Source organism: Oncorhynchus tshawytscha, linkage group LG03 (assembly GCF_018296145.1).
Source record: "Oncorhynchus tshawytscha isolate Ot180627B linkage group LG03, Otsh_v2.0, whole genome shotgun sequence".
Classification (NCBI taxonomy): Eukaryota; Metazoa; Chordata; class Actinopteri; order Salmoniformes; family Salmonidae; genus Oncorhynchus; species Oncorhynchus tshawytscha.
Window position 1 is genome coordinate 73255958 of NC_056431.1, and position 60948 is coordinate 73316905.

The window sequence follows — 60948 nt, forward strand, 5'->3', positions numbered from 1 at the left end:
GTCCTTCTTTATATCCAAAAAAAGTACGTTTATTTGGCGAGCTTGATTCAGTAATCCACCTGTTCCCCTCGTTCAAAATGCATACAAAGGAATCCCCAAAGTTACCAATAAACTTCGTCCAAACAAGTCAAACAATGTTTCTAGTCAAGCCTCAGATACCCTAATATGTAAATAAATGATCAAATTTAAAACGGAGAATAGTGTGTTCAATACCGGAGATAAATAACAAAGTGCGCGCCCTCATCCACGCGCGCCACAAGACTACAGTCAAAATGAGAGCCACCACAGGCCTCCCGGTTGGCGCAGTGGTTAAGGGTGCTGTACTGCAGCGCCAGCTATGCCACCAGAGACTCTGGGTTCGCGCCCAGGCTCTGTCGTAACCAGCCGCAACCGGGAGGTCTGTGGGGCGACGCGCAATTGGCCTAGCGTTGTCCAGGTTAGGGAGGGTTTGGTTGGTAGGGGTATCCTTGTCTCATTGTGCACCTGTCCACCTGTAGTGGGCTAGGTGCAGTGCGTGCTAACCAAGGTTGCCAGGTGCATGGTGTTTCCTCTAACACATTGGCTGGCTTCCAGGTTGGATGCGTGCTGGGTTAAGAAGGTTGTGTATTGGAGAATGCATGACTTTCAAAGCTACCATGAAATTGTGGAGAAAAAGGGGTAAAATTTAAAAATGAGAGCCATGTTGAAAAACTAAAATTTCTAAGTCATTTTTCAAAAAACAAGCCTGATACCCTTTTTAAAGACGGTTGACATCTAGTGGAAGGCATAGGAACTGCAATCTGGGAGGATTACCTTTGATTTTCCCATAGACAGCCATTTCAATGAACAACAAAGAATTCCGGATGGATTCTCCTTGGGTTTTCGCCAGGCATATCAGTTCTGTTATAATCACAAACATTATGTTTAACAGTTTTAGAACCTGCAGACTGTTTTCTATCCAATACTACCAATTATATGCATGTCCTAGCTTCTAGGCCTGAGTAACAGGCAGTTTACTTTGGGCACCTCAGTCATCCGAACTTCCGAATACTATCCCTAAGAAGTTGGGTCATATCACCTCTACCTTACCTGACACCCTAGACCCACTTCAATTTGCATACAGCCCCAATACGTCAGAACACTGTTCATTAACTATAGCTCAGCCTTCAACACCATTGTACCCTTCATGCTCATCATTAAGCTCTGGGCCCTGGGTCTGAACCCCACACTGTGCAACTTAGTCATTGACTTCTTGACGGGCTGCCCCCAGCTGGTGAAGTTAGGAAACAAGACCTCCACTTCGCTGATCCTCAACACAGGGTCCTCACAAGGGTGCATTTTTTAATTGTATTTTAGTGATGCTAGTCGGGCGGGCGGGTGCAGGCAGCGAACGGTTGAAAAGCATGCATTTAGTTTTACTCGTGCTTAAGAGCAGTCCGAGGCCATTCGAAGAAGTGTTGTATGGCATTGAAGCTCGTTTGGAGGTTAGTTAACACAGTGTCCAAAGAAGGGCCAGATGTATACAGAATGGTGTCGTCTGCGTAGAGGTGGATCAGGGAGTCACCCGCAGCAAGAGCGACATCGGTGATATATACAGAGAAAAGAGTCGGCCTGAGAATTGAACCCTGTGGTACCCCAATAGAAACTGCCAAAGGTCCGGACTACAGGCCCTCCGATTTATCACACTGCATTCTGTCTAAGAAGTAGTTGGTGAACCAGGCGAGGCAGTTATTTGAGAAACCAAGGCTGTTGAGTCTGCCGATAAGAATACGGTGATTGACAGAGTCGAAGGCCTTGGCCAGGTCGATGGAGATGGCTACACAGTACAATCTTTCATCAATGGCGGTTATGATATTGTTTAGTACCTTGAGCGTGGCTGAGGTACACCCGTGACCAGCTCGGAAACCGGATTGCACAGTGGAGAAGGTACGGTGGGATTCGAAATGGTCAGTGATCTGTTTATTAACTTGACTTTCGAAGACTTTAGAAAGGCAGGGCAGGATGGATATATGTCTGTAACAGTTTGGATCTAGAGTGTCACCCCTTTTGAAGAGGGGGATGACCACGGCAGCTTTCCAATCTTTAGGGATCTCAGACGACACGAAAGAGGTTGAACAGACTGGTAATGGGGGTTGCAACAATGCCAGCGGATAATTTTTAGAAAGAGAGGGTCCAGATTGTTTAGCCCAGCTGATTTGTACGGGTCCAGGTTTTGCAGCTCTTTCAGAACATCAGCTATCTGGATTTGGGTGAAGGAGAAGCTGGGGAGGCTTAGGCAAATAGCTGTGGGGGGTGCGGAGCTGTTGGTCGGGGTTGGGGTAGCTAGGAGGAAAGCATGGCCAGCCGTAGAGAAATGCTTGTTGAAATTCTCAATTATCGTGGATTTATCGGTGGTGACAGTGTTTCCTAGCCTCAGTGCAGTGGGCAGCTGGGAGCAGGTGCTCTTGTACTCCATGGACTGTACAGTGTCCCAAAACTTTTGGGAGTTAGAGCTACAGGATGCAAATTTCTGTTTGAAAAAGCTAGCCTTTGCTTTCCTGACTGACTGCATGTATTGGTTTCTGACTTACCTGAAAAGTTGCATATCGCGGGGACTATTTGATGCTATATTGCAGTCTGCCACAGGATGTTTTTGTGCTGGTAAAGGGCAGTCAGGTCTGGAGTGAACCAAGGGCTATATCTGTTCTTAGTTCTACATTTTTTGAAAGGGCATGCTTATTTAAGATGGTGAGGAAATTACTTTTAAAGAACGGCCAGGCATCCTCGACTGACGGGTTGAGGTCAATATCCTTCCAGGATACCCGGGCCAGGTCGATTAGAAAGGCCTGCTCGCAGAAGTGTTTTAGTGAGCCTTCGACAGTGATGAGGGGTGGTCGTTAGACCACGGACCCATAGTGGATGCAGGCAGTGAGGCATTGACCGCTGAGATCCTGATTGAAAACAGGAAAGGTGTATTTGCTCAGCTCATGCTCATGCTCAGCCCCCTCCTGTACTCCCTGTTCACTCATGACTGCATGGCCACGCATACCTCCAACTCAATCATCAAGTTTGCAGACAACACAACAGTAGTAGGCCTGATTACCAAAAAAGACGAGACAGCCTACAGGAAGGAGGTTAGTGCCCTGGCGGAGTGGTACCAGGAATTAACCTCTCCCTCAACGTCAACAAAACGAAGGAGCTGATCAAGGACTTCAGGAAACAGCAGAGGGAGCACGCCCCTATCCACATCCACGGGACCGCAGTGGAGAAGGTGGAAAGCTTCAGTACCTCTGCGTACACATCGGCGTACACCTCACTGACAATCGGAAATGGTCCACCCACACAAACAGTGTGGTGTAGAAGGCGCAACAGCGCCTCTTCAACCTCAGGAGGCTGAAGAATTTTTGCTTGGCCCCTAAGACCCTCAGTAACTTTTACAGATGCACAATTGAGAGCATCCTGTTGGGCTGTATTTTAATTTTATTTAACCTTTATTTAAGTAGGCAAGTCAGTTAAGAACAAATTCTTATTTACAATGACGGCCTACCAAATGGCAAAAGGCCTCCTGCAGGGACGGGGGCTGAAATAAAAAATAATCAATATAATCAATAAAATATAAATATAGGACAAAACACACATCACGACAAGAGAGACACCACAACACTACATAAAGAGAGACCTAAGACAATAACATGGCATGGCAGCAACACATGACAACACAGCATGGTAGCAACACAACATGTCAACAACATGGTAGCAACACAACATGGTAGCAGCTCCACCTTTAACAGAAACTGCACCGCCTGCAACCGCAGGGCTCTCCAGAGGGTGGTACGGTCTGCCCAAAGCATCAACGGGGGCACACTGCGTGCCCTCCAGGACACCTTTAGCATCCGATGTCGAAGGACGGTCAAAAAGGTAATCAAGGACATCAACCACCCAAGCCACTGCCTGCTCACACTGCTATCATCCAGAAGGCGAGTTCAGTACAGATGCATCAAAGAGAGACTGAAAAACAACTTCTATCTCAAGGCCATCTGACTGTTAAATAGCCTTCACTAGCCAGCTACCACCCGGCTACTCAACTGCTGCCCTAAATGCATAGTCATGTCTATAGGCTACTCTAATAATGGAACACTGGGTACTTTAATAATGTTTACATACTGCTTTACTCATCTCATATGTATATACTGTATTATATTCTACTGTATTTTAGTCAATGCCACTCCAACATTGCTCATCCTAATATTTATATTTTTCGTAATTCCATTGTTTTACTTTTAGATGTGTGTATTGTAGTGAATTGTTAGATACTACTGCACTGTTGGAGCTAGGAACACAAGCATATCGCTACACCCGCAATAACATCTGCTAAATATGTTGTATGTGACCAATACATTTTGATTTGATTTGTAAGTGTTTTCCCTTCACTACTCAGTGTAATGTGTGCATGAAGCCAGTCATCTCTGTTTTTGTTGGAAACATCATCCATCATCCATCATCCATGTCAGTAATTGATATACTGGAGTACTTTCAACTACACTGACACCTTCCTACATTTCTGTTAGGATGAAGTACCATGTCACACAGACTACAGTCTGCATGTTCACCCATATTGATCATATTTAAGACACTATAGCCTACTAAGCTATTCATATTGTTGTTCTCTCCTAATCAATGACTGGAACGAATTGCAAACAAAAAATCACTGAGGCTGGAGGAGATATCTCCCTCCCCTTATATCTCCCTCTCTAACTTTAAGCGCCAGCAAATATACAACTACCGAATCCCCATATTGTTATTTTGTTGTTGTTGCTCTGTTGCACCCCAGTATCTCTTCTTGCACATCATCATCTGCACATCTATCACTCCGGTGTTAATGCTAAATTGTAATTATTTATTGCCTTACCTCCCTAATCTTACTACATTTATACACCCCGTGCATAGACTTTTTTTTCTATTGCGTTATTGACTGTACGTTTGTTTATCCCATGTGTAACTCTGTGTTGTTGCTTTATCTTGGCCAGATCGCAGTTGTAAATGAGAACTTGTTCTCAACTGGCCTACTTGGTTAAATAAAGGTGAAATAAATAAAAAATTATGTACAAAAATATCATTGCATTTGCATGACACACTATAACGGAATTAGTCCACGTAGTTTCAGTGAATGTGCCAAGGATATAATGGGAGTTATTATAGTTGAGACTTGGGGTTTAGTACAGGTATATTTTATTTTAACTAGGCAAGTCAGTTAAGAACAAACTCTTATTTTCAATGACGGCCTAGGAACAGTGGGTTAACTGCCATGTTCAGGGGCAGAACGACAGATTTTTACCTCGTCAGCTCGGGGATTCGATCTTGCAACACTTTCACGAAATCGTCTGTCGCTCTAACCACTAGGCTACCTACCGCCCAGACAGGCTAATCACAGTGGGAAATAAAGTTTAGAAATATGGAGTGCCAAAATGTCTGTAGTTAAATTGACTTTCAAATATAACTAGTCCTAATGATTGTTAATGATTATATTCCTACTGAACTAAAACATCTGTTCAAAGGAGACAACATTCATGTTTAGGTAATCCTTTTTTTGAGAGCCTCCAGGTATAATGCATTATGATGATGTTATAAAGCATTGCAAGACCTTTTTCATGTTAGCCTATCGTGTAATAATGGCCCTGACTAAATAACAGCGTTTTAAGTCTGTTGCAAATGTCCTTCATAGGCATAGCATACAGTATAAACCTCATTATACGAGATGATAAATGATCTTGTTCGTAACAAGTAATAAGGCATTATACTTGCAGTGTTAGCTAAGTGTTACCATGATTTCCCTCCATATTTAGTTTTGCTACTTTAAAAAATAAATCTCACGTATTTAGAATACATTTAACTAATTATCCCTATTATAATGAATTCTAATTGCATAACCTATCTAATCTAAAACAGAAAATAGTTCAGACTGATGCTGAAGAACTTTGGTATTTTATCTTCCACTGGCCTGCAATCTATTCATAATTTAAAATATATATATATATTCGTAGTCAATCTAAGATAGACGATTACCCGATCGACAGAACTTGGAACAAGAGAAATCGTGGCCAACACAGCCATTGTTGTAACTCATGTGTTGGATTGGCGGAGGGTCAAAATCGGAAGTAGTTTATTTATGCTAATGAGGGGGTTGTAGATAGTTACGTTCAACGGCGGGAGCCGCCCTTCATTCACCACATGGTTAAAAGCAGGGTATGTTCGCGCCACTTTCGCAATTTTACTACGATTCACAAAGTCCTACCGAATCAAAATAGCAGCAAATGCCAATGCGATTTTTGTTAGCTACTGTGCAATTTACAAGTTTGTGGTTTACTTTCGTAGATATGCCTGGAGCAGTGACCGTAATGGGTAAGTCTGCACAAGTGAGTGAAGATGGTGGATTTCAGAGGCGAGTGTCTTCGTACGCGCATGTTATTGACCAGAAACCTGTTGTTAGTCTTTTCCTGGGATGCAACTTTCGAAGTTAAACCGTGCTTATTCGCGCACTTTGTTGCCACAGATTTGCCTAGATTATACCGGGAATATATTCTTTAAAACGAACCTTTTTAAAGCAATGTAAGAGGCGCATGGCCACTCTCCTCCGTGGTTATTAGAATGAGCGGTATTTGAAACGCGTGCGCTGTTGCCTCTGCAATGCCTCTTGAGCAGAGTGTCTAGCTGAAGTGAGCGTTACTTCTGGTAATGCTGTATTTCGTCCATTCTTTATTATATTTGGCTAGACGGGAAATAAAGTGAATTAATTTGGTGTACTGTCTTCAGTGGTGTGCGTTTTGAAGTGTCTCCAGAACAATGCAGTAACACATGGAGGGAAGTAGCAGGCCGCGCCTCTGCTGGATTGTGAAAGCTACGCTAGCTAACGATAACTAGGGAGCACTTATCTAGCTTAAATTACTTGGCCAGTCATTCAAATAGTTATCAGCGGGTGGCTAGCCAAAGAAGATTGTGGTAACGCTGGGCAAAATGTTTCACGCGTGTGTGTTAAGTGCCCTGAACATACAGTCGATGACATATCAACAGTGTTGAACAGTATGCGCGGATGACAAGGCCGGGGGGCTAGCATGCTAACGTTAATGGCTGGCGTTAATGCTCTTTGCATAACTTCTTGTTTGATAATTAGTGTTACCCACATTTTGTTTATTCTCAATGTATGATTTACGACTAACACTAGTTTGCCAAAATTAGACGCACGGTGCTCTCACCGCAACAAACGTATTATGGCATGGGCTAGCCAGCTACCGCGAGCCTGCTACCACATGCTTTGTATGCAGCGCTTTGCCGTGTGGATTCCTACGGATTTTGCGATCGTGTGCGTGGTGCGCTTGGCCAACTAGCAAGGCGCATATTTCAACCACCAACAAACGCAGTGTATTGATTTGTTTCATTACAATATTATGGGTTATATTTGTGTATTACAGCGAACACTGATTGTGGTTGTAAATGTTGGTAATGCGGACTTAGCGGCGCCATGTCAGTGAGGCGCGTGGGGGAGGGGGATTCTTGAATTGTTTGAGAACGCATGTGCAGCTCCCACGACGCGGCCGCAAGCTGCGCATTTCATACAATGTTTAAACTTGCTTTGATGTCGTCCAAGGATTCTCTACTATTGGTTTTAATTGGCAACGTGTTTCTAGATTGCGCGTTTGATCTTGCCGCGTGTACAAATGGCTTTGTGGCGTGTTGCTCTGCAAATATCTGCGTGTAACTAAGTGAACACTTGCAAGCAAAATTTATCCAACTAATATTATGGAGACTTTACAATTTGTCGCAAAACATGTAATACAGGGTCTTCCAAGCAAAAAAAAATATTTGTGCATGATGCTACAGGGAATGCAGTGTAGCTAGGGTTAGTTTCTTAACTAACATGGTAAAATTGTCAACTAAAGGCCCATAGAACTTGCTAAAATGGTCTGGTAGTCTGTCTTTTACAATTAATTGTTTCTCTTCTCTTTTCCAGGCACCCATTGGGATGGGATGTACGCTTGGAATCCATCCGCCCTGTTCAAGTGATTGGCCCAGAAACATTCCAGCGTTGGTTTTGGATATGTGCAAGGGTGCTTCACTTGCCTAACAGTCACTGTAGTGTCAAAGTGCTTACAGTGCAGGTAGTCATCTAATATCTACTGCAGTGAAGGCACTTTAAGCACTATAGTGGCACGGTGACTGGCTTCACTGCACACTGATTGTGTGAACCTTAACTGGTGCTTATGCTAAGGTGCATCTAGTGCAGATAGTGAAGTAGACCAGCACCTACTGCCCTACGTGCTCCTTCTGGCATAAGGGCTGGGACTCGTCTGGTCTATGAAAAGTGTATGATTTATCCTTGCAGATCTCTGCTAGTTTTGCATAGTTGCACTACAAGAGAAATGGAGTTGTGCAAATCTATGCAAAACTGACGGTGGCCTGTGTGTCCATCTGTCCTGGTGAATCTTTTTTTACATTTTTTAAAATGTATTATTATTGGTTGAGCAGCATGGAGGGCTCTTGGGCGTCCTACACCCCTTTCCACCCACGGCAACGTTAATGTGCAAACTGGTTTCAGCAGTATTAAAGTGCTTATAGTGCAGGTAGTTTTATGGATATCTACTGCAGTGTGAGCACTTGATGTACTTCTAAATGCATGCATCACCACCGGGTACAGCAGACGCCGCCGAGGGGATGGAGCCACTGGTCGCTGGTTAGTTTTGCTGGTTTGCTTTCAGCTTTTTTAATGTACCGCTGTGCAAATCCATGCAAAACTGATCATAGCAGTGATTAATTTAATCCTTCGTCAGAATAACAATCCCTTTCTGTGCAGGTTGGGATAGGCAGCGATGCTTTTTACTTGTATGGTATTGCACTTGTCCCGGCCTGTTGAGGACTCGGGGAATTGTCCTGCTGCAGAACACGTTCAGTTAAATTACACCGGTGACCATAATGCATCCATGTGTATTTGAAGTGGTGTCATTTGAGTGCTATAATTATTAAATGGTTTACACCTCACTTCAACTTTTGATATATAGTATATTGCTTTTGTTGTAGTTGCTGTCCTTCCAGCTGAATAGTGAATTGTTAACAACAACAAAAAAATATTGTGAGTAGCATTCTGTGGGTTGAAAGAGAACATGTAGTTAAGGTCTTACCTCTGTTATGAAGCTAGTTGAATATCAAAGGGCACATGTCGGGACACCTACTTCTCAACACTGCAATGGGACATCCTTGAGCTTTTGATTCATATGTATTTTGGTGAATTTGCTAATTAAATGTATAATTTCAGGACACTGGGGGTGACTTTTTTTTATTTCTGAAAGTATACATGGGTTTTCTTCCACAGTGTGAATCTACTGTTAAAATGAATATTTTCTACTGCGGCTCCTTAATCTGGCCCATGAGCGAGTAAAAGCAATGCATGTGGATGTAAACCATAATGTGTAACCCCTGTAAATGTCATGGCTTTTGTTGGTTGTGCAAATTTTTTAATAGTGCTATGCTCGCGCTCTGAATATTAAATCCGGCCTATCTAAATTGCATGACCACCGCGGTGAGCTAATGCTCTAGCTATGGACACATGGGTCTGTCGTGTCCACCCACAAATGGCAACTGGGCTATTCATGGTGCCAAGTTGATTGGTTTAAGCATACAACATAAATCCTATTAAGTACATTTAGGGTGAGTTGATTATCCTGTTAACCAGCAGCACCCTCCTTGCCAGAAAGTTGATGCATCTGACCTAACGCAGAGAAGGGGAGTAGTCCATCCTACACTTCTGGTTTGAGAGTTGCCTCTGAATTACTACTTATGAAGAATTTCCGTGTTCGAGTGCTAGTCGGAACTTGGCAACTAGTGTTCCCGACTTGCTAACTGGTTGTAAAAGCGGCACGTTAACAAGAACCAGATAGCATGTCAAAGTTCAGTTTCCTAGTTCTGATAAGCCCATGAACACAATAGGCCTATGTATTTTGATGCGGTTTACAGTATTGTCAATTTGCACATGAGCCAGGGGTTGTGTTCAGTTGAACTCTTGATATTGCGTAAACTGTAGCGTTTACATTGAGGCGAAATTGGTTCTGTGAATGGGGTGCAAATAGATGAGGGTAGCATGCGCGGCGTGTACAGAACATCTGCTTTCCATGACATGTAGTGCCTTCATAAAGTATTCACACCCCTTTTTCCTAATTTTGTGTCACGGCCTGAATTAATAATTGATTAAATTGAGAAATGTCGCTGCGTACACGTCTTAATGTCAAAGTGGATTTCTGTTTTGGGAATTTAACAAATGAAGATTATCTTGAAACAAATATTCAACCCCTTTGTTATGGCAAGCCTAAATGTACTAAATATATGAAGGGACTTTAAAAATAAAAATAAAAGACATTGAATATCCCTTTGAGCATGGCGAAGTCAATTACACTTTGGATAGTGTCTCAATACACCCAGTCACTACAAATATACAGGTGTTCTCCCTAACTCAGTTGCTGGAGAGGAAGGAAACTACTCTGGGATTTCACCACGAGACCAATGGTGACTTTAAAACAGTTGAAAGGCTGTGATAAACAGGATGAATCAACATTTTAGTTACTCCACAACATAACTGACAGTGTGGAAAAGGAAGTCTGCACAAAAATACTCAAACATGCATCCTGTTTGCAACAAGACACAAGTAATACTGTAAAAAAAAAAGTGGCAAAGCAATCAACTTTTTGTCCTGAATACAAAGTCTTGTGTTTGGGGCACACAGCAACAAAATGTGGAAAAAGTCAAAGGGTATGAATACTTTCTGAAGGCACTGTAGACTGACCCCGGGGAAAGCTGTGATCCATTATTGATGTCCGCTATTAAATCTGCTTCAATTAGTGTAGATGAAGGGGAGATGACAGGTTAAAGAAGGATTTTTGAATGAGCAAGACAAAATATTTAAGTGCCTTTGAACGGGGTGGGGTATCAGGTATCAGGTTATGATAGGTTTAATCCTGTGTGTATCTGTACCTAACATCCTTAAAGCTTTACTCTGCTTCATATCTACATCACTAAAGTCATATTAATGGTATGATTGTCAAGCAGTGGCGATCAGTTTGCAAATAATGTTTAAAAAAAAAAATGTAATCATTGAGTTAAACTGCATACAAACTGTTTTTTTGTTGCTTTCTTGAGTAAAGCAGCTCCAAAATGCAGGTGTTTCAGCCAAGCTCAGTGCTTTCTGTGATGGTGGTGGGGCAGCCGGTGGAAAATACGGAGTGTAGGGGGTTGGCAATGTTCTCTAGTTGTGCCGTGATTGTCCCAGTGTTCTGTCACTCATTGGGACACTACGTCGCAGCAAAATCTACAGGGAGAGCTTGAAAATTCAAGCCCCTTGGGTGCTGCCAAAGAGTTACATTAAAGTGCCCATCCAAGAAGGCTCAAGGTCATTGGCCACAGATAAAATCGTGTCAAGTCACATATGTACCATAGCTTTGATTGGACTAATCATACTTTCAAAATCTTAGCTAGTAAGCTAGACAAGCAGTCATCATCATGAATCACGTTGACCATCTACTGGCAAATGCTTTTCAACCCTGGTCATATGAAGAGAAATTATAGATAAAATGTAGCGGTGCTCATCGGCCATTGGACATAAACATCACACAACAAGTTGGAAATTCCAAATTCAACAATGAGTGGTTTGAAAGGAATCAATGGCTAACTGCAAGCGTTGCATAGCAATCACTAGACTGCTATTCAGTGGAGTGGGTGTGTGGTCCAAGTCTGGGTTTGAGGGTCTCTTTTCCAAGCTTAGATGGATAAACGTTCAACTTTATGGGCCAGAACAGGTTGAATACACTGGTCATGCTCTCAATCCAGCATGACGTCTGCCGCGTTCAAAACAACTGGAAACTGGCCAATCTCAAACTTTATGCAGCAGCATACAAGACATTTGTGGACTTGTGCTGTGGCTCACTTGAATAGGAAGGTGGCGCGGCGATCCTTGTGGGAAAATTGTCATCAAACTTTGTCATCTAAGTCTGGCATTCTCTGGATTTATGGTGATTTCAAGAAACCTGGGAACTCTGAAAATTAACGAGCTCCGACTGGGAAAATATGTTTTGAACTGTCATTCAACTCGGAATTCCAAGTGGGGAACTCTGTCCTCTTTCTAGAGTTTCGACCTGAAGATCACTGACGTCATGATTCAACCGGTTTTTTTCGAGTTCCCAGTTGTCTTGAAAGCACCATAAATCCAGAGAATGCCAGAACTTTGATGACAATTTTCCCAAGGACCGCCGCGCCACCTTCCTGTTCAAGTGAGCACAGCACAAGTCCAAAAATGTCTTGTATGCTGCTGCATAAATGATGTAATATGCCAAGGAGATATGTATACTGTAGCTAAGAAAGTAATTCTAAGTGCATGATGTGTAGTAAGCTGTTATTAGCCCATGTGCCTCACCCTAATAATTTGGTCCCTTTCCCCTTGTTAACTTAGCCTACTGTTCTGACTTGGTGGTGCACATGTAGCCTATAGCCTGTTTTAGAGAAATGTAATCATCAAATATTATAAGAGCTTTCATTGTCTGCTTATATGGCCCCTTTATTTATAATACTGTTCTGACTTGGTGTACAGGGAGAATACCGTAAGAACGGACCATGTTCTGAATTCTGTTGCTGTACATTTCAAAAGTGCTTTACAAATGGTTATATTGACTAGCTCGCTCATTAATGTCTTATGTCTAAATTACAGATGGCCTCTTATCTGCTCATCCTCCCCTCATGCCATAGTCTGTACATCTCAATTGTCAGTAGTAACCACACATTTGTTTAAGCAAGTCAGCCATATCAGCTATGTTTTTTTTTTAAAGGCAGTAAATGAGGCTGATTAAACTGTTTCGCTGCCAGACAAGGCTCCGCTAATAGCCAGGTGTAGCGGTGGTAAGGATTCACTACAGTGTTGAATAAAAAGCTCTGCTGCTGGGACAGCTTTACGTCGGCCCTAACAGTTTGTGGGCACCGTTTGTCACCGTTAGAAGTGCAATTAATGTCATGATTAGTGTTGTGTAGTGGATTTGCTGTCATAAATCCCCCCCCAAAAATGTGGGGGGAGTTTGCCCCACCAACATTTACATTCTAAAATCGCTTTATGGGCCAGAAAAGGTTGAATGCACTGGCCATGCAGCATCCCTGGGCCCATGGTGTGTAGACACAGGTTAATAGATCGCATACTCATGTTGCAGTTATGGTTTTATCCAGCAGAGGGAACCACATGCATTAACATTTCCCCTCAGTTTCAAAAGATGTCGCTGATGGACAATAATGGTAGCAATTGAGATCAGGTGTGTGCGGGTGATTTAAGTGCTGTTGATGGTTAAAAGAGAGATTAGCTGACAAGAATCTGGTGGCCATTGATGGTTGCAATAGACCCTATAGGTTTATGTAATAAATACAATTAGGATTCAGTGAGTGTACCAGTGGAGTCTGCTGAGGGGAGAACGGCTCATAAAAATGTCCGGAACGGAGCAAATGGAATGGAATCGAACACCTGGAAACCATGTGTTTGATACCATTCCACTACAGTCATTACCACGAGCCCATTGTCCCCAATCTCCTGTGGAGTGTACTGCAACTTCAGAATAGAAAAGTCTATTTATTGAAGGTGTGTGTATGTGCAATGCAATATCCGTCTATCACACAGAGTGAGTCCATGCAACTTAATTGTGACTTCTTTTACTCATGAATAAAAATATGAAACACATGTAAAGTGTTGGTCCCATGTTTCATCAGCTGAAATAATAGATCCCAGAAATGTTTCTCCTTTGCCAAGATATTCCATCCTCCTGACAGGTGTGGCATGTCAAGAAGTTGATTAAACAACATGATCATTACACAGAGGCATTGTGCTGGGGACAATAGAAAGCCACTCTAAAATGTGCAGTTTTGTCACACAACACAATGCCACAGATGTCTCAAGTTTTGAGGGAGCGTGCAATTGGCATGCTGACTGCAGGAATGTCCAACAGAGCTGTAGCCAGAGAATTGAATGTTAATTGCTGTTGTCCAGACCCAGCCCAGTCATATCATCTATGAAGTTAGGGATGGGCGACGCTTGGCGCCATGTTGGCATACCTGCCATAACCTTTGTCGGGTTGACTTTTGTCACGAATCGTGTCTACTACCAAGCACAATGAAGGCAGAGGAACACAACAGTAGGAGGTTAAGCATCATTTATTCCAAAATAGAAAAGCTCTAAGGCAAAACAGAGAAAAGTCAACAGTAGATTAAAAAAAAACCACACAACAAAAAAACAGCAGAGATGTGAGAGAGAGAGAGAGAGTGCAGCTGAGAGCCACCTGACCCTGAGCCAGAAACACTCTGTGGAGATCTAAATCTCATGTCAGTTTTTCCTGAATGACAGAAAATAGAAGCATAAGATTGGAAATATACAGTACATTGGTGCAGGTTTTCCCAACAATAAAAGGCCCTGAACTTTATGCAATAATATTAGATGGCGCATTTGGAAAACATTCTTGAAAAGCTATCCCTAGATCTGCCACAGAACTCCAGTCCTTCTCAAACTGAGGACCAATGTGCTGCCTGTGAGGTCAGAGGATCCCTACTGCTCTCTGCCTCTAATGCAATATGTATATGTACATAAATAAAATATTAAATGAATGCAACATAGCCATGTTTTTTTTAGACTGTGATTGCATCTGTACTGTATCTCTGTGTTGTGGATCTGTCTGCCTAAGTACCATGATATCTATGACCATTGCAATAAGCGTAGTATACTGAATTGTGCACTCGAAAAGAGAGTGACATCTACAGAACTATTATAAATGATTTTTTTTTAAATGACACACTGGCAAAACTAGACTTGTTTGCAGAAGATGAGGGTACTGCAAATCAAGTATATTTCTGAATTTCAATCCCAACTGCAATTTTCAATGTAACATATTACTATACCCCTCTACTGTAGTTTAGCTTCCGTTGTCTACTTTCCCTATAGCCCTATGTATTTACTTGGACAGTGACACTAAAATGTTTAATTTGACAGTGACAGTACAGAAAGTCACCTTTTATTTGAGGCTATTTTCATACATATCTGTTTAACAGTTTAGAAATTGAATGCACTTCATGCATCTACAGACTCACAAAGATCATTCCCCCAATACATGCTAACTTTTTACCATTACCAGTAACAAGAGGTTAGCATCTTTTGGTGGGGTATGACATTTATGCCCTTAGCTTTCCTCACTCATCATTATTCATGATTAATTCATGATTACCGGTAATCATGGTAGCATCCACATTAACGTAGCAGTGTTGATTTACATTATAAAAGTGACTCCAAAATGACAATACACTATTCACCATGAATTTCTCTAGGTAGTCTAGTGGTTAGAGCGTTGGACTATTAAACGAAAGATGGCAAAATCGAATCCCTGAGCAGACAAGGTAAAAAAATCTGTCATTCTACCCCTGAACAAGGCAGTTAACCCACTGTTCCTAGGCCGTCATTGAAAATAAGATTTTGTTCTTAACTCACTTGTCTAGTTAAACAGAAGTAAAATATATATTTTTTTAAATCATTTCTATTGGGCACAATATAATCCGAAACACAAACAAAACAAACTGTAAATGCATCCAACAAGTTTCTAGAGTCACAAGATTGATGCAGTCATTGTGTGCAAGGAATATGGGACCAAATACCACTTTTTGTTTTACAAACTGTTAAAACACTATAAAGTTCATTTGTCCAAATAGTAATTCAAATGGAGGGGACTAGATACATAAAGTGCATTCATTTCTAAACTATAAAACAGATACGTATGAAAAGTCCCTCAGATAAAAAAGATGGCTTTCTGTACTGTCTACTCATATAAACATGTGATCTCAAATCCCAAAATGCTGGAGTATACTGAAGTGCCAAAGTAAAAGTTTTAGCTTCACTGTCCAAATAAAATAAAAAACGTAGGGGAGTGTAGCTTCTACTAGTTAGGCTTTCTGTGCTTTTCACTATAGTTATGTCTTTACAAAAAGAACACACCGGTAACTGCTAAAATAACAGAAACACCAACTTAATAGGGTGTAGGGGCCAGAAGGATCCGTCAGAACAGCTTCAATGTGCCGTTAAGTCGATTCTACAGGTGTCTGGAACTCTACTGGAGGGGTGCAACACCATTCTGGAACTCTACTGGAGGGGTGCAACACCATTCTGGAACTCTACTGGAGGGGTGCAACACCATTCTGGAACTCTACTGGAGGGGTGCAACACCATTCTGGAACTCTACTGGAGGGGTGCAACACCATTCTGGAACTCTACTGGAGGGGTGCAACACCATTCTGGAACTCTACTGGAGGGGTGCAACACCATTCTGGAACTCTACTGGAGGGGTGCAACACCATTCTGGAACTCTACTGGAGGGGTGCAACACCATTCTGGAACTCTACTGGAGGGGTGCAACACCATTCTGGAACTCTACTGGAGGGGGGCAACACCATTCTGGAACTCTACTGGAGGGGGCAAACACCATTCTGGAACTCTACTGGAGGGGTGCAAACACCATTCTGGAACTCTACTGGAGGGGTGCAACACCATTCTGGAACTCTACTGGAGGGGTGCAACACCATTCTGGAACTCTACTGGAGGGGGGCAACACCATTCTGGAACTCTACTGGAGGGATGCAACACCATTCTTCTACGAGACATTCCATCATTTGGTGTTCTATTGATGGTGGAAAACGCTGTTTCAGGCATCGCTCCACAATCTCCCATAAGTGTTCAATTTGGTAGAGATCTGGTAACTGAAACAAACACACACTTTAAACCAGCCTGTTCTTCTTTGAGACCCCTCTTTCAAAGTCACGGAGACCTCTTCTAGCCATAATAAATCAGCAACTGGGCATTGTTAATACCTTACCCTAAGCAAGATGGGATGTTAATGTGTTAATTAAACTCCCGAACCAGACCCTGTATAGAACCCCCTGGTTTAAATATACTTTGTATCCCTCATTTACTTAAGTGTTTCCATTATTTTGGCAGTTAACTGTAAATAAGGCCTTTTTCGGATCGTGTTAAAAACCATTTGACATAATCAAATTTTTTTTCTTCTCATTTGTCATCAATATTTAGAAAACTTAATTGGACCCTGGAAAACAGGGCCGCTAGTTTCAATAACAAAACCTTTGTACATAAACATTCCAAACAAAACAAGAGAACACCAAACAAAAAACATACTTCTCATGTTTGTATATAAAAATAAGCCTCTTTTACTTTAATTTTCCTAATGGGCTTTTCTGGACCTATAGGGTCTTCCTGTACACCATGGGCTCTGCCTGTAAGCCAGTCCTAATCAGAGTGGGCACATGTAGTCAAACACAGGCATGCAAAGTGAACAAAACCCATTACAGATACAACTTGAAAGTGTTGGCATCCAACAAGAGATTAAATCAAAAAATAAGAAATCATTCAACATTTAAGTAACGGAGCTTCAGAGTGTGTTTTTTAACACTTGATGATAATTTTTTGTTGTTGTTGCTGCTTCCGTTCTCAGCCTTTTGGAACATACAATGATATTATACAGAAAAACACTGGCCTACACAAGCTGACGACGTAGTAAAAAACGCTTTCTGAAATCGAACTGCTCACACACAAGACACTCCATTCATTAAAAGGGACATCAGGAGTGATCCCGTATGTCCAGTGCTTGTGCTCTGTGTAAACCGATCGAGAGAACGTATACTTACATTGTGTACTCGCGATGCAATACCAGTCTATCTACAGTACATACATAATCTGAGCCATCCTATTTTTTAGCAGAGCATCAAAAATGGCGCTGATTTGGTTCTAAGTGTGTGTTGCAATTCATTATCAGCCCACCTCATTCATTATCAGCCTACCTACATAATGGGTCAGTTGAAGGTCTTAACCACCACACACACACATATTAAAGTTTGTTTTTAAGTGTGTATGTCTTCGTGTGTGTGTGTGTGTACAGTACGTCTGTGTCCTACTGCAAGGAGTCGCTGTTGTCCAGGCCCAGCCCAACCATGTCGTCATCATCGTCCTCGTCCCCGCTGTCTCCTGATTCGTCCTCGCTGTGCCCGCCCATCATCACCTGCTGCACGGCCAGCGTGGCACCGTCTGATGTCAGGCTCCGGAGACCCTCCACACTCATCATCACCGTGGTTCCTGGTGAACAGACGACCAGGAGAGGACGTCAGTGACATCACGTCAGTGACATCACATATAGCGCTCATGTTTTTCTATAGTGTCTTATTTCCACACAAAGTGAGTCCCATTGTGAAATAAGTCGCTTTAACAAGGGAGCCTTGAATCTGCCTTGTGACTGAATTCTCCTTGTGGCCATCATTTCCATTACAGAAAGCGCTTGCGCCTAGTTACCTTAAAAACAAGTATAGCCAACAGCTCTAGCAACTGTTGATACATAGCAGTGCTTATCTAATGAGTAAGTTAAGCCAAGTTAACAAACAGATTACCGACCATTTCGAATCCCACCGTACCTTCTATGCAATCTTGGTTCAGCGCTGGTCATGGGCGCACCTCAGCTACGCTCAAGGTCCTAAACTATATCATAACCGCCATCTATAAGAGACATTACTCTACAGCCGTATTCATCGACCTGGATAAGGCTTTTGACTCTGTCAATCACAACATTCTTATTGGCAGACTCAACAGCCTTGGTTTCTCAAATGATTGCCTCGCCTGGTTCACCAACTACTTCTCAGATAGAGTTAAGTGAATCAAAACGGAGTGCCTGTTGTCCGGACCTCTGGCAGTCTCTATGGGGGTGCCACAGGGTTCAATTCTTGGACCGACTCTTTTCTCTGTATACATCAATGATGTCGCTCTTGCTGCTGGTGATTCTCCGATCTACCTCTATGCAGACGACACCATGCTGTATGCCTCTGGCCCTTCTTTGGACACTGTGTTAACTAACCTCCAGACGAGCTTCAATGGCATACAACTCTCCTTCCGTGGCCTCCAACTGCTCTTAAAACGCAAGTAAAACTAAATTCATGCTCATCAACCGATTGCTGCCCGCACCTGCCCGCCCGTCCAGCATCACTACTCTGGGCGGTTCGGACTTAGAATATGTTGACAACTACAAATACCTAGGTGTCTGGTTAGACTGTAAACTCTCCTTCTAGACTCACATTAAACATCTCCAATCCCAAATTAAATCTAGAATCGGCTTCCTACTTCGCAACAAAGCATCCTTCACTCATGCTGCCAAACATACCCTCGTAAAACTTCATAAAGACTTTGGCGATGTCATTTACAAAATAGCCCCAAACACTCTACTGGATGCAGTCTATCACAATGCCATCGTTTTGTCACCAAAGCCCCATAAACTACCCACCACTGCGACCTGTACGCTCTCGTTGGCTGGCCCTCGCTTCATATCCGTCGCCAAACCCACTGGCTACAGGTCATCTACAAGTCTCTGTTAGGTAAAGCCCCACCTTATCTCAGCTCACTGGTCACCATAGCAGCACACAGCAGCACATAGCAGCAAAAATCACTAAAGCAGGAGACTCATATCTCCCTCACTAGCTTTAAGCACCAGCTGTTAGAGCAGCTCACAGATCACTGCACCTGTACACAGCCCATTTGTAAATATCCCATCTATCTACCTCATCCCCACACTGTATCTATTTATTTATCTTGCACCCCAGTATCTCTACCTGCACATTCATCTTCTGCACATCTACCATTCCAGTGTTTAATTGCTATATTGTAATTACTTCGCCACCATGGCCTATTTATTGCCTTACCTCCCTTATCCTACCTCCTTTGCACACACTGTGTATATACTTTTATACTGTATTATTGATTGTATGTTTGTTTATTCCATGTGTAACTCTGTGTTGTTGTCTGTCACACTGCTTTGCTTTATTCTTGGCCAGGTCGCAGTTGCAAATGAGAACTTGATCTCAACTAGCCTACCTGGTTAAATAAAGGTGAAATAATATATATATATTTTAAAGTACCATCTGGCATCTGGACCTGTTGTTGTGTCATCCCCGTGGCGATGGAGTCAGGCCAGAAGCGCTGTAGCGGCCTGTTCGGAGGAGGTTTCTTCTTGGTTTTGGGTGTCTCCGAAGAGCTGGCGTCCAGCATGGGCTGCAGGATTCGCCTCCGCGCGTTTATGAACCTGAGAGAGAAGGAAGAAAGGTTGGACCAATCACGAGAGGGGAAACAAGGGGTTTGGACCAATAACTAAACTTGACACATTATTGGATTGGTTCACGCTAGGAGAGGTCGTTCTTCATAGTATTTCATAGTCTTAGGTGATAGTTCATGGTAGTGTGGCATGGGTTCATGTAATTCACCAGTTGTTGACTTGGAGGAGGCTCAGGTTAGTTTGGGTAGCGATCTGCTTCTTCTCATCCTCCGTGGGGTAGGGGTGCTATAGAAATAAGACAAAAGTCATTAAATTAAAGCCATTAAAATAAGTAATTAAAAAGGAAAAATCCACCCAATACCACTAATTAAATGTGTTAAATAACAATATTAAGAACAATATTTTTTGTGAACAAATGTTTCATTTTGCAGTCATAATAAGGTTGGTAGCAACCGGGAAAAACATTTGTGTAAATCTGTTGCAGCTCAAATCCACAATGAAATGCTCTCTCTATGAGCTGGCCAGCTAGCTAGCTACACACAATAATACCAAAGAACATATCAGCATGTAACGTTGCTCACAGAGTGGAGTCTGACATTTTCAAAGGCAGAAATACTTTTGAGGAGATGGGAAACTTTGCCCATGCTACGTCAATGGGTTGGCGTGTGCAATCTGGACCATTCTGGGACAAAAAGCAATCTCCTTCACAGAGTGAATGGGAGTCTATTGGATGCTGGCTCAAAACCCAAATATTAGCACAAATTTCATCAACAAGTACAACTTCACAATTTTTTTCTGAGATAAATAACTTGCTATCTGTAGTATCATGTAGCTTTGGAATCGTAACATTATGTACTTTCGAGGAAAATAGGCACGTTTTTCGACATTTGACTTTGAGAAGGAATTGTGTGGCGATTAGCTTGGCAACCGCGTGACGCAGCATGACAACGTGAACGCAATTGGTCGACAGTCTGCTGGGTGGGGCATTATTCGTTCCTTCATTCATTGGATTACTATCTCTTTTCTATAATATCTCTGGCAACGGCACCATGCAATGCAACCAGGACTGAAGAGGCAGACAAAGGAGAAATGTGCTTAAATGACACATTTCTCGAGGTAGGAGTATCGTAAAAATACAAATCATAGGCTCATACGAGAGAAGACATCCTCCCGAGTTATGACATCGGCCAGTATTGAAATCTGACATGGATGATAGACATTTTCACCATCTAAAAGTCATATTCCAGGGTAGTGAGAGAGACTTTATCACAATACTACGTCATACTGGCTGGGTTTCTGCCTGCTTAAAAACGCCAATAACTCAAGCTACAAATTAAAACATGAAATGACCCAGGGAATAGATAGAACATCACTCAGAGATGCACAAAAACAATATAACATTCAAAATGGGTGGACCTTTCCTTTAAGTAGTTAGTGTTTTCATCTTGCACTGCAAGCCAAGCCAATCAAATCCCAGAATCGTTCCAGGTTGTAAACCTATAGAGTGTGCCTGTGTTCTACTCACCCCGATGTGCTGGAAGAGCCAGGAGCGCATGACGTTGGTGGCTTGTTTGGGAAGAACGCCACGCTTGTTCTTGGGTGAGCTGTCGTCGTGGTTGAAGAAACTCAGGTCCTGGTTGAGCTGCAGCTGGAGCTGAAGAAAGTTACTGTTAGGTTTCCATATTCTTTCACATTTACGCACCGTGTGGGGGAGGGGGTGGCTGTTCAGCGGGGCACCGTGGTGGGGGCTGTTCAGTGGATAGCGTGGAGGGGGGCTGTTCAGTGGGGCACCGTGGTGGGGGCTGTTCAGTGGATAGCGTGGAGGGGGGCTGTTCAGCGGGGCACCGTGGTGGGGGCTGTTCAGTGGATAGCGTGGAGGGGGGGCTGTTCAGTGGGGCACCGTGGGGGGCTGTTCAGCGGGATGGCGTGGAGGGGGCGGGGGATGTTCAGTGTGGGGGGAGGGCTGTTCAGTGGGGGGCTGTTCAGCGGGGCACCGTGGGGAGGTGGGGGCTGTTCAGCGTAGGGGGCTGTTCAGCGGGGCAGCGTTGTTCAGAAGGCAGTAAATGTTAGCATCCAGATGTGTGTGTCTTACCTGTGTGTTCTGGATGCGTATGGTCTGGGGCGAGAGGGTCTGTGAAACCACCTGGCCCTGTGAGTTGACTACTGTGACTGGTTGGTAGACTGTGCCACCTGGAGGAAACACAAGGACCCAACAATGCTTTCAGAGTAGTCCTTATTTATTTTCAGAAACTGCTGGTACTGAAACAGACAGCTGTATGCTAAGGGCCGGTTTCCGGCACACAGATTAAGTCTTGTTCGTCCTGGACTCTCCATTGAAATATAATCCAGGACTAAACTTAATCTGTGGTTAGGAAACCGCCACTGTGATTCTTATTGAGGTGAGGGCGGTGGGGGTTGGTGTCTGAGGCTCTACCTGTGGTTGTTGTATGCCAGGGTGACATACCTGCTATAACCTGTGTGGGGTTGACTGTTGTCACGGTGACGTTGCCTTGCTGCAGGGCCGATGCTGGCACCACAATCCCCTGGGGACTGAGGGTTCCTGTGAAAGAGCTGGACGTCTGCACGACACACACAGAGGTTAAACGGAGTCTTCATGGGTCAATATATAGCATCATGTGTATAGCAGTATACACGGTTGTGTGTATAGCAGTATACACGGGTGTGTGTATAGCAGTATACACGGGTGTGTGTATAGCAGTATACACGGGTGTGTGTATAGCAGTATACACGGGTGTGTGTATTGCAGTATACACGGGTGTGTGTATAGCAGTATACACGGGTGTGTGTATAGCAGTATACACGGGTGTGTGTATAGCAGTATACACGGGTGTGTGTATTGCAGTATACAAGGGTGTGTGTATTGCAGTATACAAGGGTGTGTGTATTGTGGATTCATAATGGGTGTGTATGATGGCAGCAAAATATATCTGTATGGCAGGGTGTGTGTACCTGTATCTTGGTGGGGGAGAAACCCTGTCCAGATGAGTAGGGGCTGCCAGGTTCTCCACTCAGCAGCGTCTCGCTGTTCATCTTGGTCTTGAGGCAGGAGATGTAGCGGCTGCAGAAGTCCTTACACAGGTCGCTGACCTTCTCCAGCTCCAGCAGGTGGATCCGCAGCACCTGGATGGCCTTCACCATCTATGGGGTCAAAGGTCAAGGAGAGGAGTTATGAGAGGCCAGGACGTTTTCATTGAAAATGGCATGTGCATAGTAGTCTGTTATAGTAAATACACCATTTATTCCACTGGTAGATACTTTAGTATAAGGCTGTTGTAATGTTTATATGTGGCCAACCGGCTTCATCAAACAGCGCAAAATGAAACAGTAGCTCACTTTCCATGCGTCATTTGCTAAAAATGTACGAAATGTACAAATAGTGTCACTAGAGGTCATTATCATCTACTGCATCCTTATGTAATACATGTATCACTAGCCACTTTGAACTATGCCACTTTGTTTACATACTCATCTCATATGTATATACTGTACTCGATACCATCTACTGCATCTTGCCTATGCCGCTCTGTACCATCACTCATTCCTATATCTTTATGTACATATTCTTTATCCCTTTACACTTGTGTGTATAAGGTAGTAGTTTTGGAATTGTTAGCTAGATTACTCGTTGGTTATTACTGCATTGTCGGAACTAGAAGCACAAGCATTTCGCTACACTCGCATTAACATCTGCTAACCATGTGTATGTGACAAATAAAATTTGATTTGATGGAAAATCATTCAAAAGAATATTAACAGCAAATGAGGGAGGTCACCAGATTGTCGAGATCAGGATCCTCACTGAAGAAGGCTTTGCCCTCTTTCTCCTGGCTGCGGACAAAGTTCTCAATGTCCACATCAAAGCTGGCTGACGTGACACAGTCTGAGCCCTGTGTCGACTGCTCACATTTCTCAAAGAGCAGGGCCAGGAGAGGGAACAAGGGATGCCTGCAACAACACACATAGACACAGGAAGAGACGTCACTAAATTACCATCATTTACTTTTATGTTACATGTGGTCGTGTTTACTTCATAAACAGCAGCATTTCCTTTTTGAAAGAAATTGAGGTGGGAGTTGACCAAAGCTTTGTCAGGGGGCCAACAGAGTCAGGGGGTGTACCGGTATATGGAAGCCTTATCTACATCCATGGGGGTCTGGGGCTCAGTGGGGGTTGGACTGGAGGCTGCATCCAAACCCTCGTCACCGTCCGTCTGCTCCGACCCCAGCATCTGGAGAGAAACGGGAGCGAGGGAGATGAGATGAAAGCAGAATGAGGAGCAATAGTAGTGGTTAGGTAACGCTCAGAACCATGCCTCAACAACTACTAAATAAGCCGTGAGAAGATTGGTCTTGTTGGCATTGGTAATAGGTTGGAGGACTGTTGGCATTGGTAATAGGTTGGAGGACTGTTGGCATTGGTAATAGGTTGGAGGACTGTTGGCATTGGTAATAGGTTGGAGGACTGTTGGCATTGGTAATAGGTTGGAGGACTGTTGGCATTGGTAATAGGTTGGAGGACTGTTGGCATTGGTAATAGGTTGGAGGACTGTTGGCATTGGTAATAGGTTGGAGGACTGTTGGCATTGGTAATAGGTTGGAGGACTGTTGGCATTGGTAATAGGTTGGAGGACTGTTGGCATTGGTAATAGGTTGGAGGACTGTTTTCTCAGTACACAATGGAGGGAAATAGCCTTGCTAAATTATTCTCAAATGGGTGAATGATACAGAGGTTGTCAGTATCTCTTTGGACGGGAGTAGAATAGAAAGATGAGTCGTGGCATATCATGCTTATCCATTACCGATAGGTGCACCAAGCTTGTCTTTGAGCGAATTAATTCAGACACCTTCACGTGCTCCTCCTCTCATATTTTCACACTGCCTACCAGCAGCTAGCCAGGCTCACTTCTAAGAACATAAATCCCATCTCCAGCCATGTGATTGAACCAACAATGGCTTTGATTGAGAGCAAATGTTCTAAAAAAATACTTGTTTGCTATAGCAGGAAAACCTCAAGTTAGTCAAATGTCCTAAAACCATTTTCTCAAATCAAAATAAAATCTTATTTGTCACATAGGCCAAATACAACAGGTGTAGACCTTACTGTGAAATGATAACTTACAAGCCCTTAACCAACAATGCAGTTAAGAAAATAGAGTTAAGAAAATATTTAATAAATAAACTAATGTAAAATTTAAAAAAATTAAAAGTAACAATAACGAGACTATATACAGGGGGTACCAGTACAGAGTCAATGTGCAGGGGTACAGGTTAGTCAAGGTCATTGTACATGTAGGTAGGGGTGAAGTGACTATGCATAGATAATAAACAGGTTAGTTGAGGTAATTGAGGTCATTTGTACATGTAGGTAGGGGTGAAGTGACTATGCATAGATAATAAACAGGTTAGTTGAGGTAAATGAGGTCATATGTACATGTAGGTAGGGGTGAAGTGACTATGCATAGATAATAAACAGGTTAGTTGAGGTAATTGAGGTCATTTGTACATGTAGGTAGGGGTGAAGTGACTATGCATAGATAATAAACAGGTTAGTTGAGGTAATTGAGGTAATATGTACATGTAGGTAGGGGTGAAGTGACTATGCATAGATAATAAACAGGTTAGTTGAGGTAAATGAGGTCATATGTACATGTAGGTAGGGGTGAAGTGACTATGCATAGATAATAAACAGGTTAGTTGAGGTAATTGAGGTCATTTGTACATGTAGGTAGGGGTGAAGTGATATAGATAATAAACAGTGAGTAGCAGCAGTGTGAAAACAAAGGGGGGAGGGGTCAATGCAAATAGTCCAGGTGGCCATTTGATTAATTGTTCAGCAGCCTTATCTCTTGGGATAGAAGCTGCTCATCTGTAGTTGTGGCAATACATTCTAAATACATAGTAATAAATCATTTCAGGAATTACAATACACCCCAAAACATTCTGCAGGTAAAAATGACAGTAGTTCTACTTTTTATTTTATTTTTTACATTGATGATGGGTAAAAAATATTGCCAAACTTCAAATAAGCAACTCAAGATCTTCAAATCTTCCCTTACACCCATGCTCGTGGTTTAAGTAGGCCGCAAAGCTGAGCCTCAGACTAAATTTGTCCTTCTGACCCACCTGCTGCTCTCCCTCCAGGTACTTGTCTATGGAATCCGACTGGGCAGCCATCATGTTGGCGGACCTAGAAAAACACATAGGTCCACACACTGTTGAGAATTAAAAAAGGCTATTATAGTATAAATTACTCTTCATGATAAATGGAGATTATTTGAAAACAGGACAAATTACAAAAACTGACATTTGTATTTGGTAAACAATATTGGACTAATACTGCACTATGGAGAAGGGTTGAGGTAAATTGCAAAACTACAGTGAAAATCTATTGAATTGTTTTCCCTCTTTGAAAGACCAAGTGCTATAAATATTTGACCCTTATTGTAGTCTAAACCATAGAAATAAAGAATGTTTTTAATGGCCTAAACACGATTACATTCCACTTTTCCACTTGATTAATTGTCCATGTTTATGAATAGAGCATGGCAATGCTGGATTGCTCTGACAGAGATGATCTACTCCCTGTAGTGCAATAACATACACGATAATGCAGCTACCTATTTGACTGTAAGGTATTCGTCAAAACGAGAATGAAACATGCATGTATATTTACATATAAATGGCTTAGGAAACAAAGGCTATAAGGGGGGGGGGGGACAAAATGTTATGTAGTTTATCGGCTTGCATTCGAAATGTACAGCTTTGTGCACGTCTTTGACTTACGTTCGTGTGTGCAAGGATACGACAATGGTGCGAATCATACATGTCTTATCGTGAAACCAGGTTAATGTCCACGGTCCTAACTGATGGCACACACCCACCATGTTAAAACCCGACTTGCTTTTATCGCAGCAACAAAGCCAACTAGTAGAGCGTCTTGATGGGTTTAGCAATAGCAAGCAATTATTGGATTAGCTTTCAATCATATGAAGGAAAAAGCTGTCGGAGTGAGACACTTCAGTGAAGTAAAAATTCAGTTTCAGAGAACTTTAAACTACATTTATTGCGAACGTTTACTTGTTCAAGACAAGGTCGCTAAACAAAATAGCTAACGTTAGTTGCTTTCGTAAATAAACCAGCTATCTAGCTCGTTAGCTTACTAGCTAATACATTGCAAATTGTTCCTGTTGCCCACTAAATTAGGCGACAACAGCCTCAAATGTGTACTAAATGTAATATGCATTAACTCTCTTCATGGCCGCAACACCAAGTGAAGAGTGCTTGTTTTAAAAACGTTAGTTTGCAATGGTGAAGTTAATCAGAAGCGCCATATTTACAGCGGTGTCTGAGACGGATCAGCTGCCGCTTTCACAGGTAGCTGCGCGAAAATACAGTAACATGACAAAATGCTGCTGGATTAAAGTGCATATAAAGTGCGTATTTCATCCCATATGCATTGACATTGTATTAAAATATTATTGCTATTCGTAAATGTATTTATAAATATTAGTTTCTAATTTTAGTTTGAAAAATCTTGCCCACATCAATCAATCAATCAAGCAAGGGACAGCTGCCTATCCCTCCCCTGTGCCACTCGCGATTCAACTGGAAGAGGGTACACTGGCTGGGGCCTTGCTTCCTAGCTGTCGCCCTTGCTTTTTCAGAATCCTTCTTTCCCACCCCCCTCCTCTCCCTAAAACGCCGACATTTTTTTTCTTCCCTCGAGTAATTTCCATCTTCCTTGGCTCCGGCCATCTATTCAATGCTACATGAACTCCACTGGCCTCCCCACCTCCCGAGCTTTTGCCCTAGGCATTATTCTGTGCGGCCCAGATTGGTTTGATTGATAGGGAACGGAAAAAAGAAGATTTTGAGTGACAGCTTACCTGAGTGCCAATCTTCGTCACACTGACAAGCGGCTGCAGCAATCGGGATCCGCAGTTGTCGTGCTGCGTCATCGCGCATGGTCACGCAGGATATTTGTCTCATGAATATTTATAGAGACGGGGAGGAGATGTGACGTCCGGTGTGCCTTGTTCTCGCCCCAAATCTAGGCATTTTTTTGGTTTTATTGAACCTTTATTTCACTAGGCAAGTCAGTTAAGAACAAATTCTTATTTACAATGACGGCCTATCTTGCTGGTTGAATGCCTGGCAAAATTTAAACCACTGCTGTGCTTTAATCTAGGTCAATGCAAAATGAAAAGCCTGTTATAAACAATGAAATTAATGTAATTAACTTGACATTGTGACTTTTACAAGGAGCCTTTTGTCCTCCCACATCAGTGGGTAATGTATTATTACAGACAAAGATGATCCATTCTCAGATGTGCAGTGTTGTGATTGTACTGCTGTGATAATTAGGTCAACGGGATGTGTACTGAACGATCAGAGAGAGTCAAATCGGGAGTCGTTAAAATAGAACGTAGATTAAAAATATTTGCATATACAGCACTATTCAAATGACCCCGACGCAGAAGCCGGCAAAGAACCAATGTTAGAGGTTTTTCTCTCGTTTTTATAATAAGGGGGAAATATTTAACAATACAAAATATCTCAACGCCTCAGATCCATTTTATGTAGTTTATAATAGATTTATTTTAACAGAATTACAAGCACATCTTAGGGACCATAAAGTACAAGGCAAAAATCATTATTCTTCTAAAAAAAAAAAAAAAAAAAGACATGGGGTGGTCAGCGGGATCAGAGACATGCTGTCTGGGGACATGGGGCCTGGATTCCAGGCGGTCTCAGTGCCTGGGGGAGGGTCTACCGGAGGAGGGCTGGGGCAGACGGTACTTGGCCATCTCCAGGTCCAGGTCTGCGAAGGTGTAGTGGTTGTAGTTGTGGTGCTGGAGGTTCTTATAAGTGCTGTTGTCGAATGGCTCGGGGGCTGACTCTGGAGGTGCAGCTGAAGGGGGTAGAACACAGAGACGGGTATAAGACACAGCACAGGCATAAGGGTACCCTGACTGACCTGGAGTTCGGCTAAATAAACCAGAACCCAAAGGTAGAAATAGGCGGTTTGCGAATTGGTGAGTTGCATTTGGTTTTAGTGTTATTCGGAGCCCCGGCAACTGTCTTTTTTTTTTTATAGCAGAAAACCATTCTCATAAGGAATAGAAAATATGTTTTAAAAGTATAAATCACTAGCCACAAAAAGTGATGCCCATACATGACACAACATTTACTTATCTTAAAAATGTCTTATTTTTTTAAATTTTTTAAAGTGCACATTTAAATAGTCACCCATTTGACAAAAGTAATTTATGGTGGGGCATTTTCTACAGTGTTAAGGATGTATCCCCACCTATAGAGCCTGGAGATAGGCTGATGTGAATGGCCTTAGCATCCATTGTCTACAGGACAACCTTCTGGGAAGGAAGGGGAGAATGAGGATAGCAAAAGGGCACTAACAGCCAATTAGAAAACTAAACTGGCATACAAATATAACTTTGGCCGAAGCATGAATGAGACATTGTCAATTGGGCAGCATGTAAAAAATAAATGTATTACCCTTGAAGTAGGATTATTCTTGACCATATCAAATAAGGTTTTATACACAAGTTGTCATGTTTTTTTTGGTTAAAAATACCAAAATTGGACAATACCCAGACCATTACTCAAATACTACTGCAATATTGTAAGCTGACTTGTTGGGGGCAACTCGCCTATTTGAAACGGCAGGCTTAAAATAAAAAAATAAAAAGGGTTAACAGGTCCAAATCCAATCACACTGAAATAAGTTAGGTGACGGTCATACGCAAAATTACACCTTCCACCTCATGTGCATATACAGACATTTTCATTAATTGACAGCATGCATATCCACACAAGTCCAGAGAAAGAGAGAGAAAGTGGGAGAAAGAAGTGAAAGGAGACCAATGAGTGATCACTCCCAGCTTCAGTTCTTCAAGCTGGAGTCAAGGGGGTGGGAGGCTGGTTCACTGTAACGTTACCATTAGCATGTACAGTACGCCTTAGCATGTACAGTACACCTTAGCATTAGCATGTACAGTACACCTTAGCATTAGCATGTACAGTACACCTTAGCATTAGCATGTACAGTACACCTTAGCATTAGCATGTACAGTACACCTTAGCATTAGCATGTACAGTACACCTTAGCATTAGCATGTACAGTACACCTTAGCATTAGCATGTACAGTACACCTTAGCATTTAGCATGTACAGTACGCCTTAGCATGTACAGTACACCTTAGCATTAGCATGTACAGTACACCTTAGCATTTAGCATGTACACCATAGCATACAACCCAGAATCCAAATACATATGTGTCAATGGACATGAGAATAATATATACCAAATACAGTAAATAAAACCAAAACACCCTGGGAGTAGAGATGGCTAAAGAAAGAAGGGAAGGAAGGTGAGACATATGGAAAGAGAGCTGGAGCGCCCCACCTGGGAGATCAACGAGTCATAAGAGTGAGGGGAGGAAACAGAGCAGGATTAGTTTAGGTTTTGTTTGTGTGAAGATTCCAACATGAGCCAGTCAAATACCATGCATCGCAGTGTCCTCCAAAACATTCACAGTATGAACCTCTCGAGGCAAAGTGCAGGCAAGGTATTAAAAAGGCAAAGCTTTTGTAAATAAAATTATGCAAATACAGACCTAAAGTCCCAACTGGGAACCCTCAGTATATAACAAGAGTTAAATTGCAAGACAAGCAGGCAGGGCTAAGGTGAAAAGCATACCATTCAAACATGCGTCTCACACTTGGCTGAAGTAGCTAAAGTATCACGTTGTGTGAAATGAGGAGTATACTTTCACTTAAGAAAACGCCCTTACACATTATGAATGGCAATACAGATAGCTAAAATCAATTAAATGGCAAAAGAAAAATGTAGAAGCTACAGCTAAAGCCAAACCACTCGTGATTTACAACATATTAACATTTAACCCTATGTGTTATGAAGGACATTTTAAAGAAATATGGCCATCTGTGGTTGGAAAAGTCCACAGAGGAGAGAAAGAGTAGGATTTAGACGAGGTGTTGTGTATACCCTCTGAGGTCTCATTCGGTTCTGCCTCAGCCAGGGCCTCTGCAATCAGCTCCTCTCCTGCGGCTCCAGCCATTACAGGGGCGTTGTCTATCAGCTCCTCTCCTGCGGCTCCAGCCACTACAGGGGCGATGTCTACCAGCACCTCTGCTGCGGCTTCAACTGGGGCAGCTTTAGCAACGGCCGGTGCATCTTCCGCCGTAGGTTCAACAGGTTTTTCAGCAGCAATTTCTACAGGGGCAGCTTCAGATGCTTCTTCTGCCGCTTTCGGTACAACTTTTGGAGTGACTTTTGGTGCAGCGGTGACTTCTGGAGGCGTCACTTCAACCTCTGGAGCAGCTTCTGCAAAAATCTCTTTGGGTACACTAGCGATCTCAGGGGCAGAGTCTACTAGCTCCTCAAAACTTGTAGCAGGGGCAGTTTCAGGGCCAACCTCCAGGGTAGCTTTCGCTGGGTCGGCTTCCAGGACAGAGGTGGGGTCAACCAGCTCAGCACTTGCAATTTCTGGAGCGGCCGCTTGAACTTCTTTGGTGACTTCTGGTGCTGCTTCGGCTACAACTTCTGGTGCTGCTTCGGCTACAACTTCTGGTGCTGCTTCGGCTACAACTTCTGGTGCTGCTTCGGCTACAACTTCTGGTGCTGCTTCGGCTACAACTTCTGGTGCTGCTTCGGCTACAACTTCTGGTGCTGCTTCGGCTACAACTTCTGGTGCTGCTTCGGCTACAACTTCTGGTGCTGCTTCGGCTACAACTTCTGGTGCTGCCTCGGCTACAACTTCTGGTGCTGCTTCCTTGACAGTTTCAGGAACTGCGTTCAGAGTCGGCACAGGTGTAGCTTCTTGCACAGCTTCAGCAGTGGCCACAAGGATGGCATCAGACGTCACTGCCACCTCAGAGTCGCTGGCCAAAGCCACTGCTTCCTTTTCTGCGTCTTTCTTTTTTTCTGCTTGGATTTCTGGTTTTGCCTTGGATTTCACTTCGGACATCTCATCATCAGAGTCGGTGTCAGAGTCGGAGGAGTCGGAGTCAGAATCACTGGATGAGGATTCAACGGCTGGGGCTCCAGGTTCAGTGGAGGGTGCAGCATCAACTAAAGGTGGATCGGCAGAAACTGGAATGTCTTCTGGCACGGGAGCTTCATCACTGGTAGCAACGACAGGCTCAGCAACTGGGGGAGCAGCATCCGTGACTTTGGTGGCGGCGTCAATTACAGGTTGAGCAGAATCGACGATGGGATCAGCAATGTCAGCGACTGGAGCAGGTTCGGCGACAGCCTCCGCAACTGAAGGAGCCTCTGCCACGACTGCTTCAACTGGGGCGGCATCACTGGCAACAGCCTCAGCAACTGGAGCAGCTTCTGCAACAGCGTCAGCGACTACTGCGGCCTTGGCAGCTGGTGTAGTGGATTCTACTACTGGTGTCTCTGATGCTGCGGCCTCCTCTGTGACAAGGGATGTGATCTCTGCAACACTCTCAGAAGCAGGGGCAGACTTAGCCACCTCTATGACTGGAGCGGCCACATCTACAGCAGGACTAGCAGTTTCTTCAGCCACAACAGTTTCAGCAGGCCTAGCGTCAGCATGGCTTGCAGAAGTGGAAAAGGTAGCTGGTTCTGCAGCTGCGGCTACTATTGTTTCAGCAGTGACGGGGCTAGCCACTGATTCAATTTCACCTAGAGCCTGTGCTGGGGAAAGTCCTGAGGCTGAAAGCTTAACGGGGAAGGCAACCGTGGTGTTGTAGGCTTGTAGTGCAGCCCCCTCTTCTGAGGCCTCTAGGGATTAAGAAATGGTAAATGGAATAAGTTACACAAAAAAAATGTAAGAGTATATAGCCTAATCAGTATGTTCCTCACAACCAGGAGGCTCGTCTCCAAATAAAACCACCTATGCCAAACACCACAGAAAACTCCTGACTCCAAAGCTACTGTGGAACTAGTTTAACCATTGTAAAATTACATTCTCTAGATTCTTATGATACATCCCTGTTAGGGATTTTAGGGATGTTAACAGTTAAATCGGCGAGCCTATAGGTTAATTTCCATAATCTTGTGGGATGAAATTGGTTCCGCATGTATTTTCATTCGTCACACATCTTATTTATTTAGTTTGAGGAGCATAATAGCCTACCACCTGTCAGACAGCGCCAGAGTAGCGCCTCACTGGAGTGAAACATGCTTTTGAAAGCCCAATCATTGCACAACAAATAAAATTTCAAAATGCAACCGCGTGTTAACTTTGATGGACACGATTAAAAGGCACTATTTGAATTTGTCAATCTCAACTCATAACTAAAGCGCACCTCCCATTTGCCATTAGAGTGCATAGACTATAGTCAACGATAGGCATGCTATCTGCATATCACCCACCACTTTGCAATGTGAGCTTGAGGCAGGAACTGTCTGAAAGCTTTACTTCAAATAATGAGTCGTCTTACCTTGGAAAAGAAGCCCTGAGAAAAATCCATCCATAGAAACTATTTTATAAAGACTTCCTGATGCCATTAACCAGCATTTCTCTCCTGATCTGGTTCATATGCACTTTCTTCCGTTGTCCAGAAGCCGAAGGCACAATCCTAATCATATTAACAACCCATCCTAATTGTTGTAGATTCTCCCTCTAAGTTTCTAACAGATAAATTAATCTGTCACAACTACTAACATTAGGTTTAGAATGGTGTTTTCCAGCAAATTGCATTTTGGCAAATGTTTGAAAATTACTTTTCATTAGCTGCTTCATTACAGGAGCTGCATGTTCAATACTAGACTATAGCTTTTTGACTGTTAGACGACAGGCTTGCTATTGTTGCATGTTTCCAATTAAGCTCTTAATGAAAAATGTCTGGTCCTTGTATGTATGCATGCATAGTATCAGAGAAGAGACGAAGCGAGATCTTTAACTCTAGCCCAAAACAAGCCCAATGTGTTTCTGTGTCACCTGCCTTCCAGCCTCGGGACGACTACTATTGTTAGGGCGGCGAAATAAGAATCTGGTCATTATATAGAGATATCTTATAGTATTTTCTGTTGGTCACATCATTTTACTGTTTGGGAAAAAAAGTGACTGTTTGTTAACCAGATTAATGCATCCTTAATCCCGGTTGCAGTGCAATCAAGCAAATGTTTAAAAAGAGAAGTAGAATTGGCTTTAGGAAATGGTCATGGTTTGTTTATCTGTAAGATTCCGGGATGTGGTTGTATTGGCACATCAGGGAGATACTCCAAGTGTGGGCTATACCTGAGAGAGAAATTGCGTGCTTGTTACCTAGGGGAGAATAAAAAGGACCTAGAATAGAACATATTAACGTAAGTGAATTAAAAAATAAAATAGCCGCACTCTTAATTGTAGCCGTTGCCTTAACAGCTTTCTTTGGCTCCCCAGCCTTGGTGCAGAATGCCGCGGCAGAGGAGCTCCTCAAAAGGCCCCAGCTCTCTTTCTGGAGAACCTAAACAGAAAGAAATGCATACCATTGTTTTGTGTTGTAAATTCAGCATTCATTAGCCTAGCCTGGCGTTCCAGTCTGTTTATGCCCACTTGCCAGCTCCTTCTGGAATTGTCTACCAAACGTTTCAAGCTTAACAATGAGACCAAGAGAAGCTCATTTTGACTTAACATTATTCAATAACAAGGTAACCTAAATATCTAGCTTAAATCTTATTAATGAGCACGATGAAGCATAGTCTCAAAAAATGAGATGTAGAAGATGGTAAATACAGCTAGCAGTCCTGATCCTCCGGTCAACAGGACAGAAGGACGCTAGCTAATGTTAAAAGAAAACGGTTACGATACGTTGATTACTGTACTAACGAAAAGGTTGTTTGTAAATTAAACGAAATGACAACTGAAGAAAAACATGTTTAGACAATAAACAACGAATAGTACCTTGAGAGACCCCAGTCGTCCTAGCCGAAGTAAGGAGGTCGCCATTTTGGTGCTCCGTTTTTTATTTTCCGTGGGGAAACACAACAATTATATTGCTCTGTAAGCTCCTCCCCAGGCACGCACATTTGGACGGAAGTGTCTGGGAACGAAATTAGTTCCTCTTTGAAAGGGTGCTAAAAATAGAATTTACCACTTCAGTGGATTTTAACAATTGTTTAATTTGTGCCATAGTAAAAAGTATATACTCCATATGTTAATTCTCATAATAGAAAGGTAGTTAACCATTTAGAATTCTGATATCCTTTTTAATTGTTTACTTCACCTTTATTAAACCAGGTAGGCCAGTTAAGAACACGTTCTCATTTACAACTGCGACCTGGCCAAGATAAAGCAAAGCAGTGCGACACAAACAACAACACAGAGTTACACATGGAATAAACAAACGTACAGTCAATAACAATAGAAAAAAATATATATATACAGTGTGGGCATATGAAGTAAGATTAGGGAGGTAAGGCAATAAATAGGCCGTAGTGGCCAAGTAATTACAAATTAGCAATCAAACACTGGAGTAATAGATATGCAGAAGATGAATGTGCAAGTAGAGATACTGGGGTGCAAAGGAGCAAAAAAATAAATAACAATATGGGGATGAGGTAGTTGGATGGGCTATTTACAGATGGGCTATGTACAGGTGCAATGATCTGTGAGCTGCTCTGAAAGCTGATGCTTAAGTTAGTGAGGGAGATATGAGTCTCCAGCTTCAGTGATTTTTGCAATTCGTTCCAGTCATTGGCAGCACAGAACTGGAAGGATAGGCAGGCAGCCAAAGGAGGAATTGGCTTTGGGGGTGACCAGTGAAATATACCTGCTGGAGTGCATGCTATGGGTGGGTGCTGCTATGGTGACCAGTGAGCTGAGATAAGGTGGGGCTTTACCTTGCAGAGACTTGTAGATGACCGGGAGCCAGTGGGTTTGGCGACGAATATGAAGCGAGGGCCAGCCAACGAGAGCATACAGGTCGCAGTGGTGGGTAGTTTATGGGGCTTTGGTGACAAAACGGATGGCACTGTGATAGACAGCATCCAATTTGCTGAGTAGAGTGTTTCAGGCTATTTTGTAAATGACATCGCCGAAGTCAAGGATCAGTAGGATGGTCAGTTTTACGTGGGTGTTTAGCAGCATAAGTGAAGGATGCTTTAAGGAATAGGAAGCCGATTCTAGATTTAATCTTGGATTGGAGATGCTTAATGTGAGTCTGGAAGGAAAGTTCAGTCTAACCAGACACCTAGGTATTTGTAATTGTCCACATATTCTAAGTCAGAACTGTCCAGAGTAGTGATGCTGGACGGGCAGGCAGGTGTGGGCAGCAATCGGTTGCTGCATTTAGTTTTACTTATATTTAAGAGCAGTTGGAGGCCACGGAAGGAGAGTTGTATGGCATTGAAGCTCGTCTGGAGGTTAGTTAACAGTGTCCAAAGAAGGGCCAGAAGTTTACATAATGGTGTTTTCTGTGTAGAGGTGGATCAGAGAATCACCAGCAGCAATACCCTTACCAGCTAGTCATTTGAATCAATATTTTAATAAACACATACAGTGGGGCAAAAAAGTATTTAGTCAGCCACCAATTGTGCAAGTTCTCCCACTTAAAAAGATGAGGCCTGTAATTTTCATCATAGGTACACTTCAACTATGACAGACAAAATGAGGGAAAAAAATCCAGAAAATCACATTGTAGGATTTTTTATGAATTTATTTGCAAATTATGGTGGAAAATAAGTATTGAGAGACTGAAAAACAGCTTCTATATCAAGGCCATCAGACTGCTAAACAGCCATCACTAACTCAGAGAGGCTGCTGCCTACATAGACTCATATCACTGGTCACTTTAATAAATGGATCACTAGTCACTTTAAACAATGCCACTTTGATGTTAACATATCTTACATTACTCATCTCATATGTATATACTGTACCTGTATCTATGTGTTCGTAATGGCTGCTCAGTGAATTGACCTGTCCTGATTTGTCTTAAACGCTTGCTACAAAACTTTTAATTAGCAAGACTTCCTTCATGACCTGGCCTCTGTAAATTGGTATAGAATCAGCTTGATCCCCTCTGTCAAAGATGCTTGGACCTTCTTTAAAAAAAATATTTTCAGTGGTATTGTTAAGAAACACTCCCTCATATAGAAAATGAAAAACCGGTTCAGCCCCTGGTTCCACCGTGATCTGGCAGTTACTCCACCTCAAGAATTCCATTTGGCGAAAGGCTCGGCACACGCATCCTCAGGCTGACTGGCTATCGTTCAGGCAAATGAGAAATAAGTGCACTCAGGCAGACTGGCTATCGTTCAGGCAAATGAGAAATAAGTGCACTCAGGCTATCCGGAAGGTCAAAATTAGTTACTTTAAGGAGCAGGTCTCTCTCTGTGGGTCTAACCCCAAGAAGTTCTGGAAAACAGTTAAAGACCTGGAGGATAAACCCTCCTCCTCACAAATTTTGTGGGCAGAACTGAAAAGGCGTGCACGAGCAAGGAGGCCTACAAACCGGACTGTTACACCAGCTTTGTCAGGAGGAATGGGTCAAAATTCAACCAACGTATTGTGGGAAGGCTACCCGACACGTTTTAAGGCAATGCTACCAATTACTAATTGAGTGTGTGAACTTCTGACCCACTGGGAATGTGATGAAAGAAACAAAAGCTGAAATAAATCACTCTCTCCTATTATTCTGAGATTTCACATTCTTAAAATAAAGTGGTGGTCCTAACTGACCAAAGACAGGGAATTTTGTACTAGGATTAAATGACAGAAATTGTGAAAAACTGAGTATGTATTTGGCTAAGGTGTATGTAAACTTCTGACTTCAACTGTATGTGAACACAATTTTTCTGTAACTGCGGTTTCAAGGCAAATCTGCATTCAGTAACTTATGTGCAGTTATACAATACAAACATGGGTAGTCTTTACTTTAACATTGCATGCGATTTACAATGATGACTTGGATGACATTGATCAACTTGGAATGAAAGACTGCAACAAAAGTAGAATATGGATCAGTTTACCCACCCCCATCCAACATTCATGGATCATCCTATGCAAATGCATATATATTTCACAGCTCAAAGCTTAGCCTACGCTTGACCTCCAACATGTGCATCTAATACAGACTAAGTCAGAGAATTTATATAGAAATAGAAACTTCTCTATCCCCCCACCACATAGAAAATTAAAAGGATTTTATCATCAACTTGATACAGTTATCTTTAGACGTCCAATATTCATAGAACAAATGGACAGGAAAAAGCTGTAGAAAAGTGAACTGGTGAGGTTTACTTGGGGGCCACTTCCTCCAGCTTGGGCTCTGGACAGAGACAGAGAAAAATGGTGTGCAATGAGAATATTAATGCATTATATTCTTGGTCCTAGAAGAACCTAATAAAGCATTTCAAAAAGGCTCATGGCCACTTTTATAAAACTACTAACCTGTGAACTTGAACTCTGGGAAAGCTGTGATGTCTCCACCACCATAAAACCGCTGGAGTTTAGTCAGCTCCTCTGCCAAGTTCTTCTCGTATGCAGGGCCTGCATCTACCAAACCGCCACTGGCCCTGAGAGACGAAAATATGGTTGAAAATGTCCACTTGATGACAAAGGGGGGATGATTGTGAGCAAGACAAAAAAAGCTAGCCAAAAACATTTGTGTAACTTACACGCTCTTTGAGGAGTACTCGCGGATCGAATCCAGGAAGAGCTTCTGGATTGGGTCCAGTTGAACTGAGTCCAATGAAGGAAAAACACAATTATTTTATATTCATTTAAAGCAATTCCCCCTTTTAGTCTGGGTACCAGTCTGTTCAGCTGACATTCCACTCCTGTCATTTGCCAAAGAGACTGGCCTTTCACCAACAGAATGTTCAAAATGCAGCCAGATTTTCAGCACAGTTCCTGATTGGTAGTCTGAAACCAAATTGATATTTCCCATAATAAAGTTGTGTAGCATGGAGTGCGTGCAAATTTGGCACAACATAGAATTACACATTTTAAGTGTGTAGATAGGACTTTGTAATGAAATAAATAATGATACAGAAATGATTAGCCTACAAGATTCAATCGAGCTACGTTTGCTTCTGTTGCGTCCCATTAATGAGAGGAAAGAAACAAAACTGTCACCAATCGTTTTCCTATCAGTCTAATTTGCATAAACATTGTGATTGGATGATAGCTGTGAGGGTTATCGAATCAAGATCAAATCCTATGATCTCCTCGAGCTCTTTAATGACAGTAATTCATATTTGAAGATTGAAATGCTAGCCTCTTTGGCAAATGACAGGAGTGGAATGCAACAGCTGAACGGAGACGGCAAGCCGGGCTACGCCCCTTTTGGCTTGTACCACATGACAAAACTCATCACTTCCAATACCCTCATGCACAAAAACAGCACTTAGAAGTGGTAGACTCTGACTGGCATGAAACAGGGGTAAGAGAGGAAAGATTAAGTTAGAAAGGTCAGGTAACAGGTTATAAGTTGCTGTGATGGGGGAATGCTATGCGTCACATCTGTGTAGTTCATAACATCACTTGGCAGACACAGGGTTCTGTATTTGAGATGTCCAATTCAAACTCCCTGTGTATAACCAACTCATGTACATTTAACAGTGAAATGTAGCAACTTCTTTCCCCACTCGTGTTTGATTCCAAACCCAGCAACCAAGGTGCAAACTCTTGTGCGTTGACTACCAAGGGGAAGGAAAGTTGACATTTCCAAAGTCATATGTTACACAGCGCCAAACAAATACAAAAGTGAGGGGATCAATTACAGATTACTGATATCATGCGACTCAGGGAAAACAAAGTGTGAGAGAGAAGCTGAGAGAGGAGGGAAGAATAGGAAACATAGAATCAGAATATCTGACCCCATTTCACGTTATCACTCAGTAGCTGCCCAGAGACAGACGAGCCAAAACGCTGGTTAATATGACCTTAACATTACCTTTGACAGTATACAGTAACATTAGCATTAACCGTACCAAAATATAATGTAACAAAACAATAGTTGAAATTATGAAAACAAAAAAGTAAAAAAATTCAGGGTGTTGAGGATCATGTTTCGTTTAACAATATTCAGTGAAGGGAACAGAGAAGGTTATGAAATAAGAACAGATGATCGAGTGACGGAAGGAAAAACAGAGATGTCGAGAAACAAACTAGCAGCAGAAAGAGTGCAGGTAAGAACGAGTGAATGCTGGAAAAACATGGCAAAATAAAGATATTAAATCAAGCAGATCGGCGCAGATCGGCGCAGATCGGAGCAGATCGGAGCAGATCGGCGCAGATCGGTGCAGATCAGAGCAGATCAGTGCAGACCGTCACAGCTGAACCAGAGAGTAAATGATGAAGCCGTGCTGAAGAATGCAGAGGAGACATTCATCGGGTGTCGGATGGGCAAAGCTGCATGGTTACAAGTTAATGCATAGAATCCCAGAAGGAACAGGTTTGGGGGAACAGATGTGTGGCTTGGGTCTACACGGCTGCAACAATGTAGAAGAAATGTGGTAGTTTGAGGGATAAATAGCAGATAGTGTGGTAAATTAGCCCACTGGAAAAGACAAACCAAAGCAAGAACGAAAAGCGCTTCTGTAATATTGGGTATCTTTAAAGATATCCTTAGAGTTGTAGCATCACATGAAAATATGACTGTTGGTAAACAGTAGGATCCACAGAGAGGAGAGAAGGGGGGGGGTGTATACCCTCAGGCGCCTCAATCCGTTCTGCCTCAGCCGGGGGCTCTGCAATCAGCTCCTCTGCTGCAGATTCAACTTGGGCCGCTTCAGCTACAACCTCTACTACAGCTTCAATGAGGGCTTCAGCCGCAGCTTCAATGGGGGCAGCTACAGTCACAACCTCTGCTACAGCTTCAACAAGGGCTTCAGCCGCAGCTTCAATGGGGGCAGCTACAGTCACAACCTCTGCTACAACTTCCACGAGGGCTTCAGCCGCACCTTCAATGGTGGCAGATTCAACCAAAACTTCTACTATGGCTTCAACTGGGGCAGCTTCAACTGGGGCAGCTTCAGCAACCGCTTCTGCAGGGGCAGCAGCTTCTGGGATGGCTTCAACAGGAGTGTCGGCCACTGACAAAGCTTCAAAGATGGGAGCCCCTTCGGCTGCAACAGGAGCGGCTTCAGCTACTGATGCAGCGGCTTCAACAACGGGGGTGGCTTTGGCTACAAGAGCGGCGGATTCAACAATGGCTTCAGTTGCGGGGGCGACTGTGTCGACGATGGGGGTGGCTTCAACCGCAGCGGGGGCTGGAACAGCTTCAGCCGCGGCAACAATTGGCTCTGCGGCAGCGGCTTCAACAGGCTTTGGGGCGGCGACAAGTTCTACTGCAGCAGCTGGTGTCATTTCTTTCTTTGGAAACTCCACATATTTTCTGTGTGGTACAAGCTTCTCTAAATCAAAATATGTTTTGCCCTGGGACTTTTCTAGGACGGAGGAGAGGGGGGGGGGAAACAAACAAGATTTATTCATTTCTATTCATACTCTAATTAGCCTAAAAGGAATTTAAACCAACATGCCCCCACTTTGCATTAAATGTGGACAAAACTTACCCAGCGCAACATGGCTACACCCAGACAGTATTCAAGAATATCCCTTTGCAAGACACATATGGTGCCTGGACTAAAAAGGGCACAAAGTGCCAAATTTCAAGAAGGGGCACAAAAAGTGTAAATGTACTATTAATTGAGGAACATAATAAAAACATGATATTTTAATCACAGTATAGTTTCATAATTAAGTGCGCATGTGCCAAAACCAACTTCCCAAAACTATCTTTCATTGACAATTCATGTTATAGAGTACAAGAAAAATTCCACTTATAAGAGGATACTATTGTTAGAAAAATATCTGATTATATTAGTGAAAGCTGTGGGGAAAAAAATTATTTACATCATTATATTTTGGTACCTGGGGAAGGAAAACAAACTTAATTTGCAGTTTATCATCATCACTTTGTATAGAAAACAAAATGGTGGAATTAACTGAGACATTTATACTCAAATTGTGGTCCAAGCAGCCTGCAAAAACAAAATCCTTCTAGAAGATTCAGAATTGTAGATTCCTCAGCCTTTTGGGTGCAAAGACAGGCCTCCAGGATGCTTGAGCTTCCCTTCAGCATGTCTTACCTGTAATCTGACTTTTGTTAGCTTTTTAAAAAAATATTAAAAGATCTTCAGTTCTTCTCCAAAACATCTTCTTAACTTCTGTGTATTACTTTTGCACGTAAGACGACTGTATACAATATCTTCAGCATCTGAAAGGCTTTTGAAATGTATTCTCGAGGACAACCTTTTCTGGCAGTGCAGCGATCTCGATTGGCAGTGCAGTGATCTCAATTGGCAGCGCAGTGATGTCGATTGGCAGTGCAGTGATCTCGATTGGCAGTGCAGTGATCTCGATTGGCAGTGCAGTGATCTCGATTGGCAGTGCAGTGATCTCGATTGGCAGTGCAGTGATCTCGATTGGCAGTGCAGTGATCTCAGTGCAGTGATCTCGATTGGCAGTGCAGTGATCTCAATTGGCAGTGCAGTGATCTCAATTGGCAGTGCAGTGATCTCTCAGTGCAGTGATCTCGCAGTGCAGTTGGCAGTGATTGGCAGTGCAGTGATCTCGATTGGCAGTGATCAGTGAGTGATCTCAGTGATCTCGATTGGCAGTGCAGTGATCTCGATTGGCAGTGCAGTGATCTCGATTGGCAGTGCAGTGATCTCGAGTGCAGTGATCTCAATTGGCAGTGCAGTGATCTCAATTGGCAGTGCAGTGATCTCAATTGCAGTGCAGTGATCTCGATTGGCAGTGCAGTGATCTCAATCGGCAGTGCAGTGATCTCAGTGCAGATCTCGATTGGCAGTGCAGTGATGTCGATTGGTTATGGGAAATGTTTCACAAAAAAAAGTCTCCGTACTAATAGAAATCTTCCGGGAAAAATGAGGTGTTCATATCTCTAGTGAAGGTCTTTAATGAGATGAGCCACATTGGGGAGTTTTATCAGTCTGGTCAGCAATGGGTCTCTCTTCCTCCTTGATCAATTGATGAATAAAGAACTGGACCCTAGCATTACAGCTAAATCAAATGTGTGGATAGTCCACAGCAAACTCTTTCTCAGTTTGTCATTGTGCGCCAACTACTTTATGTCCCTTTTGAGAAATATACAAGAAAATGGTCAGTATAATTTGGATATGATGAGTAATTTTATTGATTTAACGATACTTGTAGCACAATTTGAGCACCCTCACTATGTTCAAGAATTGACATCTGCTAAAGTATCATAAACTACAAATATTTGTATGAGGTATTTTTGGTCAAATTAAATGCTGATCCAAACTTACTTCCTGAGCTGCTCTTCTTGGGCTTCTTGGGACCACCAGCTTTCGTGCATAGGGCAGCAGCTGCAGGAGCGCTCCACCTCTCCGCCTGCACGCACTGATCAAAGTACACACCGATTAGTGACAATATAACTGCAACTAGGGCTGTAAAAAAAAGAAAAAGAATGAAATACTGAATTGCATGATTTTCTGTTGTTAATTGCGATTATTGCAATTTCAGAATTTGATCAAATTTGGCCCAATAAAATATTTGTCCATTTAAAAAGCAGTGAATAGAGTTGCAGGCATAGTATGCTTTGATTTTAAAGGCCAGAAACACAAAATAATCTGTATCAGAAAAAAAATGCTCCCAATGTTTAAACGCACACCAGTAGGGATCATATCTTTCACCTGGATTCAGTCGGTCATGGAAAGAGCAAGTGTTCCTAATGTTTTGTGCACTCAGCGTATATTTGGGCTCGAAGTGACAAAACCTAACTGGCCACTTTGTGCAAATTCATGCCAATGACGTGTCTTTTCCTACGAAATTACGTGTAAATTCTTGAGCCTACGTTTCATTTTAAATGGTACCACCCACCAGCATGGCATTGTTTATTAATCAGTAACACCTGCAAAGTTCACAAGCCACAACTGAACTACATAATAGATCATCTTTGGCTACAGCAAATGTATAAATATATATATTTTTTATTTTACCTTTATTTGATTTAACTGGGCAAGTCAGTTAAGAACAAATTCTTATTTATAATGATAGCCTACACTGGCCAAACCCGGACGACGCTGGGCCAATTGTGCGCCGCCCTATGGGACTCCCAATCACGGCCGGATGTGATATAGCCTGGATTCTAACCAGGGACTGCAGTGACGTCTCTTGCACCGACGTAGACCAGTGCGCCACTCGGGAGCAAAGATGGTGGATAATTGAAGATCATAATTGACAAAAATATTTCAATGGTAAACTGCCTGTCTACTTAACGGGCTGGGTCTCCCATAGACACCAATGCAATAGCAGCTGTCCGTGCTACAGACAGCTTATCAGTCCACTATTACAAGACTAGTAAAGCCCCAGTGCACTACTTTTGTGAGAGCAAAAATAAATAAATGTTGTTTCATAACATAAATAAGAAAATGACATTCAGATTTTTCAGGGGGTGCTTCTTCCCGCAGCTATGCCCAAGGACTTATGGATCTGTATAAAACTGATACAGTAAGCCACTTTTTTATTTGAAGGATTCATTCTCGCTGATGAAAATTAAAAAGCAATATTTTCAAAAGCCGTATCACAGGCGATGATTATTGACGTTTCTAAACATTAAAACACAGCATTAGGATAGTAGATGACATGAGCCAGTCGTGGGTGAATCTAATGGCTGAAAACTGTAGAGAGATGGAAGACTGTCACCTACAGTTGTAGAGCTAGGTAGGTGGCAGTCATCAACTTAAATAAAATAGCAGTGGTGGAAAAGGTACCCAATTGTCATACTTGAGTAAAAGTATAGATAGTTACTCAAGTAAAAGTGAATGTGACTCAGTAAATGTCTCGTTTTAAAAATGTACGGATGGCCAGGGGCACATTTACAAAAGATGCATTTGTGTTTAGTGAGTCCGCCAGAACATAGGCAGTAGGGATTACCACGTGTTCTCTAGATAAGCGGTTTATTCCACACTTTTCCTGTTCTGCTAAGCATTCAAAATGTAATGAGTACTTTGGGTTGTCAGGGTTAAATTTATGGAGTAAAAAGTACAATATTTCCTTTAGGAACGTAGTGAAGTAAAAGTTGTCAAAAATATAAATAGTAAAGTACAGATACCCCCAAAAACTACTTTAAGTAATACTTTAAAAGTATTTTCACACCACTGTAAAATATTTGCTATGAACACTTTGCTAATTCAAAATAATGATCATAAATATTCTATTCGAACGGCTCAAATTATGCACTTGATATGAAAGTAGCTACAGTAGATAAAGTTGACCATGTTCTCAATCAATGTTATCCATTAGCTAACGCACTGTAGCCATGTCGCTGAAATACTAACACGCTCACGATTCATGTTGTCTCTGCACAAATGAAAAATGACGTTGCAATTAGTTAATTCGAAAACTACAGCATGTTAGAACTTCAAATAATAATGTGATTAGCTATGTGCATGACATTTCATTACCTTGGTAGAGCCAAGTCGCACTATCCTCAGCAATGAAGCCGCCATCTTTGCGCTCATAAAATCCTTCCTGCGGAAACACTGCTTAATGATCTTTGTCCCACAGTCTGCCTGAGTGCGTCTGAAAAGTAATACATATATATATATTCTATCACTTTAGAACAGAACACATGTGATCAATGTTAGGAAAGTATTGGATAGTTAATTTTGCGACACAACTAGTAACAAATATCAAACGTGTGCGTTGAAGCAGTGCAAAACAACAATCATTACACGTCTGCAATATGGAACATGATAGTAACAGTTGATGCGCAGCGACTGTGTTTTTAGTCTCATTCTTTACGAATGTGAACTCCCAGGGTCAAGATGACATTGCCATTAGTTCAGTGAACGTTTTACCACCTTTTGTCAATCAAGTTCAATGGCTCCAATAGTCAGGAAGAATCCACAAATGTTCGACCGATGGTGAATATTTTCTATATATATCTATATCTATCTATTTCTATATCTATGAAGTTAGAATTAAAATAGTTCTAGACTTATTGGTAGATATCTCTATGTGCAAATATTGAAGCTCCTGTCAGATAGTCACAGCTTCAGAGCGGTTTATGTAACAGATTCTCAACAGTGACAGTACACGCCTCCTCCTCTAGTCTGGGACTCATCAGTGCAGTGAAAGTACGTATGGCATCGATAACAGTATGGAACAGTTTGTCTTGAACCTTCAACAAAATCTGAACATTCGTAATGCACAGTTGTTGGACGATATATATAAAATAAAGTCGTTTTGTTTTCATACTGCTTCTGTATTTATGTTCAGCTGCATAACACATCAAACTTGACATCAGTTATGTAAATGTGTATTCAGGCATTCGTTTTATCCCTTACCTCTTGATGAGTTGACCCATTAAAAAAAAAAATCGCCTAAAACGACATACCCAAATCTAATTGCCTGTAGCTCAGGACCTGAAGCAAGGATATGCATATTCTTGAAACCATTTGAAAGGAAACACTTTGAAGTTTCTGGAAATGTGAAATTACTGTAGGATAATACAACACATTAGATATGGTAGAAGATAATACAAAGAAAAAAATCGTTTTTTTTCTTTTTCCCATCATCTTTGAAATGCAAGAGAAAGGCCATAACTCTCTCTTTCTAAAATGATCAGCCGAAATTGTTGCAACCCCTATTTACTAGCTGTTCAACCTCTCTTTCGTATCGTCTGAGATCCCCAAAGATTGGAAAGCTGCCGCAGTCATCCCCCTTTTCAAAGGGGGAGACACTCTAGACCCAAACTGCTACAGACCTATATCTATCCTATCCTGCCTTTCTAAGGTCTTCGAAAGCCAAGTTAACAAACAGATCACCGACCATTTCGAATACCTTCTTAGCCTTTGCAATCTGGTTTCCGAGCTGGTCATGGGTGCACCTCAGCCACGCTCAAAGTCTCTCTCTGCCACAGGGTTCAATTCTCGGGCCAACTCTCTTCTCTGTATACATCAATGATGTTGCTCTTGCTGCTGGTGATTCTCTGATCCACCTCTACGCAGACGACACCATTCTGTATACTTCTGGCCCTTCTTTGGACACTGTGTTAACTAACCCCCAGATGAGCTTCAATGCCATACAACTCTCCTTCTGTGGCCTCCAACTGCTCTTAAATGCAAGTAAATCTAAATGCATGCTCTTCAACCGATCGCTGCCAGCACCTGCCCGCCCATCCAGCATCACTACTCTGGACGGTTCTGACTTAGAATATGTGGACAACTACAAATAACTGGGTGTCTGGTTGGACTGTGGACTCTCCTTCCAGACTCACATTGGGCATCTCCAATCCAAGATTAAATCTAGAATCGGCTTCCTATTTCGCAACAGGGCATCCTTCGCTCATGCTGCCAAACATACCCTCGTAGAACTGACTGTCCTGCCGATCCTTGGCTTTGGCGATGTCATTTACAAGATGGCCTCCAATGCTCTACTCAGCAAATTGGATGCAGTCTATCAGTGCCATCCGTTTTGTCACCAAAGCCCCATATACTGCCCACCACTGCGACCTGTATGCTCTCTGTGGCTGGCCCTCGCTTCATATTCGTTGCCAAACACACTAGCTCCAGGTCATCTATAAGTCTCTGCTAGGTAAAGCCTGCCTTGTCGTCTCAGCTCACTGGTCACCCTAGCAGCGTCCACCCTTGGCATGCACTCCAGCAGGTATATATCACTGGTCACCCCCAAAGCCAATTCCTACTTTGGCCGCCTTTCCTTCCAGTTCTCTGCTGACAATGACTGGAACGAATTGCAAAAATCACTGAAGGTGGAGACGTATATCTCCCTCACTAACTTTAAGCACCAGCTGTCAGAGCAGCTCACAGATCACTGCACCTGTACATAGCCCATCTGTAAATAGCCCATCCAACTACCTCATCCCCATATTGTTTTTTTTTTGTTGCTCCTTTGCACCCCAGTATCTCTACTTGCACATTCATCTTCTGCACATCTATCACTCCAGTGTTTAAATTGCTAAATTGGTGTTGAACCATAAATGGTGCATCATGCAAAATCATGCAAGGCTAGTTACCACAACCACAAAGTCAAAATGGGTTATATCTTTTTTTTTAAGGATAATAAAACGTGATATTTGCTCTTAATTTAAGGTATACTGTTAGCAGTGTCGTTAGGGGTATGTTTAAAATCACATTTTAAGAAGATAAATTGTTGAAATAGGTGGGATTTATTACGTTGTGGCTGTGGTAACTAGTGACGACCAAGCCAAAGGGAGGACTGTCCCAGAGAGGAAGACGCAACTGACCCAAAATGAAGGAAAGCTTTGACTATGTACAGACTCAGTGAGCACAGCCTTGCTATTGAGAAAGGCCGCCATAGGCAGACCTGACTCTCAAGAGAAGACAGGCTATCTGCACACTGCCCACAAAATGAGGTGGAAACTGAGCTGCACTTCCTAACCTCCTGCCAAATGTATAACCATATTAGAGACACATATTTTCCTCAGATTACACAGATCCACAAAGAATTCGAAAACAAATCCAATTTTGATAAACTCCCATATCTACTGGGTAAAATATCACAGTATGATATCACAGCAGCAAGATTGGTGACTTGTTGCCACAAGAAAAGGCCAACCAGTGAAGAACAAAAAAAAACATTTTAAATACAACCCATATTTATGTTGATTTATTTTCCCTTTTTTAACTATTTGCACACAATATTACATTTTGCACACATATGACATTTGAAATGTATTTTCTTTTGGAACTTTTTTGAGTGTAATGTTTACTGTACATTTTTTGTTTATTTCACTTTTGTTTATTATCTACTTCACTTGCTTTGGCAATGTTAACATATGTTTCCCATGCCAATAAAGCCCTTAAATTGAATTGTATCCAGCAATCCAAAGGAAGGATAGACGCGAGGTGGTGCTTTGTGGACAACGACTCTAATCGACGACTCTAATCAGTGTATCGATCATCTTTTAATGTACGTTTTGTTCTTTGGTGACGTAAAAGAGGTGCGACAAATACTTCCGCACTTCTGTGCGTCCCACGTGAACGGTATTTGTAGAAGTAGCCATGGCATCTCTCGGTGCCTGTGGAGAATGGCTTGTTTCAACCTATGAAAAAAAGCTCATTGCAGTACACACTAAAAAGAACAGGTTTGTACGAACAGATGTGGCTAATATTATATTGTTTGTACAATAATGCGTCGTATAAGCTAAGCTAGTAGGCTAGTAGCGATGAGAAATAAATAAGATAACTAACGTTAGCTCCGTATCATCCTAACTAACGTTATTAGCTAAGTTAGTCCATTCATAGACGGTGACGGTATACACTGCGAGTACAACATATTTTCCATCACAGAATGACCAGGTGAACGCTATGACCCCCTTTTGACGTCACTTGTTAAATCAACTTCAATCAGTGATGATGAAGAAGGGAAGGAGACAGGTTAAGCCACGAGACAATTGAGACGTGTGTGTGTGTGTGTGTGTGTGTGTGTGTGTGTGTGTGTGTGTGTGTGTGTGCCAAGACAAAATATTGAACTGCCTTTGAAAGGGGTATGGTAGTACGTGCCAGGCGCACAGGCTGCAACTCCAATATTAGGAAGGTGTTCCTGATGTTTTGTACTCAGTACAAAACAGGCTACTTTAGTACATTCTTGGGCTAGCCATCTATGTGTATTAAATCACAATTCCACATTTAAATCATCAATGATTAAATGCTCCTTTCTCTTTTTGTACCAGAGAACCATTTGTGTTTGACTGCAGCGCAGCAGAACAGAAGCCAAAGGACCCAGAGGCCGACAACAAAAGGTAAACAACATTAGCTAGCTATGTCTTTTCAGCCAACTGACCTCTCAGGAATGTATAATATGTGTTGCCAACCCCTTGCAGTGTACCCATCATTGCTGAGTTATCGTCAGACTTTTGCTCGACCTAGATATGTGACTGAACCACGTGTCACTTGTTTGATTTGAAATGTGTGTGTCACCATATGTGGTAAGAAGCGACTGTTCTCAAGGGATACGATTTCACCAGAACTGTACTGATCCCTTTCATCCTGGTAGTGATGGATCAGAAGAGACAGGAAGTGACAAGATCCTGGCGTTCGCCGTTTCCTCCTCTGCGAAGCTGGTCGCGCTGACAGATGACACCAAACGCCTGGTTCTGTTCTGCTGTGAACCCTCATGGCAGGTCATCAGTACAAGGTATCCATAGGACAAGCAGATAAAAGCAAATATCCGACTTACTGAAATCAGCGGAAAAAATCTTAATGTGTCGATTGTCGCTCTCGTTGAGATGTTGAGTGAGACCGTTGTATTATTTTCAGGTGGGTTGTGCGGAGGTGCACGTCTCTTGTGTTCACCGAGGCTGAGGATGAGGTGTGGGCAGCAGACAAGTCAGGTGACGTCTACTCCTTCTCTGTGGTGGAGCCCCAGAAGACAGGAGAGTTGAAGCTAGGACATCTATCCATGCTTCTATCAATGGTAAAGAGGATTAATTCATTCACATGATACTTTCTTATTAAAGGGTAGGTTATTTTTCATAGTTGAATGTTTTTAAAGGGAATTTTCAGAAGATGGGATAGCCCTTACTTAGTCCCGTTTTACATCTCAGATTTGGCAGAGTTTGATGGGGTTCGACGCCTTCAATGGTTGTACATTTTTCACAATAGTAACATCCCGATCAATGGCTCGCTTCAAGTGAACAACTCCTGGTGAACTGCCAGTCAGTTTGGGATATCTCCCCCACTCTTCTCTTCTAGACCCTGACCCCCAACGACAAGTATGTCGTCACAGCTGACCGCGATGAGAAGATCAGGGTCAGCCACTTGAGGTCACCACACAACATCCAGGCATTCTGCCTGGGACACTTGGAGTGAGTACAGCTGGCCTACCTAGCAATGAATGGCCACAGAATTTAAACATTAATTAATGTTTAACCAGTCGGTTACCTCTCCAATTTCCTAATATTTCAAGTTTTTTTTCTCCATAGATTTGTCAGTTCTCTTTTGGCCCCACCAGGACACCCACAGTGGCTACTCTCTGGATCAGGGGTGAGAGATCTAGACATATTACAATTCTGCTGAATTGAGTAATACTACTTGACGCTGGATGATCTTTCAGATAGAGGTATCACTTGTACCAGTTCAGATTAAGCTCTACTACTGCACACACACACACACACAAATTCAATAGAGACTGGTGTGTCTGACTGCTAGTGTGTGTTGACAGGATGGGACCATGAAGCTGTGGGAGTATGAGTCAGGTCGGAGGCTCCAGAGCTGGGACCTGAAGCAGCTGAGGGACATGCCGAACTCAGACACAGAAAAGGAAAAGGTGACCACTTTACTTCTCACATTAACCCTATCAGTCCTGAGATCCCAACTAGTCAGTGACAACTGTTTTGAGTTTGTGACAGTGACTATGTGAGCTTATTACAGTGTTCAAGACAGTATGTCCTGGGATTTCCTACGATCTTCTACGTAGAAGAAACCCCTTACCTTCTAACATCTGTTCGGGAGAGTCTCTGCTTTTCAATGATTAGGGGGTGGATGAAATTTCACTTATGTTATAAAATATACACTGCTCAAAAAAATAAAGGGAACACTTAAACAACACAATGTAACTCCAAGTCAATCACACTTCTGTGAAATCAAACTGTCCACTTAGGAAGCAACACTGATTGACGATAAATTTCACATGCTGTTGTGCAAATGGAATAGACAACAGGTGGAAATTATAGGCAATTAGCAAGACACCCCCAATAAAGGAGTGGTTCTGCAGGTGGGGACCACAGACCACTTCTCAGTTCCTATGCTTCCTGGCTGATGTTTTGGTCACTTGAATGCTGGCGGTGCTTTCACTCTAGTGGTATCATGAGACGGAGTCTACAACCCACACAAGTGGCTCAGTTAGTGCAGCTCATCCAGGATTTTTTATTTATTTATTTTACCTTTATTTAACCAGGTAGGCAAGTTGAGAACAAGTTCTCATTTACAATTGCGACCTGGCCAAGATAAAGCAAAGCAGTTCGACAGATACAACGACAGAGTTACACATGGAGTAAAACAAACATACAGTCAATAATACAGTATAAACAAGTCTATATACAATGTGAGCAAATGAGGTGAGAAGGGAGGTAAAGGCAAAAAGGCCATGGTGGCAAAGTAAATACAATATAGCAAGTAAAACACTGGAATGGTAGTTTTGCAATGGAAGAATGTGCAAAGTAGAAATAAAAATAATGGGGTGCAAAGGAGCAAAATAAATAAATTAAAATTAAATACAGTTGGGAAAGAGGTAGCTGTTTGGGCTAAATTATAGGTGGGCTATGTACAGGTGCAGTAATCTGTGAGCTGCTCTGACAGTTGGTGCTTAAAGCTAGTGAGGGAGATAAGTGTTTCCAGTTTCAGAGATTTTTGTAGTTCGTTCCAGTCATTGGCAGCAGAGAACTGGAAGGAGAGGCGGCCAAAGAAAGAATTGGTTTTGGGGGTGACTAGAGAGATATACCTGCTGGAGCGTGTGCTACAGGTGGGAGATGCTATGGTGACCAGCGAGCTGAGATAAGGGGGACTTTACCTAGCAGGGTCTTGTAGATGACATGGAGCCAGTGGGTTTGGCGACGAGTATGAAGCGAGGGCCAGCCAACGAGAGCGTACAGGTCGCAATGGTGGGTAGTATATGGGGCTTTGGTGACAAAACGGATTGCACTGTGATAGACTGCATCCAATTTGTTGAGTAGGGTATTGGAGGCTATTTTGTAAATGACATCGCCAAAGTCGAGGATTGGTAGGATGGTCAGTTTTACAAGGGTATGTTTGGCAGCATGAGTGAAGGATGCTTGGTTGCGAAATAGGAAGCCAATTCTAGATTTAACTTTGGATTGGAGATGTTTGATATGGGTCTGGAAGGAGAGTTTACAGTCTAACCAGACACCTAAGTATTTGTAGTTGTCCACGTATTCTAAGTCAGAGCCGTCCAGAGTAGTGATGTTGGACAGGCGGTTAGGTGCAGGTAGTGATCGGTTGAAGAGCATGCATTTAGTTTTACTTGTATTTAAGAGCAATTGGAGGCCACGGAAGGAGAGTTGTAGCATTGAAGCTTGCCTGGAGGGTTGTTAACACAGTGTCCAAAGAAGGGCCGGAAGTATACAGAATGGTGTCGTCTGCGTAGAGGTGGATCAGAGACTCACCAGCAGCAAGAGCGACCTCATTGATGTATACAGAGAAGAGAGTCGGTCCAAGAATTGAACCCTGTGGCACCCCCATAGAGACTGCCAGAGGTCCGGACAGCAGACCCTCCGATTTGACACACTGAACTCTATCAGATAAGTAGTTGGTGAACAAGGCGAGGCAATCATTTGAGAAACCAAGGCTGTCGAGTCTGCCGATGAGGATGTGGTGATTGACAGAGTCGAAAGCCTTGGCCAGATCAATGAATACGGCTGCACAGTAATGTTTCTTATCGATGGCGGTTAAGATATCGTTTAGGACCTTGAGCGTGGCTGAGGTGCACCCATGACCAGCTCTGAAACCAGATTGCATAGCAGAGAAGGTATGGTGAGATTCGAAATGGTCGGTAATCTGTTTGTTGACTTGGCTTTCGAAGACCTTAGAAAGGCATGGTAGGATAGATATAGGTCTGTAGCAGTTTGGGTCAAGAGTGTCCCCCTTTGAAGAGGGGGATGACCGCAGCTGCTTTCCAATCTTTGGGAATCTCAGACGACACGAGAGGTTGAACAGGCTAGTAATAGGAGTGGCAACAATTTCGGCAGATAATTTTAGAAAGAAAGGGTCCAGATTGTCTAGCCCGGCTGATTTGTAGGGGTCCAGATTTTGCAGCTCTTTCAGAACATCAGCTGAATGGATTTGGGAGAAGGAGAAATGGGGAAGGCTTGGGCGAGTTGCTGTTGGGGGTGCAGTGCTGTTGACCGGGGTAGGAGTAGCCAGGTGGAAAGCATGGCCAGCCGTAGAAAAATGCTTATTGAAATTCTCAATTATGGTGGATTTATCAGTGGTGACAGTGTTTCCTATCTTCAGTGCAGTGGGCAGCTGGGAGGAGGTGTTCTTATTCTCCATGGACTTTACAGTGTCCCAGAACTTTTTGAGTTAGTGTTGCAGGAAGCAAATTTCTGCTTGAAAAAGCTAGCCTTGGCTTTTCTAACTGCCTGTGTATAATGGTTTCTAGCTTCCCTGAACAGCTGCATATCACGGGGCTGTTCGATGCTAATGCAGAACGCCATAGGATGTTTTTGTGTTGGTTAAGGGCAGTCAGGTCTGGGGAGAACCAAGGGCTATATCTGTTCCTGGTTCTAAATTTCTTGAATGGGGCATGTTTATTTAAGATGGTTAGGAAGGCATTTAAAAAAATATCCAGGCATCCTCTACTGACGGGATGAGATCAATATCCTTCCAGGATACCCCGGCCAGGTCGATTAGAAAGGCCTGCTCGCAGAAGTGTTTCAGGGAGCGTTTTACAGTGATGAGTGGAGGTCGTTTGACCGCTGACCCATTACAGATGCTGGCAATGAGGCAGTGATCGCTGAGATCTTGGTTGAAGACAGCAGAGGTGTATTTAGAGGGAAGTTGGTTAGGATGATATCTATGAGGGTGCCCGTGTTTAAGGCTTTGGGGAGGTACCTGGTAGGTTCATTGATAATTTGTGTGAGATTGAGGGCATCAAGTTTAGATTGTAGGATGGCTGGGGTGTTAATTAAGCATGTTCCAGTTTAGGTCGCCTAGCAGCACGAACTCTGAAGATAGATGGGGGCAATCAGTTCACATCTGGTGTCCAGAGCACAGCTGGGGGCAGAGGGTGGTCTATAGCAGGCGGCAACGGTGAGAGACTTGTTTTTAGAGAGGTGGATTTTTAAAAGTAGAAGTTCAAATTGTTTGGGTACAGACCTGGATAGTAGGACAGAACTCTGCAGGCTATCTTTGCAGTAGATTGCAACACCGCCCCCTTTGGCAGTTCTATCTTGTCTGAAAATGTTGTAGTTTGGAATTAAAATTTCTGAATTTTGGTGGTCTTCCTAAGCCAGGATTCAGACACAGCTAGAACATCCGGGTTGGCAGAGTGTGCTAAAGCAGTGAATAAAACAAACTTAGGGAGGAGGCTTCTAATGTTAACATGCATGAAACCAAGGCTATTACGGTTACAGAAGTCGTCAAAAGAGAGCGCCTGGGGAATAGGAGTGGAGGTAGGCACTGCAGGGCCTGGATTCACCTTTACATCGCCAGAGGAACATAGGAGGAGTAGAATAAGGGTACGGCTAAAAGCTATGAGAATTGGTCGCCTAGAACGTCTGGAACATAGAGTAAAAGGAGGTTTCTGGGGGCGGTAAAATAGCATCAAGGTATAATGTACAGACAAAGGTATGGTAGTATGTGAATACAGTGGAGGTAAACCTAGGTATTGAGTGATGAAGAGAGAGATATTGTCTCTAGAAACATCATTGAAACCAGGAGATGTCATTGCATGTGTGGGTGGTGGAACTAATAGGTTGGATAAGGTATAGTGAGCAGGACTAGAGGCTCTACAGTGAAATAAGCCAATAAACACTAACCAGAACAGCAATGGACAAGACATATTGACATTAAGGAGAGGCATGCTTAGTCGAGTGATCAAAAGGGTCCAGTGAGTGGAGAGGTTGGTTGGGGGTCACGGCGATTTAGACAGCTAGCCAGGCCATCGGTAGCAAGCTAGCATAGGATGGCACATCAATGTGAGCTGTGGCAAGAAGGTTTGCTGTGTCTGTCAGCGTAGTGTCCAGAGCATGGAGGCGCTACCAAGAGACAGGCAAGTACATCAGGAGACGTGGAGGAGGCCGTAGGAGGGCAACAACCCAGCAGCAGGACCGCTACCTCCGCCTTTGTGCAAGGAGGAGCAGGAGGAGCACTGCCAGAGACCTGCAAAATGACCTCCAGCAGGCCACAAATGTGCATGTGTCTGGTCAAACGGTCAGAAACAGCTCCATGAGGGTGGTATGAGGGCCCGACATCCACAGGTGGGTGTTGAGCTTACAGCCCAACACCGTGCAGGATGTTTTTAATTTGCCAGAGAACACCAAGATTGGCAAATTCCCCACTGGCGCCCTGTGCTCTTCACAGATGAAAGCAGGTTCACACTGAGCACATGTGACAGACGTGACAGTCTGGAGACGCTGTGGAGAACGTTCTGCTGCCTGCAACATCCTCCAGCATGACCGATTTGGCGGTGGGTCAGTCATGGTGTGGGGTGGCATTTCTTTGGGGGGCCGCACAGCCCTCCATGTGCTCGCCAGAGATAGCCTGACTGCCATTAGGTACCGAGATGATGAGATCCTCAGACCCCTTGTGAGACCATATGTTGGTGTGGTTATCCCTGGGTTCCTCCTAATGCAAGACAATGCTAGACCTCATGTGGCTGGAGTGTGTCAGCAGTTCCTGCAAGAGGAAGGCATTGATGCTATGAACTGGCACGCCCGTTCCCCAGACCTGAAACCAATTGAGCACATCTGGGACATCATGTCTTGCTCCATCCTTGCTTTAGTCCAGGTCTGGGAGGAGATCCCTCAGGAGACCATCCGCCACCTCATCAGCAGCATGCCCAGGCATTGTAGGGAGGTCATACAGGCACGTGGACGCCACACACGCTACTGATTTTGACTTGTTTTAAGGACATTAAATCAAAGTTGGATCAGCCTGTAGTGTGGTTTTCCACTTTAATTTTGAGTGTGACTCCAAATCCAGACCTCCATGGGTTGATACATTTGATTTCCATTGATAATTTTTGTGTGATTTTGTTATCACATTCAACTATGTGAATACGAATATTTCATTAATTCAGATCTAGGATGTGTTATTTTAGTGTTCCCTTTATTTTTTTGAGCAGTGTATTTGTCTTGGAAAAATTTTAATTGTCATGTTCTGAATTGTTCACTGGGGGTGGGGGGGTCTTTCTCTAACCTACAGTATCATTAACATTATATTCAAACAGTCTGATTTTGTAACCGAATACATTTGTTAATAAATCAAATCAAAAGTATTTATATAGCCCTTCGTACATCAGCTGATCTCTCAAAGTGCTGTACAGAAACCCAGCCTAAAACCCCAAACAGCAAGCAATGCAGATGTAGAAGCACGGTGGCTAGGAAAAACTCCCTAGAAAGGCCAAAACTTAGCCTGGTTCCTCTCTAGGTTTCTTCCTATGTAATAATACACTGGTTACAGAGCAGTGCGCTTTCTCGCAGCGACATTTGAGAACATTACATGTTGTGGTCGTCTGCAGAGTTGTTTCCGCGGGTGGCAAAAAGCCAAATCAACACAAAGCTTGCGGTCTGTACAGAGCTCTGTTGACATTTCATAGAGACGCTTGTTTTTGTGAGAAATATTTGTACAACAGTACATTCACATTCATATGAAAAGCCTATATTAAAATATTACATCTCAAAATCGATATCTATCTTGTTTTATGTCTTCCGGATTCAATGGTGAGCCTGTCAGTCAGCCTTAATTCTCACACAACAATCCAGCCTAGCTGGCACGATGTTATTGAAAATGTTTACAACCCGAAATATAATTGTTCTGAACCGCCAGCCAACCCACGAGTTGAAAGAATGTTTTCATTCCACCTGCCAGTGAATTATTCTTTTTAATGTTTTTATTTTTAGGTTTAACTGTTGGTATTTGACCTGATGCAAGACCATAGCGGGTCGTCAATCCCCCCTCCAGTTATGTTTGTGACATCATCATAATTTGTACCTTTTTGTTCCCAGAGGTCTGCAGTCAGCAGGATCGCTGGGTCCCCCGGTGGACATCATGTGGCGGTGCAGTGTGAGAGGTCGGTGCATATATCAGGAGTTGACAGTGTACTGTGCCCATATATAAATGACCCTAGCTATGTAGATCAGTGGAGTGTGTGTGTGTAACCTGTGACATAATATTTGTCCTGTGTTTTCCAGAGTTCCCTCGGTGCAGTTGTTTGGGATGGCGCAAGGGACAGAGGAGCGACTGATGCCCTCCAGCAGGTTGACCCTACCTCACTGTCCTCTGGATTTGACCTTTGACCCCCAGGGTCGGCTCTGGGTCCTGCTGGATAGCCGCGAGACACCGTTCCTCGTGTACACACACACGCAAGACAGCTGGCAGGTACTGCTGTTCGTTGACAACGCCGTAGTACCCTCCAAGCTCATCACACACAACAGTATACTGTTCTTTATTTAGTAAACAAAACACAGGGTTTGTGTTTTATCCCTTATGTTGCCACTGGGGTGTTTTGTTCTCTCTCTCTCTCTCTCTCTCTCTCTCTGCAGTGCGACAGTGAAAGCCCAGAGATGAAAAGAGTGACGGAGGCCCTTCAGCCGCATTGGGAGGCACTTCAGGGTGAGTCATCACACATAAGGCACAACACTGTGCCCTCACATTACCCATCATCCTTCTCACTCAGTAAAGAGCAGCTCTAACCTGGGATGTTTATGCACTTGGCTCCATGTCTGCCTCCTCCATGTTCCCCTGAGCTAAGTAGTTCTTAATGCGAAGTAGTCAAGACTACCAGGAGACTTTACATGTAGTTTTTTACTCTGTTATTTAGTGGATGCTCAGAGATACCTGCAACATAAACTTGGATCAAGGCTTAGAACAAAGGGGTTTGATTTGATATTCTAATAGTAATCAACCACCTGAATGAACTGTGCTACAATTTCTTTCGCTGTCTCTGACCCTGCTCCTCCCTCCTGTTTCTCCTCACAACAGACTCAGCAGGGTTAGAGAGCCGGTTCCAGCACCTGTACAAGGGCAACTTTGACAACATGGCGTCCTACAGAGAGAAGAAACAACAGAGGCTCCAACAGCAGAATGAACAAGGAGGCAAAAAGAGAGGACCAGGAAAGGGACAACAGTCCAACGGAGCCAGTAAAAAAGCCAAGAAAGGCAACCAGCCTGGGCCTGTGACCAAAGCCTCGAGCTGAAACGGATAGCACAGGCGGATTCTATATTTTGGTTTAAAAAGGCTTCTTTCAGAGTTCTGTTGTTCTATCTTTGTTTGGAGACAGACAGACTAACCATTTGAGTTGTGTACATTTATTATGATTTGTGATTTACTGAGATTTTTTTTTAAATAAAAAATGATGACTGACTGTTTCATGCTTAAGTGTCTCTCTTGCGCTCCACTAAATGTATAGTCCTCTCCAATTGAACAAGAGCCAAGCACTGTGTAGTGTCGTACCCTGACCACTGGGGATTATCTTGGTAAAAGAGAAACGCTTACTAACAAGTCCTTCCATTGTCAGAAAGTGCATATCTGACCCAATTCAGGATCGGGGGAGTTTGATTACATTTCCTACTTCACTTCAAGAAATACTTCCTTGAACATTAACTTTCATATGCCTTAATTACCAACTTATACGGAGTCTGCATACGAATAAAATGTTTAAATTATGAGCCTAATTTAGCCGAGGAAGCACTGAGCTATTTAATGAGAAAGGCAGGACCCGTGATTGGCTGAGATGTCTCCAAAGTAGGATAATAAGTTTTGATCAAATTTGAGGTAAAAAAAAGTCCCCTTGCATTAAAAGGCTTAAGGTGTTTCAACAACATCCTATTGTTTTGTAAGGTTTACCGCCACACTGACAGCTCTTCAAACCTTCAGAAGTAAACAGGGATGACTACTTGTTGCTCACCATCCATTCAGTCTCGCTTAATCACATGAACCATAACGTCTTCACAGCTACAGGTAAGACTACTCAGTAAGCACTGCTGGGTAGAATTTATATACTGAACAATAATGTAAATGCAACAATTTGAACGATTTTACTGCATTACAGATTATACAAGGAAATCAGTCAATTGAAATAAATTCGTTAAGCCTTAATCTATGGATTTCACATGCCTAGGCAGGGGTGGAGCCATGGGTGGGCCTGGGAAGGCATAGGCCCACCCACTCAGAATAAAAAAAAAATTCACAAAAGGGCTTTATTACAAATAGAAATATTCATCAGCTGTCCGGGTGGCTGGTCTCAAGACGATCCCGCAGGTGAAGAAGCCGGATATGGAGGTCCTGGGCTGGCGTGGTTTCATGTGGTTGAGGCCGGTTCAACGTACTGCTTATGGTAGAGAAATGAACATTACATTCTCTGGCAATAGCTTTGATGGACATTCCTGCAGTCAGCATGCCAATTGCATTCTCCCTCAACTTGAGACATCTGTGGCATTGTGTTGGGTGACAAAACTGCACAGTTTAGAGTGGCCTTTTATTGTCCCCAGCACAAGGTGCACCTTTGTAATGATCATGCTGTTTAATCAGCTTCTTGATATGCCACACCTGTCAGGTGGATGGATTATCTTGGTAAAAGAGAAATGCTTACTAGCAGGGATGTAAACAAATTTGGCCACAAAATTGGAGAGAAATAAGCTTTTTGTGCGTATGGAAAATTTCTGGGATTGGGACCAACACTTTACATGTTGCGTTTCTATGTTTGTTCAATATAAATAGTCTACAACGCAAACAGTCCACATAAAAGGTTATATTTAAAATAAACATTTATTTTTGTAGGAAACAAAAGGCAACAAAATCTGTACATTCTGAAAAAAAAACACAATCAAAAAAGGCAAGACATAGAATCAAAATATCGTTCACTGAAGTAGTCCGTGCTGTTCAAGTCGACATTCCCTGATATAAGCTTTGGATTGTCCATCCAGCCAGTCAGACAGGCTTGGTCGGTTTCCCCTCTTCCTCAGAATGCCATACTGACTCGTCTCCACCATAGGACGTTTGAGCTGAAATAGAGGAACATACGTTAACATTTAAACACCACACCCATATTGTTTATAGAAGACCTTCAATGCAGCCAGTCAAAACACCTACCTTCGAGCTCTCATTTCT

At 42.9% G+C, this 60948-nt stretch overlaps 4 protein-coding genes across 12 annotated transcripts; 1 reads left to right on the forward strand and 3 right to left on the reverse strand.

Moving 5' to 3' along the window:
• Window positions 1–16136: 16136 nt before the first annotated feature.
• On the reverse strand, window positions 16137–28083 carry pknox1.1 (pbx/knotted 1 homeobox 1.1). Of its 5 annotated transcripts, none has more exons than XM_024411050.2 (11): window positions 28006–28083; window positions 26243–26306; window positions 24239–24348; window positions 23894–24065; window positions 23070–23258; window positions 22534–22678; window positions 22192–22289; window positions 21625–21753; window positions 20308–20384; window positions 19966–20129; window positions 16137–18142 (listed from the first exon to the last, which is right to left on the reverse strand). In XM_024411050.2, exons 2-11 carry the CDS (start codon window positions 26294–26296, stop codon window positions 17961–17963), a joined length of 1320 nt encoding a protein of 439 aa, XP_024266818.1. In that variant the 5' UTR covers window positions 26297–26306; window positions 28006–28083; the 3' UTR covers window positions 16137–17960. The 5 variants fall into 5 exon arrangements, with proteins under 5 accessions (XP_024266818.1, XP_024266803.1, XP_024266810.1 ...); XM_024411035.2 differs by having other exon boundaries at window positions 26243–26331; window positions 28006–28077; XM_024411042.2 differs by lacking the exon at window positions 28006–28083 and adding an exon at window positions 27662–27968.
• A 605-nt stretch (window positions 28084–28688) lies between these two features.
• Window positions 28689–35155, reverse strand: LOC112243114 (calphotin). 4 transcript variants are annotated; one of them, XM_024410960.2, is made up of 5 exons: window positions 35023–35155; window positions 34477–34585; window positions 31896–32915; window positions 31149–31847; window positions 28689–29030 (listed from the first exon to the last, which is right to left on the reverse strand). In XM_024410960.2, exons 1-5 carry the CDS (start codon window positions 35065–35067, stop codon window positions 28870–28872), a joined length of 2034 nt encoding a protein of 677 aa, XP_024266728.2. In that variant the 5' UTR covers window positions 35068–35155; the 3' UTR covers window positions 28689–28869. The 4 variants fall into 4 exon arrangements, with proteins under 4 accessions (XP_024266728.2, XP_024266721.2, XP_024266737.2 ...); XM_024410969.2 differs by adding an exon at window positions 29430–29490 and having other exon boundaries at window positions 28896–29030; window positions 31149–32915; XM_024410964.2 differs by adding an exon at window positions 29430–29493 and having other exon boundaries at window positions 28896–29030; window positions 31149–32915.
• Window positions 35156–37960: 2805 nt separating this feature from the next.
• On the reverse strand, window positions 37961–46206 carry LOC112243239 (calphotin). 2 transcript variants are annotated; one of them, XM_024411081.2, is made up of 7 exons: window positions 45978–46206; window positions 45579–45696; window positions 43419–43512; window positions 40776–41513; window positions 38739–38802; window positions 38512–38636; window positions 37961–38389 (listed from the first exon to the last, which is right to left on the reverse strand). In XM_024411081.2, the coding sequence occupies exons 2-7, from the start codon at window positions 45633–45635 to the stop codon at window positions 38358–38360; spliced, it is 1110 nt and encodes a 369-aa protein (XP_024266849.1). In that variant the 5' UTR covers window positions 45636–45696; window positions 45978–46206; the 3' UTR covers window positions 37961–38357. The 2 variants fall into 2 exon arrangements, with proteins under 2 accessions (XP_024266849.1, XP_024266842.1); XM_024411074.2 differs by lacking the exon at window positions 45978–46206 and adding an exon at window positions 45849–45921.
• A 2880-nt stretch (window positions 46207–49086) lies between these two features.
• On the forward strand, window positions 49087–59207 carry wdr4 (WD repeat domain 4). The gene is made up of 11 exons (XM_024411066.2): window positions 49087–49243; window positions 49832–49900; window positions 50155–50295; window positions 50418–50574; window positions 50853–50965; window positions 51083–51143; window positions 51322–51426; window positions 57845–57909; window positions 58031–58217; window positions 58382–58451; window positions 58821–59207. Exons 1-11 carry the CDS (start codon window positions 49161–49163, stop codon window positions 59033–59035), a joined length of 1266 nt encoding a protein of 421 aa, XP_024266834.1. The 5' UTR covers window positions 49087–49160; the 3' UTR covers window positions 59036–59207.
• Window positions 59208–60948: the final 1741 nt, after the last annotated feature.

Bases quoted from the DNA above. Each gene is read 5' to 3' on its own strand.
- pknox1.1 (XM_024411022.2), bottom strand. From the start codon at position 27,003: ATGGTGGGTGTGTGCCATCAGTTAGGACCGTGGACATTAACCTGGTTT. The intron at 21,754-22,191 runs GTAAGACACACA...AACTTTCTTCAG, and splicing joins TACGCATCCAGAACACACAG to CTCCAGCTGCAGCTCAACCA. The intron at 20,130-20,307 runs GTGAATTACATG...CTTCTCTCTCAG, and splicing joins CTCCTCCAAGTCAACAACTG to GTTCATAAACGCGCGGAGGC.
- LOC112243114 (XM_024410953.2), bottom strand. From the start codon at position 35,067: ATGGCGACCTCCTTACTTCGGCTAGGACGACTGGGGTCTCTCAAG. The intron at 34,586-35,022 runs GTACTATTCGTT...CTTTCTGTTTAG, and splicing joins GACGACTGGGGTCTCTCAAG to GTTCTCCAGAAAGAGAGCTG. The intron at 32,916-34,476 runs GTGCGGCTATTT...CTTAATCCCTAG, and splicing joins GGCAACGGCTACAATTAAGA to AGGCCTCAGAAGAGGGGGCT.
- LOC112243239 (XM_024411074.2), bottom strand. From the start codon at position 45,868: ATGTTCCATATTGCAGACGT. The intron at 45,697-45,848 runs GTAATGATTGTT...ATTACTTTTCAG, and splicing joins ATGTTCCATATTGCAGACGT to ACGCACTCAGGCAGACTGTG. The intron at 38,637-38,738 runs GTAAGTTACACA...TTCGTCTCTCAG, and splicing joins GAGTACTCCTCAAAGAGCGT to GGCCAGTGGCGGTTTGGTAG.
- wdr4 (XM_024411066.2), top strand. From the start codon at position 49,161: ATGGCATCTCTCGGTGCCTGTGGAGAATGGCTTGTTTCAACCTATGAA. The intron at 50,296-50,417 runs GTATCCATAGGA...TATTATTTTCAG, and splicing joins TGGCAGGTCATCAGTACAAG to GTGGGTTGTGCGGAGGTGCA. The intron at 51,427-57,844 runs GTGACCACTTTA...TTTTGTTCCCAG, and splicing joins CAGACACAGAAAAGGAAAAG to AGGTCTGCAGTCAGCAGGAT.